We start from the raw sequence: 72,089 nt of genomic DNA, 5'->3' as shown, positions 1-72,089 counted from the left end.
AAAAACAAGTTTGCAAACTGATGTGATTTACCTTAATGCGAGATGCCCGAATTCCTGTCTGGCTCGTGTAATTTCTTCAGCTTCATGAAAATCCGCATGCGGCGTCCGGAAAAAAATAGAACGCTTGCGGAAACCTTCCGCATCGCCGTATCCGTTCCGTACCGCAATGCAGCTGGTGTGAACTGACACGCAGACTTGAATGCGTTCTATTCTTGCTGCTTCCGTACGACCGCCGTATGGAAAAAACACCGCGTCCGTTCAGCAGTTAGTGTGAATTTGGCATTATGTTGGGGCATAAGGAGGGCGCTGCTCATATAGTTACATAAAATGGTGCTTTTTAGTTCACATTATTGTATCTGTATCATGTATTGTATATCTACAAAATACCCAGTTTTTGTGTTGCTTGTATCATTCATAAGCATTACCAAAGTGACATCACCATATTACAGGTACATAAAATACATAGTGGATTTGCGTTTGTTGTTGTTGAAGCCTTTTATCAATCAGCCGCTGAACAGCAGCAACTGGGTTGCCGGTCCGCGAAAGTCTTTGGCTTTTGGCGCACCATGAGACGTGTTCTTGGTGTTTTGTGGTGTGTATGAGTTTGATGTTTAGTCTACTTATTTATGTATTTATTTATTCACTACTTCTTATTAATTTACTGATGTAAAATGTATTTACTTGCAAAAAAAACAAAAAACAAACCTGTATTCGCACTTCTAAATGTTTGTTTTGTTCTTGTTTACCGCAAAACTGATGTTTTTTTATGTACAGCACTTTGTATACAGCAATGCCTGATCTTAAAGCGCTTTATAAATAAAGTTGAGTTGAGTTGAGTTGAGTTGTATGAACCGGCCGTGGTGGAAAAAAGGTTGGGGAGCATCTGTTAAGATGGGGCAAATAAGTCATGGAATGTTTCCACTGTGCTCATGGAGAACTAGTCATTGCTGCTTGGTACACTGAACGAGGTTTTCTATGGAAGTTTGAGATGTCCTACTGTGTGGGTGGTCATTGAACGCACCTTTCTTTAGCGCAAACACCTCTTGGGGCAAGATCTTATAAGATTAGGCGCACCTGTTCTTTTTTAACATGTAATCCATTCTCCTTGAATTTAGTATACACCCATCTGTATCAACAGAGCTGCCCAGATGTTTGTAAAAGTTCATGAAGGAAGTTAACAATGCAATGGTACATTGTTGTGCCGTATTGCAGACTGCAAGACTTCAAAATTCGTTTTAACTCATTAGGACCTAAAGTACCTGGCAAAACATGCATCTAAAGCTATGGGTGACCTTAGAGTCACCTCCCAAAACCTGAATTTTTCCTGGAAATTCAACAATATTAAAAACAATAATTGCTAACTCAGTTCCTGAAGCAGATAGAAACATAATTCACAAAACATTTCAGAGCTTAAACCTGTGGCGTTCACACAAACCTAAGTTTATTATTGTCAGGTTTACCTGTTTGACATCTATTAAAAACGACACAAAAAGGAGAGAAGAAGAAGTTCAGGGATCGCAAGGAGAGAGGAGAGGAACTGACTGATACAATTCTCTTTTGCACTCTCTGAAGATTCCTCTCCTCACCCTCTCTTTTTATTTGGTTTTCCACGCCCTTTCCACGCCCCTAGTTACATGGGCGTTCCAACCATAAAAATGTAAATGCAAGGCATAGTGTACTTGTTTGTCTATGTGTTGTGCATGTGAGTGGAAGATTGGTTAGTACATGAGTGGTCAAGTTTGCGACCTCAGAAGACTGGCTCGAACCATTCTGCTGCGTTAGATGTTGTGGTTCTTCAGCTTTTTGAGTCATCTTCAAATAGCCAGGTTATGTGAATTTACGTGGGAAAAGAGCAAAGCATTCTTCTTTGCAAGCAAATACAGGACTTTCTCAGAAAATTAGAATATTGTGATAAAGTCCATTATTTTCTGGAACGCAATTAAATAAGCAAAAATGCCATATTTTCTGCATTCGTTACAAATCAACTGAAATATTGCAAGCCTTTTATTATTTTAATATTGCTGATTATGGCTAACAGCTTAAGAAAACTCAAATATGCTATATCTCAAAATATTCAATATTTCCGCAGACCAAGTAAAAAAAAATGCCATAATCAGCAATATTAAAACAATAAAAGGCTTGCAATATTTCAGTTGATTTGTAATGAATCCAGGATGTATGGCATTTTTGCTTATTTAATTGCATTACAGAAAATAATGGACTTTATCACAATATTCAAATTTTCTGAGACAGTCCTGTATATAATAAGATAACATATATGGCTAGGCTATGTGAATGTGAGTGCAAAGCAAAGCATTGCACGCAGAAGCAGTTCTTCATTGCAGAAAATGTATGATAACTTACACTGTATCAATTTATTGTATTCTATATGTATTTATTAAGTATTATAAGTAATTACAAAATATTATCATATATATTAAATATAATAGTGTTTAAAAATGTGTGTCTGAATAGATCACTCTAGGCGTGACCAGCTCCGTGGCCTCGTGGTAGAGTGTCCTAAGACTGGGAGGTTGTGTCTTCAATCCTTACCCAGGTCATCCCAAAGACTATAAAAATGGGACCCATTTGCATCCCTGCTTGACACTCAGCATTTAACCCTAAAGCCTAATTTATGCCTCCACGTTTGCTCTCGCGTTGATCTACGGCGTTCATGAATTTTAAGTGCTGCGTCGCTCGTGGCCGGCTGCAGTGCACACGTCGCCAATCCTTGAATGCCGTAGATGGCGGGGCGTAGCTCGCTTCTGATTGGTCCGTTCGATGGCGTTTTTTCTTTTTTTTTTCCTCTCTCCCAGATAGTTTCCGTGAATACTGGCGGCGCAAATCGACTTTCTGCTCGGAGACCACTGCTGTGCATGTGAATATGTGCCTGGGACGAGAGGCGGAAAACAACAATAACTTAAAAAAAACAAAAAACAAAACTGTGTTCGCTAAGCGCATGGCTTTTGTGTTTTGGCGAGTTTACGGCCGACACCGGTGCAAATTGGCAATAATTAATTGCCACAGTGATGAACTTACTCTCCCCACGGCTTTGTTTCGTGTTTCTGAATTAAATTGAACTTCCTGAATCCGTCATAAAATGCAGAGGAATCGCCAATCTGTGGCGTCCCAGCCATAGCGACAGCGGGACTTGGTGTGAAACTCCAGCAGACACAGATGTGTATTGCGCACAAGTCAGAAGGCAAACGCACGAGCGGAAAGCCTCCGCGCGAGCCTCTCGTAGAAGCATACTGAGGCCTTAACCCTAACCCCCGAAACCTACAAAAGCGCCACACCAAACCCTTTGCCCAACCCTTGGATTTGGGGGATTAGATCAACAAATGATTCCCAAATGCATCTTCCTACTGCTGCTCACTACTCCCTCAGTGGATGTGTCAAATGTGGAGAACGAATTTCTGCCCATTTAGGTGGGTGTGGCAATCAGTGGTTCTTATTTTCAGCCTCTAACACAGATTAACCTATCTCTTGGTCAGAATAACCAATTTGTATCGGTTAGCCTAGTGACCAATATATATTGGTTGAAAACACCTACCAATTCTAGAATGGTTGTTTTAACTAAAGTATCTGTCGGACACAGAACTACCAGCTAGATTGGTAAAACTGAACCATTTTTTTGGTACATTTGACCAATCTGTTTTTAGAGTACAGGAGCGCTCCCGACTTTAACCGTAATGCGTCCGCGTGCTCCCCGCCTTAATGGGTTAAATATCTCTCAGACACAACATAAACATTGCTGTTTAATTTGCAATGTCCTTATAATAAAGTCCCAGGTGAAAATATAACCTGACCAATGTTCCCTCTAATTTTCCGTGTGACTGTGTATTCACGCAAACTTCTTGAGCATTCCATGGATTACGGTGAGCGACATTCACGGATTTATATACATACTCACAATGCCACTTATTCACCAAATCGAGAAGTGAAGCCAATAGCCATCTTCCGTTGCCACCCACTAAGCCGACCAAATTGGAAAATATTTGTTTTCCTGCAGCGTTTTCATGTTAATTTACTGTCTCCACAGTGAAATGCTGCCGTGCGTGGCGTATGGTTGTACCAATAAGACTGCAAGAAGCGCTACATGCACATTTCATTGTTATGAAATTAATGCATATATAAAGTTTCTCTTATAAGCTATATCTGTGAGGGATATTCAAAGACTTGTCCGCATCATGTTGTGAGAACCACGAACAATAAAATGAACACAAAGGTCATCAGGACAAAATTGGCTGTGAAATGTAAACCCAACTGAGTCCATTTACATACAGTAAGCTCTTGACAACATCAGACATGCACATGACAGCCAAACCAGTATTACACCTGGCCAAAACCTCCATCCATCCATCCATTTTCTTGACCGCTTATTCCTCACAAGGGTCGCGGGGGCTGCTGGCGCCTATCTCAGCTGGCTCTGGGCAGTAGGCGGGGGACACCCTGGACTGGTTGCCAACCAATCGCAGGGCACACAGAGACGAACTGGCCAAAACCTGAGATCATAAATTACATGACGTATGTATGTTACAAAAAAATTCAAACCACTTGTACATCATGTGTCAGAAGATTGGATTCAGCCCTAGTTTGTTACTTACTTGTTACTTTTAATTACAGGTTGTTTTAAGCATAATTAAGTCTCAAAACATTTTTTAGAAATATGGGCCCACATCGGCCACTCAACATGGTCGACTCAATGTCAGCCACCTCCCCCGGGACAAGGGAGAAGTTCTACCGGAGGTGGGCGTAGAAACTCTTTCTGACAGGGGATTCTGCCAGACGTTCCCAGCAAACCCTCACAATACGCTTGGGTTTACCAAGTCTGACTGGCATCTTCCCCCGCCATCGGAACCAACACACCACCAGGTGGTGATCAGTTGACAGCTCCGCCCCTCTCTTCACCCGAGTGTCCAAAATATGCAGCCGCAAGTCCGATGATCATCGAACTGCGGCCTAGGGTGTCCTGGTGCCAAGTGCACATATGGACACCCTATGTTTGAACATGGTGTTCGTTATGGACAATCCGTGACGAGCACAGAAGTCCAATAACAGAACACCGCTCGGCTTCCGATCGGGGGGGCCGTTCCTCCCAATCGCCCTTCCAGGTCACACTGTCATTGCTCACGTGAGCGTTGAATTCCCCCAGCAGAAGGAGGTAGTCCACAGGGGAAGTGTTATCCAGCACACCCTCCAAGGACTCCTAAAAGTACTCTGAACTGCTGTTTGGTGCATATGCACAAACAACAGTCAGGACCCGTCCCCCCACCCGAAGGCGGAGGGAGGCTACCCTCTTGTCTACCGAGGTGAATCCCAACGTACAGAAGCCGAGCCGGGGGGCAATAAGTATGCCCACACCTGCTCTGCGCCTCACACCGTGGGCAACTCCAGAGTGGAAGAGAGTCCAACCCCTCTCGAGAGGATTGGTACCAGAGCCCAAGCCGTGTGTGGAGGAGAGTCCGACTATATCTCGTCGGAATTTCTCTACCTCACACACCAGCTCGGGCTCCTTTCCCGCCAGAGAGGTGACATTCCATGTCCTAAGAGCTAGCTTCTGTAGCCAGAGATTGGACCGCCTTTGGCTGCCGCCCAATCTACTATGGGCCCTCCCACCGGTGGTGAGCCCATGTGAAGGGGGACCCGCGTTGCCTCTTCGGGCTGTGCCCCGCCGGGCCCCATGGGTGTAGGCCTGGCCACCAGGCGCTCGCCAATAAGTAAAGTGCGCATTAAGTTTACTCATGCGCGAGGGAAAAAACGAGGCTACCAACTATCCTATCAATTTGAATGGCGGAGATTAGAGTGGTGACAATCTTTGGGAAACTGTACACTTTAAAGCTTGCAAGTCAACTTCCCCGATGTCAGTAAGCCACATGTTAATAAAAACAGCAAGTTTCCAGCGGTTGAAACATTTCTTTCAGAGCTGATTCAATTGGATCCAATTCATTTTCAATGACCGTTTGGTAGTTTTGCCTACCCACAATGCACCACGCCGCTACCCATAATGCACCTTGAATTCGAGATGCGCACTTCGCTTATGAGCACCACCTACGTGCAAGCGTAATACAATGAACACAAAATGGCTCTTTTTATTTATCTTGAACAGTGCTTTGTACATTTTTACATACAAATACCTCATTACCTCTTATTACTTATAAAAAAAATTATATTTCATCTAGTAAAAGAAATATCAATCTTGCACTTTTCCTTCTCAGTTTTTTTTTTTTTTTAAGTCATAATAGGAAGAAGTCTTTATGGCAATTCCAACAGCATTTTATTCATTTGTAGTAATTATAGAAGGGGAGGTAAAAAAAAAAAAAAAGGCTTTCTACCCATTATTTTCTTTCCTCCCTCCTACCTAGCTTTTTCTCCCTTCTGTGCATTTAGAGGAGCTTTCACCGCTTCATTCTTATTAGAGATACATGTCTGAAAGGCTTCCACAGCATGTGGTGTCCTCTGACCGTCTGATATATGGGTGCTTTTTGTTGGCATGAACAACTAAGTAACTGAAGATAGCTTTTCAACAGGTACAAACTTTTCCTTTTGGATAATTAAATGCATTCAGACAGTCAGTGCAGTGATGGCTATGTGGGCACAGACGCCTAGAAAGGATCATATTTTGCAGGAGAAAGGGAGAGGTGTGTGCGTGTGTGTGTATGTGTGTGTGGTGGGGGGGTGATGCGTGGGCGTGCGTGTGTGGTTGTGTGTGTGTGGGGGGGGGGGGGGGGGTGCGTGGTGGTGGTGTGGAGGTGATTCAAAAGGCAAGATGTTCTCTTTGGTGTTGCTTACTGCAAGTGGGTTCTATACTAAAATCCTATTCAAATGCTACTTCCCTCATCATCCTCATCTCTGGCCTGCCTCTTCATCTTTTCATGAGGATGGATAGACCATAAAATGTGTGTGTGTGTGTGTGTGTGTGGGGGGGGGGGGGGGCATGTCATTGTCGTATGGTCAAAGGTTTGCTGGCTTAATGAGTAGGAGAAACAGAAGAAGAGCGGAGCGCTGCGCTTCCTCACTGCATGCCTTGTGAAGAAGCCCTTCTCTACTAATGCTGCCTCATCTTGCTGAAGGGGACACACAGCAAAGGCAGAGGGGAAAAGTAATTTTCTTCCCCGTCTATCAATTCTTTTGGTGGTCTGCCTCCACTTTTTCTGCTACACTTTTATAAAGCTTATAATTACCTGGGCGAGAGCCCTTAAGTGAGAACGAATGGGGTCTTCGTACCCTTCTACTGTGTAGCAGTTAGTATTTGCTCTTTTACAGATGCAATGAGAGCCTGCCATGCCTTCCATCATAAGACCATTGGTAAGTTTTTGAATTGTACTGCATGTTCTCTATGACCAAAAAGATGCACTGTATAATGAAATCAGGAATATTGGTAATTAATCTGTAAAGAAGTATAAGTTATATTTTTATCTAAATTAAATTTAAAAAAAAAACCTCAATCATAAGTAAATTAAATAACTAAAAGTAAATAAAGTAATAATAATAATAATAATAATAAAAATAATCATCATCATCATCATCATCATGATCATATACAATACATTTTATTTATAATGCCCTTTAAATGGCAAGATCTCAAAGGGCTACAAGTAAAAGAAAATGACAACACTACATTTGGGGGCAGTGGAGCTCTCATTATTGGCACTGTGCGCAGGGAGCATTCGCTCGGTGGTGTAGGGGTTTTGTTTGCACTGAGCATGCGCGCTTTGCACACAGAAAAAGAAAAAAAAATCAGCACAAATTATTTTTATATATTTTTGTTTTGCAGGTTAAAGGTTTTTTGTTTTTTTGTTTTTTAATATTGTGCACCTGAGTTAATGTTGGTGATCAGTTTGAATGCATTATTATTTATTGATTTTATGTAATTTTATTTTTCTGTATCATATGGTTTGACATGGTCAGTCAAAAAATGTGTAGTTTAATTAAGGATTTAATTTTATTTTTGAATTTCAGATGCACTTTAAATTTTTTCTGTTACATTTAATAAAGCTATTCTTTGTTGTAAGTTGGTCCATATTTCTTTATTTTATTTTATTTTTAATTCTCTTCTACATTAATACGGATACGGTGTTGTGCAGAGGTGTGCTTATAACAATTTTATAGACAAATAATACTATTTATAGTCGCAAGGGGAGGGGGGCGCGAGATGTTTTCTTCTTACTGGGGGGGGGGGGGGGGGCATGACAGAAAATAATTGAAAAGCACTGCTATAGGGGAACATAGGTTCTTCTAAAAAGAAATGTCTCGAGTTCTTTGAAAATAGTCAATGGATTGTGGTGCCCTCAGTGTGTTAGGGAGGGTGTTCCACAGACATGGGGCAGCAGCATGGAAGGCCCTATCTCAGATGGTCCTCAATTTGGTCCTGTTGTGTGGAGGAAGTTTAAGTGGCTAGCTAGAGCGGTGGGAACATGTACTAGTGTTTTGTGGACTTTTTATTTTGTGTAAAATCTGTATCATCGGCGCACCACCTCAGTATCTTCAAAGTGTCTCCTTTAATCTTCACGTTTTCCCCACTTCTTGCCAGATTTTCAAAAGAAAGGTTGTCAATGAGGCATCAATTACAAATTCCCTCAGTAGAGTGTTGTCAGCCATAAGTGCAGCTATTGGGGTCCTCCCCACCACTGTACCTTCTATTGTTTTCCACCCTGCATTGTAATTTGGCAAACACAAGCAAATTAAAAGTTTAAGCTGAGCTGCATAGTACAGTAGTAATACTGTATACATGGAAGTGTTATCCCACTCTTTTATTTACTCACTTGCAATGTCTTATATTTAATCCATCCCCTGCCTTGAAATTAATCTGTCTCGTCCCACTCGTTGAATTGCTTTGGTGGTATTTTAACTGGAAGACATTGAATAAAATAAAGCAAATGGGGGGAGCTCATTCATTCTTATTGATTCGATCCGTGAGCTGAAACTCAGGAAAGGAATAACATTCTAACTTTGTAAATCTGACTTTAGCTTCAAATTTAACTGTTCAAAGTTGAGATCAAATAATTTGACAAAGTATTTTGGTAATTGAGTCCGCCTCCCAATTCCAGTCATACCACCTCGTAATTTCTGGTGGTGGGTCAGAATTGAATGTGAGCACCTGAGTCTTGCGAATGTTAATTTTGTATTCTGCCAGAACCAGTGTTCTTTTTTTGTTTTGTTTTTTTTTTTCTTCTTTTTTTTTTTTTTCTTTTTTTTTTTAGAACCAGTGTTCTTTTAAAGGCGCAGTCTGCCGGATTCACTGAGGAAAATGCACTTTTTAAATATAGGATGTACACACTTTAACTTTCTCTCAGTCTACACATCTGTGTTTATGTTAATCTTTGGTAGTGATTTCGTCCTAAACCCCCACCCCCCCCAGCCTGTATTTTGCCATTTTGTGTTTCTTTTGGAAACAGTGGGACGTTTCTGTGGAAAGACAGTGTTTACACCCCTCCAGCCAGTCGCAGAACAGGGGGGTGCGTGTCGCAAATGGGAAAAAAATAATAATAATCCATGCGGCCCTCCGTGAGCCGGCACCTTACCATGGTGGAGGGGTTTGCGTGTCCCAATGATACGAGGAGCTATGTTGTCTGGGCTTTATGCCCCTGGCAGGGTCACCCATGGCAAACAGGTCCTAGGTGAGGGGCCAGACTAAGCACGGCTCAGAAGACGCCTTATGAAGTACACAAACTTTGGAGACACGTTTCCCTCGCCCGGACGTGGGTCACCGGGCCCCCCCTCTGGAGCCAGGCCTGGAGGCGGGGCTTGCTGGCACGCGCCTGGTGGCCGGGCCTGCACCCATGGGGCCCGGCCAGGCACAGCCCGAAGAGGCAACGTGGGTCCCCCTTCCTATGGGCTCACCACCGGTGGGAGGGGCCAAAGGGGTCGGGTGCAGTGCAGGCTGGGTGGCAGCCAAGGGAGGAGACCTTGGCGGACCGACCCCCGGCTACAGAAGCTGGCTCTTGGGACATGGAAAGTCACCTCTCTGGCAGGGAAGGAGCCCGAGCTGGTGTGTGAGGCAGAGAAGTTCCGACTAGATATAGTCGGACTCTCCTCCACACACGGCTTGGGCTCTGGTACCAGTCCTCTCGAAAGGGGTTGGACTCTCTTCCACTCTGGAGTTGCACACGGTGAGAGGCGCAGAGCAGGTGTGGGCATACTTATTGCCCCCCGGCTCGGCGCCTGTACGTTGGGGTTTACCCCAGTGGACGAGATGGTAGCCTCCCTCCGCCTTCGGGTGGGGGGACGGGTCCTGACTGTTGTTTGTGCATATGCACCAAACAGCAGTTCAGAGTTCCCACCCTTTTTGGAGTCCTTGGAGGGTGTGCTGGACAGCGCTCCCCCTGGGGACTCCCTCGTCTTGCTGGGGGACTTCAACGCTCACGTGGGCAATGACAGTGAGACCTGGAGGGGCGTGATTGGGAGGAACGGCCCCCCCGATCGGAAGCCGAGCGGTGTTCTGTTATTGGACTTCTGTGCTCGTCACGGATTGTCCATAACGAACACCATGTTCAAACATAGGGTGTCCATATGTGCACTTGGCACCAGGACACCAAAGGCCGCAGTTCGATGATCGACTTTGTAGTCGTGTCATCGGATTTGCGGCCGCATGTTTTGGACACTCGGGTGAAGAGAGGAGCGGAGCTGTCAACTGATCACCACCTGGTGGTGTGTTGGCTCCGATGGTGGGGGAAGATGCCGGTCCGACCTGGCAGACCCAAACGTATTGTGAGGGTTTGCTGGGAACGTCTGGCGGAATCCCCTGTCAGAAAGAGCTTCAATGCCCACCTCCGGCAGAGCTTCTCGCTCGTTCCGGGGGAGGCAGGGGACATTGAGTCCGAATGGGCCATGTTCCGCGCCTCCAATGTTGAGGCGGCCGATCGGAGCTGTGGCCGTAAGGTGCCTGTCGCGGCGACAATCCTCGAACCCGCTGGTGGACACCAGCGGTAAGGGATGCCGTCAAGCTGAAGAAGGAGTCCTATTGGGCCTTTTTGGCCTGTGGGACTCCGGAGGCAGCTGACAGGTACCGGGTGGCCAAGCGGAACGCGGCTTCGGCGGTTGCTGAGGCAAAAACTCGGACATGGGAGGAGTTCGGTGAGGCCATGGAAAACGACTTCTGGACGGCCTCGAGGAAATTCTGGTCCACCATCCGGCGTCTTGTTTATTTATTTATTCTTTTTTATTTTGGCCACCACCTTTTCATAATTTTTATGGACAGAATTTCTAGGCGCAGCCGAGGCGTTGAGGGTTCCGGTTTGGTGGCCTCAGCATTGCATCTCTGCTTTTTGCCGGTGATGTGGTGCTGTTGGCTTCATCAAGCCATGATCTCCAACTCTCACTGGAGCGGTTCTCAGCCGAGTGTGAAGCGGTTAGGATGAAGATCAGCACCTCCAAATCCGAGACCATGGTCCTCAGTCGGAAAAGGGTGGCGTGTCCTCTCTGGGTCGGGGATGAGATCCTGCCCCAAGTGGAGCGAGAGATCGACAGGCGGATCGGTGCAGCGTCTGCAGTGATGCAGACTCTTAATCGGTCCGTCGTGGTGAAGAAAGAGCTGAGCCAAAAGGCAAAGCTCTCGATTTACCGGTCATCTACGTCCCAACCCTCACCTATGGTCACGAGCTGTGGGTCGTGACCGAAAGAACGAGATCCCGATACAAGCGGCCGAAATGAGTTTCCTCCGCAGGGTGTACGGGCTCTCCCTTAGAGATAGGGTGAGAAGCTCGCTCATCCGGGAGGGACTCAGAGTCGAGCCGCTGCTCCTCCACATTGAGAGGAGCCAGTTGAGGTGGCTCGGGCATCTGATTCGGATGCCTCCTGGACGCCTCCCTCAGGAGGTGTTCCGGGCATGTCCCACCGGCGGGAGGCCCCGGTGACGACCCAGGACACGCTGGAGAGACTATGTCTCTCGGCTGGCCTGGGAACGCCTTGGGATCCCACCGGAGGAGCTGGTTGAAGTGGCTGGGGAGAGGGAAGTCTGGGTTTCCCTCCTAAAGCTGCTGCCCCCGCGACCCGACCTCGGATAAGCGGAAGAAGATGGATGGATGGATGGATGGATGGATGGATAATCCATCTGTACTTTCAAATTGCCGCGAGAGTGTTGTCACGCAGCCGACACGTTCGCCCGGCCCCGTTTGCGACACGCCACCCCCCGCTCTGCGATTGGCTGGAGGGGTGTAAACACTGTCTTTCCACAGAAACGTCCCGCTGTTTACAAAACAAACACAAAATGGCAAAATGGGGGGTGGGGGCTTAGGACGAAATCAACACCAAAGATTAATATAAACACAGATGTGTAGACTGAGAGAAAGTTAAAGTGTGTAAATCCTGTATTTAAAAAGTGCATTTTCCTGAGTGAATCCGACAGACAGCCCCTTTAAGATGTCCATCAATTTTGGTTGCAATAAGTTATCTGCAAATAAAGACAGTTTTTGCTCCCCTGAAGCCATTTTATCCCTTTCATGTCTTGTCTCTGTCTTATCCATTGACTCATTGGCTCATTGGCTCAATAAACAGTGCAAAAAGCAGTGATGAGGCACAACATCCCTGTCCCATTCCCCTTGCTAGGATAAAGGGGTAGGTCAGATCCCCATTGATCTTGATTCTGCCGGAGGGAGAGTCGTACAGTACAGCGAAAACATCATTCAGGCTTGATTGGAAGCCAAGTTTTGCAAGTACTTTATATAAATATTTCACCGAGTCAAATGCCTTCTCTGCATCTAAACCTAATACCAGCGTCTCCAATTTGTGTTCAGTAATTTGGTTCATTATGTGTAACATTTTCCTAATGTTATCTTGAGTTTGTCTAAGGCCGGCTGGCAACCAGTTGTACCCCGGTGTACCCCGCCTACTGCCTGGGATAGACTCCAGCACCCCTGCGTCCCTTGTGAGGAAAAGCGGTTAAGGAAATGGATGGATGGATGGATGGATGGATGGATGGATGGATGGATGGATGAATGGATATTTTGAAATATACCGTCTACCTTGAATGCTGACGCCTGACTTCCTGTGTGGCTGGTGTAATTTCTTTCGGCTTCATGAAAAGCCGCACACGAAACCGGGAAAAATAGAAAACTTGCGGAAACCTTCCGCAGTTCTGGATCCGGATACGCACTGCACCACAGCTGGTGTGAATTGACATGCAGATTCTGCTTTCTTTTCCTTGCGGTTCCGTATCCGGTTCACAATCAGTGTGAACTGGACATATATAACCCAGATGTTCCTATCTTTCTCACAATTTTACACATTTGATGACAGTACAAGACTAAAAACTTGTTTTTCACCGTCGTAGTTGCGCTGTGAAATTCTGTTGCCGTGGAAATGTGGTGTTTGCCATCCATCCATCTATCCATCCATTTACTACCGCTTATCCAAGGTCGGGTCGCGGGGGCAGCAGCTTTAGGAGGGAAACCCAGACTTCCCTCTCCCCAGCCACTTCAACCAGCCCCGCCGGCGGGATCCCAAGGCGTTCCCTGGCCAGCCGAGAGACAGTCTCTCCAGTGTGTCCTGGGTCGTCCCCGGGGCCTCCCGCCGGTGGGACATGCCCGGAACACCTCCCCAAGGAGGCGTCCAGGAGGCATCCGAACCAGGTGCCCGAGCCACCTCAGCTGGCTCCTCTCAATGCGGAGGAGCAGCGGCTCTACTCTGAGTCCTCTCCCGGATGACCGAGCTTCTCACCCTATCTCTAAGTGAGAGCCCGGACACCATGCGGAGGAAACTCATTTCGGCCGCTTGTATCCGGGATCTTGTTCTTTCGGTCACGACCCACAGCTCGTGACCATAGGTAAGGGTTGGAACGTAGATCGACCGGTAAATCGAGAGCTTTGCCTTTTGGCTCAGCTCCTTCTTCACCACGACGGACCGATACAGAGTCTGCATTACTGCAGGCGCTGCAGCGATCCGCCTGTCGATCTCTCGCTCCATCCTACCCTCACGCGTGAACAAGACCCCAAGATACTTGAACTCCTCCACTTGGGGGAGGACCTCATCCCCCGACAGTGGACACGCCACCCTTTTCCGACTTTTCTTCATCCCAACCGCTTCGCACTCGGCTGCAAACCGCTCCAGTGAGAGTTGGAGATCCCGGCCTGATGGAGCCAACAGCACCACATCATCTGCAAAAAGCAGAGATGCAATGCTGAGGTCACCAAACCGGAAGCCCTCAACGCCTCGGCTGCGCCTAGAAATTCTGTCCATAATTATGATATTGCTTGTATGCAGAAATTAGTTCTGGTCTCCTGGAATGTGTGTGGCGCTCGCTCCCAGGCAAAAAGAATAAAAATTTTAGACCATCTCTCAAAATTTAAGGCAGATATTTGTCTCCTACAAGAAACCCACTTACAAAAATCAGAAGAAAAACTATTTATAGATAAAAATTTTAGTCAAGTTTACTCTGCCTCCTATAATAGTAGTCAAAGAGGTGTCTCTATACTTATACATAAGAATTTATTCTTTACTCTAAATAATATAGTAACAGATTTAGAGGGCCGATATATTATTATCCAGGTAACTATATTTAATAAAGTATATACAATTGGTAATTTATATGCCCCAAATAATGATGACCCGGATTTTTTCCATGAATTTTTCTCTCGGTTACTCGATTTAGCAACAAATTCTACTATTATTATTGGAGGTGATTTTAACACGGTCTTAAACCCGTTAATAGATCGTTCTAATAATATGATATATACAAGGCGATTACGATCCGCTAAAGTAATAGATGAATATATGGAGGATTTTGGCCTCAGCGATGGCTGGAGACTTCAAAACCCAACTAAGAAGGAATTTACTTTCTTCTCTGCGGTGCACCGATCATTCTCAAGAATTGATTTTTTCCTTACAAATAATTCTATTGTTGATAAAACTGCTATAAAAATACATTCTATAATTCTAAGTGATCATGCACCAGTCTCTCTCACTCTACAAATTGACTCTACCTTTAAACTTCCCCCGATATGGCGTTTTAACATCTCATTACTGAAAGACGTAGAGTTTGCTAAAATTATTAGAAGGGAGTGGGCAGATTTTTTGGAAATAAATGACTCTCCAAATATATCTCCATCTCTTCTCTGGGAAGCAGGGAAAGCGGTAATTAGAGGGAAAATTATATCATATTCAACTTATAAAAAGAAACAGGATCAAAAATTAGAAAAATACCTGGAAGATAAAATTAAACAACTAACGGATGAATATGCATTAAACCCAAATAATCAAATATGGATAGAACTACAGAATATAAAAATACAGTTAGATAACATTTTATCTAAAAAGACAGAGTTTATAATACAACAGTTGAGATATAATAATTTTGAACATAATAATAAATCAGGTAAATTCCTGGCAAATCAACTTCAACGGAATCGGGAAAAATCTCTTATAACGGCTATTAAAGATATAAATGGTGAATGCACACAATCACCAAAAGAAATTAACCATATTTTTTATAACTATTATCGAAATCTATACTCAGAAATTAATAGACCTAACCCTGAACATATTGAGGTATTCCTAAATAGCTTAAATATACCTCAGTTATCTATTGAACATAAAGATATTCTAGATGCCCCGCTTACTATAGATGAGTTGTATCGTGCTTTAGACAGTATGCCTAATGGCAGAGCACCTGGTCCAGACGGCTATCCGGCTATATTTTTTAAACATTTCTGGTTAATGTTTGCTCCATTATTTCTAAGAGTAGTAACTGAAATTAAAAGTAAGGGTGATATACGTCAAGATATGAATATAGCAGCAATTAAACTTTTATTAAAGCCAGAAAAAGACCCCACCCTCCCGTCAAGTTACCGACCGATATCACTAATTAATACCGATATTAAAATTATCGCTAAGGCCTTGGCATCTCGACTAGAGACAGTAATCTCGACAATTATTCATAGCGATCAAACAGGTTTTATTAAAGGTCGTCATTCTACTAATAATATTAGGAGGCTCTTTAACTTGATTAGTGTGTCACAGCGGTATGATAAAAAGGCAGTTGTTATTTCGCTGGATGCAGAAAAAGCCTTCGATAAAGTTACTGGTCCTTCCTCTTTGCTGTCTTAAATAAATTCGGCTTCGGGGAGTCATTCATTCAATGGGTCTCAATATTATATGATTCTCCTAAAGCTACAGTTACTACTAATGCGATTACATCACAGAGTTTTACTCTATAAAGGGGAACAAGACAAGGGTGCCCAATGTCTCCTTTATTATTTGCTATATTTATTGAGCCGCTTGCATTAGCTATACGTCAGGATAGACGGATCCAAGGAATCCACTCCGGGACAATAGAACATAAAATTAATCTATATGCCGATGATATACTACTCTATTTAGAAGAACCTGCTATCTCGCTAGGGGAAGCATTTAACTTAATAACTAAATTCTCTCACTTATCAGATTACTCTATTAACTGGACAAAATCAACATTATTACCTATCACAGAAAATTCATGGAATCCTACAAGTCAGGATCCACACTACTCCTTTCCTACAGGTAATTTAAAATACTTAGGTGTTAAAATTTCACCAAAGTTAACTGAATTAACTTCTTTAAATTTTTTACCATTATTGGATAGTATCCGTAGTGATCTGGAGCGCTGGAATAATCTTCCGATCTCTTTAATAGGACGGATAGCTACTATAAAAATGAAAGTTTTACCAAAGATTAATTATTTATTTTCAATGATTCCATTTAAACCTACGTCTAACTGGTTCCAATCGCTGGACTCTGCTATCATAAAATTCTATTGGAATAAAAAAAAAGCTAAAATTAGTCTATCTACTCTTCAGGAAAGTAAATCTAAAGGAGGTTTAGAGGCACCAAACTTTATGTACTATTATATAGCTAATCAACTACAATATCTTGTGCTATGGACACAACCCAACAGAGATACTAACTGTTGGTTGGAATTGGAGCAGAGGATTGTAATAATCTTAGACTGTTAGATTTACTCTTTATTACAAAATCAATAAAACGACATAATTGTTTTAAAAACCCAATGATAGCCGCCACCCTGACTGCCTGGTGGAAGGCATTAGAAATGACAAACTCCCAATTGGCGCCCTGTGGGCTCTCTCCCATTTGGCATAACCCCGACTTTCAACTTAATAATCAGTCGTTCCATTTAAGCTTATGGGAGCAGAAAGGAATTACACACCTTCATCATCTATTCTCAGATAATAAGTTTATATCGTATACAAACTTGGTCCAGAAATATGAAATAAAAAATGGAAATTTCTTACATTATCTGCAAGTTAAAAATATGGTTAAGAAACAAATCCCAACACTTCAGGATACGCTCCAACTGCCTGTCTTAGCTAAAGATATTATAAAGCTTTCTCCAACAACAATAAAGAAAATATCAAAAATATATAAGTTATTTTTATACACAAATAAAACGTATTTACCGACTTTAAAATGGGAAAAAGACTTGTCTATAGTTCCGGAACCAGACTTTTGGACCCAAATCTGTGAAAATGTATTTAAAATGACCAAACAGACAAATTTGCAACTTATCCAATATAAGATACTTCATAGAACATATATTACACAATATATGATGAAAAAAATGGGACTCTCTGACTCCGACATTTGTCTCCAGTGCTCACAAAACACTGCCGATACTTATCTTCATGCTTTATGGTCATGTACTCCAGTGCTGCATTTCTGGACTAAAATCTTGGAAAAGCTCGCTGATATATTAAACTGTAGGCTTCCTTTATCTCCAAGATTGTGTTTACTAGGTGACTTAACAATAACTGAGCTACCATGTAAACAATCCCAATCTATATTTATAGCCCTTACTATTGCTAAAAAAATAATCCTTGTCAATTGGAAAAATAAACAATCTCTAAATATCGACCACTGGTTAAACTTACTAATAAATTATATCTCAATGGAAAAAATCTCTGCCTTAAATAAAAATCAAGTATCAAGATTTAAACAAATATGGTCTATGTACATAGAATATTTTAATCTTAATTTGGCAACTTAATCCTGCCAAGATTCTGCCTGTTAACGAGAGCCACCACATCGTTACAACTTCTGTTTTCGCTGCTTCTGTATTTGGTATTTTGTATCTGATTGTTTTTATTTTTTATATAGTCAGGAACCTAGTTGCTGCTAGTGGGCTCGAGCATACCACACTATACGACACTATACTCACTAACTCCTTAAGAGTTATTTCTAGTGGGCACTAAGCATCAACACTTGGTGTTACTGCATGCTAATTAGTCAATTTTCTTGACGCCGTCCCCCGTGGTCGGGCGGGGGTGGTTCTGCCCCCCCCCATTGTCTGCTCGGTAGCGGTTGCGTCTTGGCCGCTCCCTGGGCCCCCTGTGGGGTGCGGTGTTGGGGTGCTTTCCCTGGTGCCCGGGGCGGCGCCGTCCTGGCGCGGTCCGCTGCTCCGTGCCCGGCGGCGCGGTTCGGGGCGGGTGGGCCTCTGGTGTGCCCCGTGGCTCCCTCTCCCCTCCCCCTTCCTCCCCCACGTCGCCTCTCCCTCCTCGCCTCCTCCCGCCCATCCTCCTCTGCCTCCCGGTCCCTTTTCCCTTGTCGCCCTCCCTCCCCCCCCCCCCCCCCCCCCCCTCCTGCCCTGCAGCCGCCCTTTCGCCTTCTTGTCGTCTTCCCCCCGCTTCCCCCTCCCCCCTTCCCTGTCTGCCCCCCCGCCCCCTCCCCCTCCCTCTCCCTGGGCCTGGGGCTCCCTCCCCGGCCCGGGCGTCGGGCTCCGGGGGCCGGGCGGGGGTTTGAGGCCTGCCCCACTCCGGTAGAACTCCTGGCGCCCCGGGCGGGCTCCGGTGGCCGGTGGGCTGTCCAGTAGCCCTGCTGCGCTGGCGGTCCGCCTATTGTGGTGCCAGATGGGTGGGGTGGAGGGCGGGTGGGGGTGGGGGATGCTGGGGGACGGGCGTGCCACCTACACCCGCCGGGTTGGGTGAGGCCCCGCTGGTCTCTCCTCTTACTCACTTCACTAGTTTTGCACTATACACTTTGTAAATATACACATAGGGCACACAACACATTTCTTGGTGGGGTGGGGAAGGGTGGAAACACCGTCTTCACCCTTCAACTCCCCTCCAATTTTAATGCACTTCATGTCCAAGGGGAGGGGTGAGTTGGGGCGGGGAGGGATGGACTGCAGTGCCTGGCAGCGCTGTGGTCCCCCCCATCTGTGTCCCTGCCCCACCACTTTGTCCCTCCTTTTTTGGGGGGGGGGATGCGGGTGTGTCGGAGTAGGGGAAATTTTTTCCCTCTGCTCCGACTCACCTGCTCCCAATTTTAATGCACCACACGCACACACTTGTATATACACTGGGTGGGGCCACATTCACGGTGTAAGGGTAGAGCTCGCCAGTCGGCGAGCTGGCGGACTCAGTAACAGGGTTAGGTGTCACTAGTACGCTGGCGTGACGACCGGGGCCTCTCCCCACCGGGCTCGGTGTTCTGGTGTTCCGCCTTTTCCCCTGGTGCTTCCTCCTCTGCTTCCCCCCTCCCGCCGCTGTGCTACTCTCGCACGGCTGGAGGTGGGGTGGGCACGTTTTCCCTCTCTGCGCTGTTGCCCGGTGCCGGCTTCCGGGGGTGGGGGTGGGGGCTCGCGGGGGGCCGGGTTCGCGGGGGATTGGCGGTCGTCGGGGGGGTGGGGGGGCGGCTTGTTTGGGGGGGTGGAGGTATGGGTGGGTGGGGGGTTGGGTGTTGGGGGTCGGGGTGTGTTCGGGGGTTTGGGGGCCGGGGGTGGTGGGGCCTGGGTCGTGGTGGGTGGCGGGTTTGGGTGGGGTGCGGGGGGGGTCGTGGGGGGATGGGGGCTGGGGACCGGTGGGGCGCTGTGGGGGCCCGCTGGGCCTCGTTCTGCGGCCTTGGGCTCGGGGGTGTGGGCCGGGACTGGGGCGGGGGTGTTCCGGGCGTCTGGGTCGGCTCGCCGACCGGTGTCCGCTCGGGTGGCTTGGGGGTGGCCTTGGTGCTGCCGCGGCCTGGGGATTTCGGGGTGGGGGGGCGGTGCTCGCTTTGCTGGACCGCGGTTGACGGCTTCTTTCTTTGGTGGTGGTCCTTATGCATGCCAGGTCCGTCGCACCAGCATCTACTGAAACTCAACAGAAGTAGCCTCTCCCTCCCACAGCTCCTTGAATCAGTGGGTGCTGGTGTCTGTGGATCTCACTTTGCTTTATCTATCCTTCCCTCCTTCCTCTCTTTAGTTTTTCCTCTGGTCACTTGAGATCTCAATTTATTGGAAGTTTGAGGTTTCTGGGGTTGGCATAAGACTCTGGTTTTGTAACCACGCAGGAGGGGTTTTGTTGGTGCTGGATTTCACTTTGATGGATTGGATGTACTGGCTTCTATGGATCTCACTCTGCCTTATCGATCCTTCCCTCCTTCCTCTCTTTAGTTTTTCCTCTGGTCTCTTGAGATCTCGCTAAATTTGCTGGAATTTAGAGGCTTCCGGGGTTGGCGTAAGACTTTGATTTTGTAATCATGGGGAAGGCAGGAAGTGTTTGGTCGGTGCTGGATTTCACTTTGATTTATCTTTCTTTTCTCTTTATTTTTTTCTGACCTTTTCTCTGGTCTCCTGACCATTTAAACCTCACGACTCTGGCAAGATTCTGAAGTACCTGGTTAAGGCGAAGGGTAATGGGATATTTATAAGGCTTTAGGTGAATTAATGAGTATAAATGTATACGTATTTGCACGCACACGCACGCACGCGCACGCACGCACGCACGCAAACGCACGCACGCAAACGCACACACGCAAACGCACGCACACAAAAAAAAAAAAAAAAGAGCAATGATGATAAGACGTTGAATCGGTAAGACTACCGAATGAACAATTCTGAGCTCTTAAAAAAAAAAAATTAAAAAAAAAAAAAACAAAAAAAAAAAAAAAAAAAAGACATTATGTCCATAAAAATTACGAAAAGGTGGTGGCCAAAATAATAAATAATAAATAAATAAACAAGAACGCTGATTTTTCTTTTTCTTCGAGTGTTGGAAAGCACAACAAAAGAAGAATTGCAACATCAATAAAGTATACGACTCTACTCATTTACTGGTAATTTTTTTTTCGACCAAGTGGTTGTCAAAAAATAGTATGTAATATAGTACAGATGAAAACACACACACGCACACAAGCCTGGTAGAATCACCTCGGTGATGCACGTCCTGCACTCGCTTCCTGTTCCGGCGGTGCATGTCCTGCAGCTACCTCCCGAGCCTGTTCCGGCAGCACACATCCTGTGGCTGCCTCCCGAGCCTGTCCGGCGCCACACGTCCTACGGCTGCCTCCCGAGTCTGTTCTGGCGGCGCACGAGTTGTGGCCGTCTCCCGATCCTGTTCCGGCTGCGCACAAGTTGCGGCTGCCACGTGAGCCTGTTCAGGCAGCGCGCAAGTTGCGAGCCTGTTCCAGTGCACATCATGCGCCCTTATTCTGGTCCTGTTCCGACTGGCACGAGTTGGGGTTGCCTCCCGAGCCTGTTCCTGTGGCACATAAGTTGCGGCCATCTTCTGGTCCTCTTCTGGCGGCACTGCTGCGGCCGCCCTCACCACTTGATGCATCCGGTATTTCCGCCAGACTGGGGCGGACAAGCACCTCATCTGGTGTCTGGGAAGGCCTTTGGACTAGCCCTGATGGGCTGTTTTTGCTTTGAGGCCGTCTGGTATCCGGCCCTTGAGGGGGAGATACTGTTATGTTCTGTCTTAGTTATGAATGTTTCTATTTTCTGCAAGCTTTCCATATGATCTGTTAGTGGCCCATAGGTGGGGCAGCTGAGCACGGAGGTGCACACCTATGGGAAATTGGTGATTACTTCCTTGTTTTACGGCTCCCCCCAGTATACCAGCAGGTTGCTGGATCGTTCCTCTATTTGCCATGTACATTCTGTCTTTTTGGGTTACAGTCCGTACCTCTTGTTTGTGGCAGTAAGTTTGTTTTGTCAAGCATTATTCATGATTTGTTTGTACTTTGTAATTTATGCTCCTGCCCAATTGGTAGCACCTTTTTGTTCCACAGTTTAGTTCTTTTGTACTTGACAGTTTTGTTTGACTCTTTGAGTTTTTTTTTTTCTAATACAGACTGTTTGAGTTTTCTGAAGTCTTGTTGCTGCTTTGGGGTCCAACTAATCGCAAACAATAACAGGGTGTAATTGTTATTAATTACTGACGGATCTAAAGTGTTGAAAATGGCTTGCTCGCTGTATGATGTTTAAACAAACATGCCGTTTTTGCGTCTCCTGAAAAGTGAAGATTTGGGATGTTAAAGGCACGGTTTTGCTCCCAAGCTAGTAATATTTATGTAAGAATTTTTTCCTTGTAAATGTGTGTTACAATCAGCTGCATTGTACAGAGAAGGTTAACAAGGCAATTTTCATTTCCAAAAGTAATTTATGCAAATCCTCATATTTTCAAGTCATCATATTTTCAAGTCATTTAGTCACTTAGATGCACATAGAAAAAAATGGATATGGTCACCAAGTCTCAGTAACATCAACACAACTTCAAAACTAACTGTTACCTAAATATTGTTCATATTGCGTTGGTATTTTTGAATTTAAATATTTAAGAATACCAAAGAAACTAAATGAAAATGCCATCTGACTATTTGGTAAAATGAAAAGAAAAGACAAATGTTCCTAATTCATAAACATTAGACATAGGTGTCTGTGGATCTCATCCTACTTCATCTATACGTCCTTCCTCTCTTTAGTTTTTCCTCTGGTTTCTTGAGAGCTCCCTAATCTGTTGGAATTTACAGGTTTCTGGTGTTGGTGAGTCTGGTCTTCTGACCTTGTGAACTTCACAACTCTGGTGAGACTCTGAAATATCCTGTTAAGGTGAAGTGTATGAGATTTTTATTAGGTTTCAGGTTAATTAATGAGCATAAATTCACACACACACACACACACACACCCCCCACACACACACACACACACAAATGCGCACATTAAAAAAAAGAAAGAGAGAGAGAGCAATGATATGTTTGTAACAACTATGGCCTATGGCCCAGTCCACCCTCTAATTTTTTTTTTGGCTTGCTTCTTCTAAAGCAAACTCTCTGCAGTTGCATAAACATTCCACAGCTCAGACAGGATCTAAGCTTGGTTAGCTCTGCAGGTGGTCACACAACCACCAACAAAGCTCTTTTGAAGCCGCTGACCAGGTGACAAAGGGATTTATGCATCTGCCGAAGGAGGTGATTTAAGCCCGACTTCCCGGAGCTCGAGAAAACGCCTTCAATGAATTAGAATATACAAACGACTGATCAAAGGAATGTTTATTACCTTTCTTATCAACCAGGGGGCACTCCTGGAACGTCTAGATGGAGTGACAGTTTACAAGTAACCGCATTTTCCACATTTATACCATGATAATTCTTGACAGACAACTGAACTATGAATGATTCATGTTATGTCTTTGTGTGTATGAACGTCCTATTTCATTTGTACTCCATAAGGAATGAAAGGTAATCAATATCTTTCAGTTCAGTCAGATTAGGCTCAGGAACGACCTCACAAATTAGTTTACGATGCATTAATTACGATGTGTGCTAAACGGGTTGTGTGGGAAAACTGATTTGCTAGACTGACCAAATTTAATGCCAAATTATTAATCCCTTTAATAATTTGCTTTTTAAAGTCTGCGTGAGCGAGTAGAAGGGTTTGCCACCACCTACTGAAAAAGCCCATAGACTTTAAAAAGACGAGGGGACCCCCTCTCGCTCTTCTTCTCCCGATGCCTCTTCCCGATCTCTCTCTCTCTCGCTTCTTCTACTGGCCATCCTAAGGCCTGTTGCCGGCAAGTGGCCCAGCTTGCCCACTGACTCTTTGTCCCAAGAAACTTGTCCAGCACGTGGCCCCCTTTTTTTTGTTCCTGGCAGCAACCATTGCCACGAGAGCAGACACTCGCTCCACGCCACGCCAAAGCAGGTGCAAACTGCAACGCTGACCCCAAAGAGACTCTTTTACCCCCCTTTTTCTTTTTTTTTCTTTTTCTTCACCATCGGTGACTGCCCGCCAGCAATGAACTCCGCGGCCCCGGGGTACACTTGCAACGTACCGCCGGATTCAAGGTTGTGCACCTAAGCCGCACCGCATCTCACCTGATATTCGGTGGCGCCCCGCCGCTGTGCAAGCGCACCTCCAACTGCGGGCCTTCCCCGTACGCAGGCACGCCGCGAACCGAGCTCCAACACCTGGAGTCGAACAGCTGTCCGGCAGAGCTAACCTCGCCGGAGAAACATCTCGCCGACCAATCAAGGGATGAGCCGCGCAACTACGTCAGCCCCCGAGCGGCTCCCTGGCTCACCTGTGGAATAGCCCCTTTTTGAGATTTTTCTTGCCTTTTTGAACGGACATTGACTATTTTTCCCCCTTTTCCAAAGACCTCCCGTTTCTGCTCGTTCTACGCAGTATCCAACTCGTAAGTGCACATTTGATTTTCCCCAATTCGGCATACCGCTGTGTTCAACTTACATTTGAAGCATATCACAGACCTGGCAAGTTAAATTTCTCTTTTTCCTGTTTCCTTGTTCGTTCGCATTCTTTCCCTATTTTGATTAGCTTTATTTGATTTCTTTTCTTCTGATGGTAGGATAGTGAGATAGGCAGCGTTTTGATTCTGTAGTGTAGCAATCGTGAAGAAATGCATGTTTTATTAACTCAAGTCATCTGTGTTTCCGAGTGGATTATTATCCTTTTGTTAGTACAACGAACCACTGAATATCGAGTGTGGCAACTTTAGATTATAAATGACTGATGAAGAAAGGATTTTGGTCGTTGTTTGCTCCTGTTAACCCTAAGCAAAGCCAACGTGGTGCCCCTACAGGTTATCGAGGTAAATACAATTTACCTCTGTCACGTCCAGATTATTAATTCATCTAAAAGACGACCCAATTATCGCTACATGTTAAATCGGTAAGACTGCCGAATGAACAATACTGAGTGCTCAGAAAAAGAAAAAAAGACAGGTGTATGGCTATATCGTCTAATAAACAACAATAATGCATGCATACATACCTGGATACTCTAAGTCTTATTGTAAATACCTGTGACAGAATTAGTACATTGTGAAACAGTTTTCACGGGAGAGTAATATTTTATGCTGCTTCACTCTGTCTCTCATGCAGTGGGAAGAAGTGGAAAAACTCCTTAGAACCAAAGACTAATAATATTCAATAATTAAGTTTAAAAAAAAAAGTTGGTTATGGTTACTGCGTTATATAAGACAGTCTTATATGTATGACAGTTGTTGAAGAGTCATTGATGTCATGTTTATACTTTTGAATTAAACATGTTCCTTATTGTGTTTGTGCAACAGCTTTATGCATTGCAAAGTATAATTCTCATAGATGTACATTCTATAATCAGTGACGTGCGGTCAGGGCAGGCATGGTAGGCAGTGCCTGACCAAGGCTGAAATGAAATGAAAATGAATTAGCTTCTTCTATTAATTTAAATTATTTTTGCATTTCACATAGCCTACGCTACCTCTATAGATTTGAAAGTGACAACATCTGGCGATTTTCATAGCTCAGTTAAAAAGGACTCACGATTTCTTCTGGCCTGCAGGCAAAAATGCTGCAAAATTCTCCTGCTGAAGGCACACGCCTCCGATGCCTCCAGCAACCCTTTCTGAGTAGCGATGTGTGTTCACGCATGCGTAGTCAGTTTCCCAGTAGAAAAGTCCTTTACGCAAATAGGAAACTGCTACCCAGCCTTTTTACGTAGCTGTATTATTCCTATGCGAACATACGTTCGTACGTTGCATTCGTGAATTCAAAACACACTTAGTGCACAGTACGCCGGTAAGATGACGCCACTCTGGAAAATATAAAGCTATTTTCACGCCTTTCTTTTGAGGAAAAAACTTATCTTTTGAAGGATGGGAGACCAACGCCTTAGCTTAGATCTTCAGCAAAGTAAGGGAAAGAGAATTATTCGTACTTTTCACAAAGAATGCTACAAAAGGAAATACTGGCTTTGTGGATGGTTTCACTTTACATGATGTTTGACATTGCTATTGCTAGCTTGATTTTTCAAGAATTAGACTGTTTTACTGGAGATGTCCACTTTATTACATCTTTTCCGTGCGTCCGGACGGGTTTTTATTAATGAATGAAATTGTCCGGTTTTGGTTGTGCGGCAAATGGGAGGCGGAGTGAACTGCACCGTGTTTATTGTGACGGGCAGACCCACATTTGCGTACATCAGTTAGCGTTCAAATATTGTCCTCTGCTGTAACGGTGGCTCAGAGTTTTAGCTGAGTGGAGAAGTGATGAGCTGCCTCACGGGAGGCGAAGGGCACGAAGCTTGCGCATCCCAATTTGTTCGCGGAGCAAAAAATGCGCTTAAAACATTGTGTCATAATTGTGGTCAAGTATTTTTTGTTTCTAACAATACAGAGGAGTCATGCATTAAAATAGTTTGAATGTATAGCATCTTGGAGTAAACAGTATCATTTTTAAGTATATTAGTTAGGCCTAAGTGTCCAGACCCCCCTCCCCCCCACCCCGGATTATAATAGGGTCACCCTAGGATATGTTGTACACTCGCCTGCCGACACACACATTTGTAATTGGTGTGTATGTTTCAATTTACGACTGCCTGCCTAGAGCCTCGAGCTCACTGCACGTCACTGTCTATATTCCTGTCAGTGGTTATTTTTTGAGTGAATGTTACTTGGAATTTGAACTTGTATGTTGAGGTATTCTGCGATTGGCTAGCAACCAGTTCAGGGCATACCCCACCTACTGCCCAACACCAGCTGAGATAGGCTCCAGCACCCCGCGACCCTTGTGAGGAGCAAGCGGTTAACAAAATGGATGGATGGATGTTGAGGTAGTACTTACATCAGTCCAGTTTATGTAAAAAAGATAAGAAACATTTTACATGGCATTTATATATTTCAAATGCGTCAACAACTTTATTCTTAGTTTACAATTCCTGTGGCAGGTTGAAAGGCATCCAGTTGTACAGATGCTGGAAGTTTAGCGGCTGTGGGTAATGGGTACCCAGTCTGCATGAAGTTTGTCAACTGCTCATCAAGTTGAGAAAAAGTGGTAGTGTTAATGACAAACTAGACTAACGTACAGTGTTGCCACAGTTACCTTGAAAAAGTAACTTAGTTACTTTACTGATTACTTGGTTTGAAAAGTAACTAAATTGCGCTACTGATTACTTGATTTTAAAAGTAATTAAAATTTACTTTTTTAGTTACTTTCAGCAGCTGCCGATAACACCATCTCAACATAAAAATAATGCGGTAGAAACGGAGTTCCAAATACTTTATTGAAAGTGCATTTTTAACATGAAAATAAAGTTGTTGTTTTTTTATGAAAAACAAAATAGGCAGTCTCTCTTGACTTCTTGTAACGTAAATACTTTTTATAAAACAAAAAATAAAATCTATCCAGGTTGAAAATGAAAATCCCCTTAATTCCTCTATTGTTTGTTTGTTCCGCTATTCCAGTGTGTACACTTGAGTCGACTCGTGCATGCTGAAAACGTGACTTGTCTGACGTCACTCCCCTGGCGAGAGGGCGGAGACAACCTCATCCCATAATGATTCACGGACCAGTTGAGGATGGAAAGAAATTATTTTTTTTACCACTTTTATGGTCCATAATGTACACTTTTTTTGTTGCGTTGTGTGCCTGTTGGTTAATAAACTAGTAGTAAAAGTATCATCACTTTTGTTTTGAATGTGCAAACCATTCACGACCAGACCATGGCTGAATTCAGTGTGGTGATCAATGACTTCTGCCTCATCTTCGTAGTTAGCGGCAGTTGTTTGTGACTGTTACAACAGTGAGATATTTTGCCTTCTTCATGAAAATGTGGAGTAACGCATTGAATTTCTGGACAGTAACTTTAATCAGACTACTTTGTAGAATAAAGTAACGCTTTAGACTACTAGTTACTTTGGAAAGCAATTTTTTTTTTAGTAACGCGTTACGTAACGCGTTACCGGCAACACTGCTAACGTAAGAGCAATATTTTAACACCTCTCTTGTTTTTTTTTTGTCAGAAATATTTCATCTGAAGAGTGGCATCATGGGCGACTGGTCTTTAGATAAGGACTGCAAATCAGGACGTTTCCGAGCCAATGCACCAAATGATGTTACTTCACTGGAGGACGTGCCTGATAAGATATGGCAGTGGCAGCTTTCCCAAATGTTGCCTTCTGCTCTGGAACTGAGATTATTTTAGTGTAGCATTATCAGATTATTTTATATAAAAAAAAATGTGCAAAACCAAAATCTCCAAACTTTCCTGATGTGTTGACCTTTTACATGAGCTTAGTGTGCTGTTGATGTACACCAATGGTGTCCGAACTACGGCCCGGGGGGCACCATTTGTGGCCCACCGTCCATTTTTCAGTGGCCCGCGACATATGCTAAAAATGGCATTTGACTCAGTTCAAATAAAATAAAACAAAAATGTTTGGACATGGTCAAAGTAAGAAGGGAGGGTATCGAAAAATAGGTACCATTAAAGATTATTTTAGTTAACTAAAACTAATGAAAAAACGAAAACGAAAATTCAAAAAACAATACTGTTATATTGTTACCGAAATAAAATAAAAACAAAAATGCTTTTTAAACTAACTGAAACTACATTTTATGTTATAAAAACTAACTATAACTAGAGCTGCGAGCAGCTATAAAGGGCCCTCGCAGCCCGGGCCACGTTGGGGTACTTGCACGTTGGGGGACTGGCACATTGGAAGCAGAATTTCTTTGAAAATGGCATGATAAACCATTATGTGGATTTTTTTATTTTTTATTTTTTGCCAGGTGTGATGAGTGTGTCAAGCTCAATGGTTTTTGGTGATTGTTAAGATCTGCAAAAATCAGCGTCTTTTTTTTTATTTTTAGGCAATGAGTTGCCCTGATTGGTATTTTTTGCAAAAGTACATATACACATCATCGCTCGTACTCATTGCACAATGTTGCTTTTATTGTCCATAGAGGCGATAAAAAAAAATGAAACTAAATAAAAAAAGTACATATGCTTGAATCGGTCTGATGCCAGTGAACATATTGAGTGGTGGAAAGTAAAAGAATATTCCTAAATGACTTAGTTATCACACTTACAATGAGTTTACAATTTTTGTAAAAATACCGTAAGTGAGGCTTATTTTTTTTGCCTCAAGGACTAGGTGGCGCTGTATTTATAACTGAAGTTTGTCATAGAGATACCTTCAGGCCTTGACTATAATAGGCCGTCAGGTCACACACGTTTTCGTTCAGTTTCGCTCCACTACCAGGGGCACTAAATAATCTTTACTTCATAAAATAGATTTATCAGTAGTAAGTAAGAATCCGTGGAGTTCACCCTGTGAAAACCCGCCAATTTTGTGTTTTCGGTGGTGAAACCCCGGCACTATTTTGCGATGAGGCGCAGTGATCTCTGGTGTGGGCGTAGTGCCATTAGGTCGGTAGTGGTGTGATTTAGGTCACATGAGCCAATCAGGTAGCTGCTGCTTTCTCCTCACCATAGCAACCGCATAACAAAAATGGCGACCACAACGTCGGAGAGCGAAAGGAGAAAAAAAGTTAGAAAGAAAGTAGTGAAAAAACTTCGTTCCCGTTCAGGTTTGCCCATCGCTTCAGCTGGCCCCGTTCTTCCAGCCATCTGCATCATTTGTAAAAATAAACTTCAAAGTATACTCGTCTGGGATTGGAAGGCACACGGAAGAGGGATCATCTCGCCAAAGCAGAAACATTGTCAGCAGGTATGTGTTACACACACGCGTGCCCATTTCTGTTATTAATGTGACCGATATTTAGTATAGGGCTGAAAATAATTTTTTGCTAGGTTAAGTTTTAAGGCTATTAGGCCGTCAGGTCACACACATTTTCGTTCAGTTTCGCTCCACTACCAGGGGCACTAAATAATCTTTACTTCATAAAATAGATTTATCAGTAGTAAGTAAGAATCCGTGGAGTTCACCCTGTGAAAACCCGCCAATTTTGTGTTTTCGGTGGTGAAACCCCGGCACTATTTTGCGATGAGGCGCAGTGATCTCTGGTGTGGGCGTAGTGCCATTAGGTCGGTAGTGGTGTGATTTAGGTCACATGAGCCAATCAGGTAGCTGCTGCTTTCTCCTCACCATAGCAACCGCATAACAAAAATGGCGACCACAACGTCGGAGAGCGAAAGGAGAAAAAAAGTTAGAAAGAAAGTAGTGAAAAAACTTCGTTCCCGTTCAGGTTTGCCCATCGCTTCAGCTGGCCCCGTTCTTCCAGCCATCTGCATCATTTGTAAAAATAAACTTCAAAGTATACTCGTCTGGGATTGGAAGGCACACGGAAGAGGGATCATCTCGCCAAAGCAGAAACATTGTCAGCAGGTATGTGCTACACACACGCGTGCCCATTTCTGTTATTAATGTGACCGATATTTAGTATAGGGGTGAAAATAATTTTTTGCTAGGTTAAGTTTTAAGGCTATAGTTTATTAAAAAGGCGAGCTGCTGAATGATTTATCGAGTGAATCCAACAGTTGTTACCAAACTCGAGTTACCTGTGCCCATCAGAGTCATAATATAGTCACAGCTACACACTCCCTTTTCCCCAAACTCTCTCTCATCAACCTCAACAAACACTTTACTTTACTTAAATCTGTGATGTGCATATACTGTAAAGAGGTGATGTGACAATAACACTTATAATGTAATTCTTTTTTGTCTAAAGGCGGGTTGGTTGCTGCAGGCCGCTGAGATGAAGAAAGACTGTTTCATTCTTCTGCATATTCAAGACAAAAGACTGTGTCACAATGGAGGTGCAGTTTTGTTTCAGAGATTACACAAGGTTCTTAAAGTCAACAGCAACAGAAACAGCAACCAGGGACGAACAAATGTGAGTTGTTACATTGCACTATTTCATTGTCACTTTGCTAAAATTACACATTTCAAAAGTAAAGCATTGGTCAGCAATATGTCACTTGTATTCTGTTTACATTTCGAGGCAGCATTAATTAGAAAGCATGACTCTGCACATATTAAGTGAGTGTGTGTGTGTTTTAGACAACCCAATGCTGAGAGCTACAAATTCTTTTTATGAACAAGTAATCCGTCAAAAGATTATAGTTGACAAAGATGTGATGAGAATGGACAAGCTAAGGGGTTTGTGAACAGTGTTAATAAACACGGGGATCTTGATGCTTCAGACTACAGGTAACATATAAATCATTGAAACACATTTATGAAATCTATGGGGAGAGATTTGTCTAAAATCTCACTGTTTCAGAGAAAAATAGTTTGTGACAAGCTCAATTTAAGTTAAAAATAAATAAATAAATAACATTGATTCACTAAAAATGAAAACCAGTTGGTTGTTAATTATTACATGCAAATGTGTTTTTTTGTCTTCTGTATTTATAATTGTTCTTTGACCAAGAAAGTATATAGGCCTATAGGTATATTTGTATTTCTATCCAAATATACGATTATTCACTAGAATTTTCAGTAGGATATCCAAATACCAAAATATTCGATAGCTGCAGCACTAATAATACTAATTTTGAGTTGTGGCACGCCCACACGAGTTATTTTACCACACACCCATGTCAAAACTAGCTTACTGCACACACACTGCACCCCAACTTCAAATTTTTGCTAACGTCATAATAATAATAATAATAATAATATATTATAAATTTTGTTGGATCCAAAAACAACTTACATAATTATAGTTTCATATGATTGTAATTGTCTTATTTTCAAATGTTTAAATATTTTCTTGATTTGAACAAAATATAATTGTTTAGAATAATCTTGATTTCAATTATTACCAAAATAATTGTGATGATTATTTTTTTCCATAATAGAGCAGCCCTAGTCTGATGTGAATATGTGTATCTTGTGCTCATCTTTCCCTTCAATTTTCTATTTCAGGCAGGATATACTGAAACGAAGATTGAGGTGTGATTTCCCCCAGCTGGTTTTTCACACCCCTTTCCAGCAACAACTCTGAAATGGTTTTTGTAGAGACATTATCAACAACTGACAAACTTTTAGACAGGGTACCTCCCTCATCAGATACATCAACTACTGAGTCTACTGATGTAAGCCAAGAAAGTGACACTAACACATAGCTGGTACAACATCAGGTTGGAAAATCACAGGGCATACGAGGACACTTTAAAATGCAGGGCTGTAAAATCTATGTAAAATCTGCCATTTTGTTTGTTTCATTATCAAGATGTTAACTCTCCATTTTAACACTTTTCAAGCAAAAATAAAAATGTCTGTATTCCATTTTTCCACAACACAGACCTTTGTTAAATTGGTCTGCCAAAAAAAAAGAGAGCTGTTCCAATGAAGTTCCAAAGGTTTTATTGTAAATGCACATTTGATTTTTATTTTATTATTATTATTTTTTTATTAATATTTTTTGGGTAGGGGGTGGGGGGTATAAATGACATGCTGTGATGACACAATCTGATACTTTAATAAATATTCTATATGTTATAATAATCTGGGCTCTGAATGCATCTATTTCCATCTAGTCCATTTTGCCTTGTTCCAGGTTTGTGGTGCATGGTAGTATTTTTGGCCGATGTATGCTGCTTCTTGTGTACCTTTCATTACGTAATAGGTTGTGAATTGTTTTCATATATGAAACATAAACATAGCTAAATGTAACATCCGTGTGCTGGTTTCACTTCTAGTTGAAGCGTTTTTTTGGCACAAATTTAATATATTTAATTATCTAAATTCACATGATTGCACCAAACCACCAATACTTGTTTCTGATGTTAGGTACATGTATTTATAACATCTGGGAATGATTTTCTGTTGCCAAATTTAATGTAAGACGTTTTACAACCAAAAACTGCAGCACAAGATTTTCGTTTTTTGTTATTTACCTATATATGCATTTCTGGCTTGTGACAAAATTGGGGCAGGAAAACATTGGGTGAACTTTTAACCCAAAGTTCAGAAGGGTATTATCTATCAAAAAATGCATTGAACAAGTAGTGCCCAGACAGTGGAGCGAAACTCATTTTCTAGGCACTTTTTTGGGGTTCACCCCACGGCCTATAAATATACATTTCAAGTTTAGGATTTTTTGGAGCATGTACCGGGGAGTTATTAAGCATATCCTTTTTCATTGCGAAACACAAAATTTGATGCTCCGCCCTCATCATATAGTTTTCCGAAAAGTCAAGATTTTTCCCACTGTCGTTAGCTCAGGTCTTGACATGGTCCAGGTCAAGTCTGAAGTCAGTCGGATGAAACGTGTAGGAGAAGTGGAAAAAAGTATGCTCCCTGTAAATGGTTTTAATTTTTCTACGCTAGGGGGCGCTATCGAGTCGCGTTGTTATGACGATAAAAAAGTATGCTCCCTGTAAATGGTTTTTATTTTTCTACGCTAGGGGGCGCTATCGAGTCGCGTTGTTATGACGACTTCATAGTATCAAATTTTTCGCCGGGCCCGAAGAGTGTGCAAAGTTCGGTGAGTTTTCGTGAATGTTTAGGTCCCCAAAATCGCGATCGAATAATAATAATAATAATAATAATAATATTTTTTACAAAAACAATAGGGACCTCGTAGCGGTCGCTGCTTGGGCCCTAATAATAATAATTCTTACAAAAACAAGAGGGACCTCGCAGCGGTTAATTATAGCAAACATGTCCTTCGTTTTAGTCTTTGGCAATTAATTTAATGCATGAGCCTTTGGGGATGATTTTAAATATGATTTTTAGTAGATTTATTTTTATTTAAACCAGAATAATGACATTTGAAAGTATGTCACACAGAAGTGACGTCATCTAGCAGCAGCCAATAGAAAAGCAGCTTCAGATGTTTTTTTGTAAATATTGCGCACAAGTAATACACACTTTTTTTTTTAACTAATACTAAGACTGAAACTAACAAACTAAACCAAAACTAAGCATTTTTTTAAAGAACTAAACTAATAAAAACTAACAGAACCACCCTGAAAACTAAAAAAAAAAAAAACTAACTAAATTCCCAAACTATAATAACCCTACTGCCATATTACAAATAAATTGGTTTATATACTGTAGCATTTTTCTAAATATGCAAAAGCACAAATAAATTATTTGTACAATTTTTAGGACTAAACACAATTTCTCTTCATAACATTATGTGGCCCTTGCGTCCTTCTGATTTTCTGTATGTGGTCATCAAATGAAAAAGTTTGGACACCCCTGATGTACTGTCATGATTGGGTTCTGTGCATGGCAGGTCTTTGTTTGTTTTTTTCTCTTGGCAGGTCAGACAGGCGGGTGTGGCTGGCATGAATGGAAACACCTTGGCTCAATTACTTCATCAACCATCCTCAATAAGAAGCTTGCTCTGCACCCAGGCTGGTGCCAGAGAATTCCATCCCATGTGTTAGTAACACGCAGTAGTTCTCTTCGTGTTTTTTTGTAATTTGCCTTATGTGACCACGAAGCCTTTTTTGACCTGTTTTTCCCCTGGACCTTTGTTAGTGATGTGCTTCTCGGGTCGAATCCCTGAAGCGTGTGCCGAGTAATGTAGATGAGTGGTTCATGAACGGCGAGTCAATGCGTGTGTTGATGACGTACGTGGTGACGTTTAAAGCCCCACGAAGCAGGTGTACCACGTGACTGATTCAGGAAATGATTCGCTAGGTTTGAGGGTAGTTCGAAATAAAAGCGGCAAAGAAACGCTATGGATTCTCCTTCACTTTTTATGTTTTCGGGTCCCTTATTGCGCTACTTTTTTTTTGCTTTTGGAATTCGATTTGACGAGCTTCTTTTTGCGATGGAACCAGCAAGAAAGAGGAGATTTTCCCTTGTTTGGGAGCACTTTGAGCAGATCTCACCTCAGAAGGTAATGCACTGCAATTACGGTACGATTCCAGTAATAAAATAAAGTAAAATGTGGCAACACATAAAATTCACATTTTTCTGTTGAAAGTGGAAAGTCCCCTTCAGTACTGGGAATCACAGAAATATACGTGTCCAATTCTATACAAACTTGCTATCTCATATCGATGCACCCCTGCTTCATCAGTACCATGTGAAAGAGTTTTTTTTTTTCCAAAGCAGGTGAAATTCTCTGAAAAAAAAAAACCCGCCTGAGTCCAAAAACTTTGGAAAAAATGTTTTTAAATAAAAATGAATAAGCTCTTTATTTTACCTCGTTTCACATTTTCACTTGTTGCATAAGCACAATCATAGACAAAGTAACACAGAACAATTCATGTTAAAACACTCTTCAAATATATATTCTTTTGTATTTAGAGCATGATTTACACCTCACCATTTTATTGCATGCACCAAGCATGTTATACATTTTTCTGTCCACATGATGGCGTAGTCGAGGAAATGAATCATCTTGGAGCCCCTACGTCTGTGTGAAGCATTTCACTGCAGGACTTCACTGCTTTATGGGGCTTCATTTTGCCATCACTCTTTGTGTTTTTGTTATAGCTCTTCTTCATCAAGATTCTGCGGCCAGCCCACCCTCTCCCTGCCTGCCTCCAGGCTCCGGCTGCTCCCGTTCCGGTTCCTCCAGCAACCTAGCCCACCCATTCCCGGGAACCTTTCATACCAACCCCTGACAGGTACCCAGGTATTTCAGGGTCATGCAGCGAGTTTATTCACCAGTGTTCACTTGTGTTTAATCAGCAGCCCTCTACTTACGCCACTGATGGTTCCAAAATATCGTTTATTATGAGTTTGTTGTCCGAGAAAGCATCAGCTTGGGCTGTAGCCTTGGCCAAATCAAATTCGTCAGTTTGTAGTGATTACAAATTGTTTACTGCCGAAATGCTCAAGGTCTTTTGACCATCCGCTTAAAGGAAAGGAGGCCAGCAATAGGCTCCTTTGTCTACGTCAGGGTTCGAACCCTGTCTCCACGTACTCTTTTGATTTCCGCATTCTTGCAGCAGAGAGCGGTTGGAACGAGTCTGCATTACAAGGAGTTTTTCTACGGGGTTTAAGTGAGGAGTTGAAGGATGAGTTGGCTGCTTGTGATGAGACGTCATCCTTAGAAGAATTAATCTCCTTGGCTACTCGCTTAGACAACCGCCTCCGTGAGGGACGCAGGGAAAGAGCAGCTAGGCAGAGTGTCCCTGTTAATCCTTTTCGGCCCAGGTCTCTACGGCAGCAGCTTCCGTCCCTTCTGCAACCTCCTTCTGGAACTCCTCCACCACTGACACCTTCCAGCCCCAGCACTGAGGAACCCATGCAGCTTGGGAGGATTAAGCGAACACCTGAAGAGCGTCAACACCATTTCCAACAAGGGCTCTGTTTCTACTGTGGCCAGGCTGGCTGTAGAAAAGGCTACAATGTAATCTATTCCTTGGGTCTGATATGTTCAATGTTGTTAACCTCGTAATGGACACTAATACTAATTTGCATAATTAGGCGTCTCTATTCATTGGAGGGTAAGTTCACGTGACATAGCTTGTCCTCGCGCTCGTGCGTGTGGCCGTTTACCGCAGTCAGTCTTCGCCAGCAGCGATAGCAGGAAGTCTGGCGCTCGCGTGTGTGCCGTGTCGTGAGTTGGTCCAGTGGTGTGCGTCGATGACTGGTGGGTCTTGTTCTTGTTTCTTGTCCGTGAACTTCTTGCTAGAATTAACCATAGCTTGTTTTTCTAAGATGTTTGTTACGAGTGTTCGGGCGGCGTTTCCTCATCCGCGCGTTGCCACGTGGCGTTCGTGAGTTGATGTTACGCTGCTAAGCCCGAGGCCGGAAGTGTTATACCATTTGTTTCACAATAAGAGCGCGTACCGGAAGTCATGTTCTAAATGTCGCTAGCTTAACTGCACTAATTTAATTTGCTTTGTTTAGTGTGAATGCTTTAACCAACGTTTTATACATTTACTTATTGGCTTATTTTCTGTCTTTCTTTTTATTTTTTTATTTAACCTTTATTTAACCAGGATAGTCCCGTTGAGATTAAGAACCTCTTTTTCAAGGGAGTCCTGGCCAAGAGGCAGCAAAACAGTTTTCATTACAGTTACAAATAAAAGTTTCACTTGCAATCACATAAAAATTATATAAAACAGTTACAAATCAATGAGGCCGTCTCAAGTGCTCTTAATCTGGATCTAAAATCGTTCAATGAAACAAGTTCCGTTAGTTTCCAGTCCTTTTGCAACATGTTCCATGCAGAAGGGGCAGAGAAAACAAAAGCCTTTTTCCCCAGCTCAGTGCGGGCAAATGGAACAGAGAGCAACAAAAGATCATTGGAACGCAAAGCATAAGAATCAACACTTTTCAATGTGATTAAATTACAAATATAAGAGGGCAGCAGTCCAAGCATAGCCTTGTAAATAAAAATGTACCAGTGAGTCAACCTCCTGGTGGACAAAGGAGGCCATCCCACTCGAGAGTACAGTTCACAGTGATGGGTCAAGGCTCTACAATTTGTAACAAACCTCAAAGCAGCATGATATACAGAGTCAATCTTACTCAAACACTGAGCTGAAGCATTCATATACAACACATCCCCATAATCTAAAACAGATAAAAAAGTTGCAGTGACAAGACGCTTTTTGACCTCAAAAGAAAAACAACATTTATTCCGAAATAAGAAACCCAGTTTTAGTTTTAGTTTCTTCACGAGGTTCTCAACATGGGGTTTAAAAGTCAAAGTGTCGTCAAGCAAAATACCAAGATACTTATATGTATGAACCACCTCTATTTCATTTCCCTCCAGAGTGGACACTTTGGGGGGAAATTGTGGGCTTTTCCTGGAATTTGAAAACAACATCAGTTTAGTTTTGTCCGCATTAAGGACTAGTTTTAGTTGCAGAAGTGTGTGCTGCACAACATTAAAAGCTTTCTGCAACGAAGCAACAGCAGCAGCTGAGCATGAGCCAAAGGAGTAAATTATTGTGTCATCAGCATAAAAATGCATATTGGCGTCCAACACGCTTTGTCCCAGATCATTAATGTACATAATGAACAGGAGGGGTCCGAGCACAGAGCCCTGCCCTGCCCTTTGTGAACACTCAAGAATTCAGAACATAAACCATCATGTTTAATACATTGGGTCCTGTCACTCAAATAATTTGTGAACCACGAGACTACATCATCTGACAGACCAAGACTGATGAGCCTTTGCTTTAAAACTGTGTGGTCCACAGTGTCAAATGCCTTGACAGATCAATAAAAAGTGCAGCACAGTATTGCTTTTTATCAAGAGCAACAAGTATATCATTAACCACTTTGTAGCAGCAGTCATTGTGCTGTGCTTTTTCCTAAAGCCTGATTGCAAATTTGAGAGCAGTTCATTTGATAGAGAAACTCTTTAAGTTGATCACACACAAGAGATTCAAAAATTTTAGATAAGACACACAAGTTTGATATTGGTCTGTAGTTTGTTAAAACAGCTGGGTCACCTCCTTTTAAGAGAGGAACCACAAAAGCTGACTTCCATACTGCAGGGATTACTTTGTTTTCAATTGATCGATTAAAAAGTACTGTAAGAGGCATTGCAATAAAATCAGCAGCCATTTTCAAAAAGTTTAGGAAACCACACACACACACACACACATACTCTCTCTTACACTGCACACATACACCCATAGAGACAGAAAACGAAGAATATATATGTGAAGATGGAAGAAATATTGTACCCATTGAACTGAATCGAATCATTTAATTGGGAGTAAATCAAAGAAAGTCAACCCTTGTGTGGAGTATTATTCGGAACCTTGCTCTGAGTCGGCCTCAAGTGGTGTTTGGCCAACACACCGGTGTGAAGACAGCTCGCTCACCTGAACCAGTAAACTATTAGCATTCCTCCCCTACACTGGCCACCTCAGAATGCAATGTCCCCAAAAGATGCACCCCTGTGCTTTCTTCTTGCGCCGGCTATCCCCAGCAGAAAGGAACTACGATGTGGGGAACAGAGAGCTACTAGCGGTGGTTCTGGCGCTTGAATAATGGAGGCACTGGTTGGAGGGGGATTCTCACCAATTTGTGGTATGGACTGACCATAAAAGAGCGGCCTCATCAGTTAAAGGAAGGGGCACTGGTGAGCCATACTTCTATGGAGTCACCCTCCCTGAATCGCATGCATCTTAAAGGTAATGTGTCCTGGCAGAAAGTGTCAATTCTCTGCAAGTACTAGTGGACAGCGGTGCAGATGACAATTTCATTGACTATTCTTTTGTTGTCAGCTCCAACTTGCCCTCGGAACCCCTCAGTGAACCCAAGGATGTGTTCGCCCTAGATGGACGGCTTCTCTATAATATCACTCATCATACTGCCCCCTTGTCTCTATTGCTCTCTGGTAACCATCATGAGGTAATCTCACTGTACATCTCATCACCTGCCTCTGCAGTAGTACTAGGACTCCCATGGTTAAAGCTCCACAATCCACACATTAACTGGTCCATCTCAACTATAGTTAACTGGAGCCTGTTTTGTCACTCTCACTGCTTGCACTCAGCCGTCCCTACTTCTGTCACTCCTGCATCAATTACACCCCTGCCGGTTGACCTAAGCTTGGTTCCTACAGAGTATCATGACCTCAAGGAGGTCTTTAACAAGGATCGTGCTTCATCTCTCCCACCTCACAGAACGTACGACTGTGCTATTGACTTGCTCCCTGGCGCTCCCTATCCTTCCAGCAAGATGTTTACCCTTTCCAGGCCTGAAAGGGAGACCATGGAAGTTTATATTGCTGACTCCCTTGCTGCTGGACTCATCCGTCCTTCGCCGTCCTCCATGGGGGTAGGATTGTTTTGTTGTTGATAAAAAGTATAAGACTCTTCACCCCTATATTGATTACAGGGGTGTGAATAACATAACTCTGAGGAACGAATATCCCCTTCCACTCATTGACTCAGCCTTTGGCCCCCTCCACCAAGCAACCATCTTTACGAAGCTGGACCTCTGCAACGCCTACAACGGTTAGAATAAAGGAGGGGGATGAGTGGAAAACTGCTTTCAACACTCCTCTTGGACACTTCGAGTACCTGGTCATGCTTTTTGGGCTCACAAATGCACCTGCTGTTTTTCAGGCTCTCATCAATGATGTCCTACGAGACATGCTTGACCGGTTCGTGTTTATCTTGATGACATTCTCATTTTTCCCCGCACTCGAACAGCATATCCGGCATGTTAGACTTGTGTTACAGCGACTGTTAGAAAACAGACTGTACGTCAAAGGCGAAAAGTGTGAATTTCATGTCTCATCCATTAGCTTCCTAGGTGTCATAGTAGAGAGGGGGCAAATCAGATCCGACCCTGCCAAGGTTCAGGCAGTGGCTGAATGGCCCACTCCTACAAACCGAAAAGAACTGCAGAGATTTCTAGGGTTTGCTAACTTCTATTGCAGATTCATTCGCAACTATAGCAAAGTAGCCACGCCAATGACTAAGCTTACATCCACCAAAGTTCCCTTTGCATGGTCTCCTGAAGCTGAGGCAGCATTTGTGAAGTTGAAGTGCTTGTTTTCCTCTGCTCTGGTCCTGTCTCATCCTGATCCTGCAGTGCAATTTGTGGTGGAAGTGGACGCCTCGGACACCGGGGTGGGGGCATTGCTCTCAACGCTCCAGTTCGGACCAAAAGATGCACCCCTGTGCTTTCTTCTTGCGCCGGCTATCCCCAGCAGAAAGGAACTACGATGTGGGGAACAGAGAGCTACTAGCGGTGGTTCTGGCGCTTGAATAATGGAGGCACTGGTTGGAGGGGGATTCTCACCAATTTGTGGTATGGACTGACCATAAGAACTTGTCTTACCTCCGTTCTGCCCGCAGACTCAACTCACGCCAGGCTCTGTGAGCTCTGTTCCTTGGCCGATTTAACTTCTTGCTAACCTACCGGCCTGGTTCAAGGAATGTCAAGCCTGATGCACTTTCACGTCAGTTCGCACCTCCAGCCAAGGAGCCCGCAGAGGAGACTATCCTGCCTTCCTCCTGTGTGGTAGGAGCAGCCCAGTGGGAAGTCGAAAGGGTGGTCACGGAGGCCCTTGAAAACCATCCAGCTCCTGAGGTCTGTCCAACAGATCGCTTGTTCGTGCTACCACCGGCCCGGTCCTCTGTGCTTCAGTGGGGACATGGTTCCAGAGTGTCTTGCCATCCAGGTGTTCACCGTACCCTGGCTCTCCTTGAGCAGCGCTTCTGGTGGCCATCCATGCACGCAGACACCAAGGAATATGTGTCCGCCTGCTCAGTCTGCGCCCGCAGTAAAGCATCTCAACCTGCCCCAGCTGGCCTTCTTCACCCCCTCCCCATTCCTCATGGGCCTTGGTCGTACATTGCTGTGGATTTTGTCACGGGTTTGCCTCCGTCTGAAGGTAACACAATATTGACAATGGTTGACGCTTTTCTAAGGCTGTGCACTTCGTTCCTTTACCAAAATTACTTTCAGCTCTTAAGACTGCCAATCTTCTCGTTCACCATGTTTTTTAGACTCCATGGTATTCCTCAGGACATTGTTTCAGACAGGGGTCCGCAGTTCTCCTCCCGTGTTTGGAGGGATTTCTGTCAGGCGTTGGGTGCATCGGCCAGCCTATCAGGTACCACCCCCAAACAAACGGCCAGACCGAGTGGGCGAATCAAGACCTGGAGGCGGCTCTGCGTTGTGACCTCTCGTAACCCAGTTTCCTGGTCAACTCACCTTCCCTGGATTGAGTATTCCCACAACTCTCTGGTTTGCTCTGCCACTGGTATGTCTCCATTCATGGCCTCTAAATGGCTTCCACCCCCCACTTTTCCCAGCCCAGGAGACCGACGTGGCAGTTCCCTCTGTGCGGGATAATCTCCGGCATGCCCACAGTGTCTGGCGTGAGGTTCATGCAGCTCTCGCCTGCACAGCGGCTCGGAACCAGAGACTGGCGGATCGCCGGCGTACCCCAGCCCCTGCTAACCAGCCTGGCCAGGAGGTGTAGTTGTCCTCCCATGACCTCCCACTCCAGGTGGACTCGCGGAAACTTGCACGCAGATACGTTGGCCCTTATGTCATTGAGCGCATCATTAACCCAAGTGTGGTCAGGCTCAGGCTACCTCCCTCCTTGAATGTCCATCCCGTTTTCCATGTGTCACTCCTCAAGCCTGTGCCCTCCGGCCGAGCTCCCCCCCTCCGGGTGATCGACGGCCACCCTGCCTTCACTGTTCGGCGTCTGCTGGATGTGCGGCGAAGGGGCAGGGGCTTCCAGTTCTTGGTGGATTGGGAGGGGTATGGGCTGGAGGAGCGTTCGTGGGTTTCCCTTATTTTGGATCCTGCTCTCCTGAGGGACTTTTATGCTCGTCACCTGGACAAGCCTGGTGGACGCCAGTGGGCGTCCCTTGGGGGGGAGGTACTATGATTGGGTTCTGTGCATGGCAGGTCTTTGTTTTTTTTCTCTTGGCAGGTCAGGCAGGCGCGTGTGGCTGGCATGAATGGATACACCTGGGCTCAATTACTTCATCAACAGTCCTCAATAAGAAGCTTGGTCTGCACCCAGACTGGTGCCAGAGAATTCCATCCCACGTGTTAGTAACACGCAGTAGTTCTCTTAGCATTGTTTTTTGTTTTTTTTTTGCAATTTGCCTTATGTGACCACGAAGCCTTTTTTTACCTGTTTTTGCCCTGGATCTTTGTGTTTTTGTTATAGCTCTTCTTCATCAAGATTCTGCAGCCAGCCCACCCTCTCCCTGCCTGCCTCCTGAGTTTTTTGTTTTGGGATTTTGCCTAACTCAGCGAAATAAACTGTTACTGGTTTTCTACTTCTTGTTGCCTCTGCGTTCCGGGGTCCAACCTCAGACAATCCGTAACCCCGGGTTTACACCGGTTGCGTGTGCGGTGCGGCCGCGGTGCGGTGCGTCTTGACTGCGTGCTCCGGACGCGTCAATTTTTTGGCCAATCCACACAGCCAATCTCCGCACAGCTGCGGTCCGGCAGCTCCGTCGCCGACCACTTACCGCCGTGTCTCGCGTGACCGCGCGCGATCATGTGCCATTCAAAACAACGACAAACACACGGAAAGTCTGTGCTCAACAGAGAAGCAGAAAGACAGGTGGACTTTTATTTTGTGGCTTTCTACCTCCAATATAAACCTCTCCTCGTCCATGTTCGCTGGTGTCTAAACCGTGAATGAGCACCTCGCACGTTAACTCCAGGCCCGTCTACGCCCACATCACGTTTTGCTAGCATGCTTGCGAAATAGGAGCTGGCGAGTGTTTTATCTTGAAAGGTAACCGGAAATTTATTTTGAAACTGCGTCGGTCTTCCTGTCCCGCTCGATGTGTTTTGTGCTAGCTTGCCATTTGCCGGAGGCCTGCCACTGCGGCGTCCGGCAAAAATAGAAAATGGGTCTATCCTTGCGGAAGGGCTGAGGCACGCCGCAGCTGAGACGCAGTCGACACACAACGCACACGCAAGCGGTGTAAACTGCACCATTCGAATAAATGTAATCTAATTGCTTGCGTCGCCGGAACGCACCGCAACCGCATCCGGTGTAAACCCGGGGTAACATGTACACTGTCATTCACAGTGAGTAAAGACTTATGGGTATGTTAGTTCATGAAATAATTAGTCAAGTACTGACAGTAGTTATTATTTTCCTTTCAAAATATGTATGAATGTTGCTGTGCGTGCAAATAAAATCCGTGTTATAATAAAAAGACAAACATTTCCACAGCATGATGTATTCTTTTATTTCATACGATACATGACTGATCACAGTTCATTTTAGTTAATTAAAAAACACAGCATCAGTTGCACACTCCCCCAAAAACTACACTTTTCATGGCTTGTCCTATCGCATTGTATTGTGACGCTATTGTAATGCCGATGTCAGACTACATGAAAACAGCCCGATTTTAGCCCGACCGACGTGTCGCGGACAAACGGGGCATGTCGTAAACGATTTTGGGTTGTCTTGACGTAGCGTCGCCCGTGTAGTGTGGCACGTTCAACGACTGGTCACCTGTTGTCCGGGACGGTTCATGACGAAAGTCTAGCATGTTAGAATTTTTGCTTGTCTTGACGCATAATGTGACATACCTACGTCGTCGTCCGTTTGGTTCCACAGCATTGACCAACAGTGTTGCCGGTAACTTGCCGGCGACTTTTTTGAGTAACGCGTTACTAAGTAACGCGTTACTCAAAAAAGTCGCTTTCTAAAGTAACTAATAGTCTAACACGTTACTTTATTCTACAAAGTAGTCTGATTAAAGTTACTGTCCAGAGAATCAATGCGTTACTCCACATTTTCATGAAGAAGGCAAACTATCTCACTGTTGTAACAGTCACAAACAACTACTGCTAACTACGAAGATGAGGCAGAAGTCATTGATCACCACACTGAATTCAGCCATGGTCTGGTCGTGAATGGTTTGCACATTCAAAACAAAAGTGATGATACTTTTACTACTAGTTTATTAACCAACAGGCACACAACGCAACAAAAAAAGTGTACATTATGGACCATAAAAGTGGTAAAAAAAATAATTTATTTCCATCCTCAACTGGTCCGTGAATCATTATGGGATGAGGTTGTCTCCGCCCTCTCGCCAGGGGAGTGACGTCAGACAAGTCACGTTTTCAGCATGCACGAGTCGACTCAAGTGTACACACTGGAATAGCGGAACAAACAAACAATAGAGGAATTAAGGGGATTTTCATTTTCAACCTGGATAGATTTTATTTTTTGTTTTATAAAAAGTATTTACGTTACAAGAAGTCAAGAGAGACTGCCTATTTTGTTTTTCATAAAAAAACAACAACTTTATTTTCATGTTAAAAATGCACTTTCAATAAAGTATTTGGAACTCCGTTTCTACCGCATTATTTTTATGTTGAGATGGTGTTATCGGCAGCTGCTGAAAGTAACTAAAAAAGTAAATTTTAATTACTTTTAAAATCAAGTAATCAGTAGCGCAATTTAGTTACTTTTCAAACCAAGTAATCAGTAAAGTAACTAAGTTACTTTTTCAAGGTAACTGTGGCAACACTGTACGTTAGTCTAGTTTGTCATTAACACTACCACTTTTTCTCAACTTGATGAGCAGTTGACAAACTTCATGCAGACTGGGTACCCATTACCCACAGCCGCTAAACTTCCAGCATCTGTACAACTGGATGCCTTTCAACCTGCCACAGGAATTGTAAACTAAGAATAAAGTTGTTGACGCATTTGAAATATATAAATGCCATGTAAAATGTTTCTTATCTTTTTTACATAAACTGGACTGATGTAAGTACTACCTCAACATCCATCCATCCATTTTGTTAACCGCTTGCTAGTAGTCTAAAGCGTTACTTTATTCTACAAAGTAGTCTGATTAAAGTTACTGTCCAGAAATTCAATGCGTTACTCCACATTTTCATGAAGAAGGCAAAATATCTCACTGTTGTAACAGTCACAAACAACTGCCGCTAACTACGAAGATGAGGCAGAAGTCATTGATCACCACACTGAATTCAGCCATGGTCTGGTCATGAATGGTTTGCACATTCAAAACAAAAGTGATGATACTTTTACTACTAGTTTTATTAACCAACAGGCACACAACACAACAAAAAAAGTGTGCATTATGGACCATAAAAGTGGTAAAAAAAAATTTTTTTATTTCCATCCTCAACTGGTCCGTGAAGCATTATGGGATGAGGTCGTCTCCGCCCTCTCGCCAGGGCGAGTGACATCAGACAAGTTACGTTTTCAGTAGGGGTGGAACAAAAAAACGATTCGACCGAACCATCGTTCGTCAAGGGGAGCTAAACGACCGTATCGGTTGCGAGTGAGGCTTTATGGTTTTCATAACAATAGCAAGAGTTCTGCGCCGTGCTCTACTTGTTTTGTTTACATTTCAGTAGCATCACCATTCAAGCTACTTCCGTGTTTCCGTGCGCGCGCGCGCAACGAGTGACAACATACAAATGGAGACAGTTAGCAGAAGCCGGTGCCGTACATCTCGGTATTTCCCATGGCTATCGAGTCCTCTCGGTGCACTTGTATGTCCCGGGCCGGCGTTGGTACTGCGCGCGAGCCAAAAAGAACAACTCCCGTGACGATCCATTGCATGGATTCAAACGACACAGGTATGTCCCACAGCCAACACACCAGCTAAGCTAAAAGCACACTGCAAGTATCTCATTTCTCAGTTTGTGGCTCCCTGTCAATGTCTACAACTAGCATGAGCAGCAGATAGGAGCTGAGACGTGACCGCGATTACGACAGCCCAAAAAACAAAATATAAACAGTAGTGATTCTGTGGTCATCATCGTGTCTCAGATTAAAAAAACAAAAAAAGATGTCATACATTAACCAAAAATGAAAGTGATGACAAAAGAAAAAAAAAATGTTAAATACAAAAATTGTTGATTAAAAAGGGAAATGAACTTTTGGAAATATTTTTGCATATATTAAGTGGTTAAAATGTGTTTGATAGATTTATTGTTCCATAAGGTGGCTTCATATTTATTTTGGCTGGACGGTAGATTTATTTCATGTCTTAAATTTATGTTTCTGAAATACTTCACAATGTGCAAATATTCTGTTTAATTGTGTTGGTGTCTGTCTAAAAGTTAAATATTTATATTTAACATTAAATTATCAACCTTTTGTTTTCCTGATCCTTATTTTGAAGAGAAAAAACAAAGAAACCAAAAAACCATTATAACTGTCAATAACTACTAATAAATATTTAAACTGATACATGTGTACACACTGGAATAGCGGAACATACAAACAATAGAGGAATTTAGGGGATTTTCATTTTCAACCTGGATAGATTTTTATTTTTTGTTTTATAAAAAGTATTTACGTTACAAGAAGTCAAGAGAGACTGCCTATTTTGTTTTTCATTAAAAAAAAAACCTTTATTTTCATGTTAAAAATGCACTTTCAATAAAGTATTTGGAACTCCGTTTCTACTGCATTATTTTTATGTTGAGATGGTGTTATCGGCAGCTGCTGAAAGTAACTAAAAAAGTAACGTTTAATCTAACTTAGTTACTTTTAAAATCAAGTAATCAGTAACGCAATTTAGTTACTTTTAAAACCAAGTAATCAGTAAAGTAACTAAGTTACTTTTTCAAGGTAACTGTGGCAACACTGTTGACCAATAGCGAGAGGGAGCGAAACGTCAATCACAGACTGAACAGCACTTTATAGCTCTTTTTATTTATGTATACATATGTTTATTTATTCGTTTATGTATTTATTTATCCCCTGGATATTTCATGGGATGGGGCCAGACAGGTGCATCTGCTAAGTGCAAGCAATAAGTGAGCTAGACAATAAAATAATCCTTTTGGTCACTTGTGCCATAAAACTTATACTCTCCCAAACTACTTCCAGAAACTTGTCTGTCTACAAGTCCTTCAAGTATTCTCATGTTTTGATAGATTCACCTGTAAATGATGGAATTACCATCATCAATATTATTATAATTGTTAAGTTATTACATTAATTTGGTAGTTTTAATTGTACATACTGTAAAAAAAAAAAAAAAAAAAAAAAAGGAACTAAATAACATTTACAAGATTAAAAAGCCCGCGACCCTTGTGAGGAATAAGCGGTCAAGAAAATGGATGGATGGATGGATGGATGGAAGGAAGGAAGGAAGGAAGGAAGGAAGGAAGGAAGGAAGGAAGGAAGGTTCAAAAGAAAATGTCCCAGAAAGGTTAGAGGTCACAAACCTCCCCTTAAAAATAAATAAATAAATAAATAAATGAAATGTCACACTAAAAATAGAAGTTGAAATTGGAGAAGACGGAAATGGGTCTTTGGTGTGCAGCAGCAGAGGAGAAAGAGAGTAAAGCCAGTCGTGCGCCTGGTGGAAAGAAGAACCCGACATGACCTGGTTCCACTGATTGCACATGATGTCAGGATAGGATCAAACATCATTAGTGATGAATGCCGCGCTTACCGTTCCCTCTCTGCACTTGGATACAATCATATGACTGTAAATCATTCCAGGTGGTATGGAGATCCCCAAACAGGTGCCCACACACAGAAAGAGCCTGGTGTAGCATTAAGGAGCAAGTTTGGAGACAGAGAGGTAATCAAACTGAATCCTTGCTGTCTGACCATCTCTGTCTTATTGACTGGACAGAATGGCCAGGTAGGAAACACAAAGATGGTCTTCTTGGTAGGCTATTACTTGACATAGCTAACAGGTACAGGGTAAAATGAAGGCTAGAGATTAGGCAGGGAGTTTTTTGGTCTGAATAATGAAGCCAGTAAAGAAATGCCTTAAATCTGCCACTCAAATTTCCTACATATTCATAGTGATGTTATGGTTTAAAGTACTAGCACATGATCTTTATTACAATAGCTCACCATTTCTTTATGTATGTAAATTTAGATCTGTTCATCATCATTGCATTGATATTGACAAAACACTCTGTTTTGATGTGTTACTGTTGCAGTTGTACTATTTTTGTCCGTAGTGATGTTTTCAATCACATTTTCAGAATGTGTTTAATCATACTAATACATTGTAGGTCTATTTACTGCATATCTGACTTTCAAGTACAGTCTTCCCTCGCTATAACGCGGTTCACTTTTCGCTGTATCGCGGATTTTTTTTTAAGTGCAATTTTGCATATTTTTTTACAGTAATATACGCATTTTATAAAATTTATGAAGGTTTGAACATTGTCAATGTTTGAACAAGAGAGAAATGGGAGAACATGTAAATGCCTCAATGAGAAAAGTGTATAAATTGTGCGGTCGGGGATTTTTGAGCCTTAAAACATTTATAAGAGTTGTAAAACATAAAGCTAACTACTTCGCGGATTTCATTTATTGCGGGTATTTTTTGGAACCTAACCCCAGCGGAAAACGAGGGAACACTGTACATTAAAAAAAAAGATGTTTTGAAGCAAATGACCAAGTCATCTTTATTTATATAGCGCTTTCAAACAGCCTTACCCCGGGTTTTCACTGGATGCGGTTGCGGTGCGGTTGCAGTGCGGTCCGGCGACGCAAGCAATTAGATTCCATTCATTCGAATGGTGCAGTCTACACCGCTTGCGGGTGCGTTGCGTGTCGACTGCGGAAGGCCTGCGGCGTGCCGCAAGCCTTCCGCAAGGATAGCCTATTTTCTATTTTTGCCGGACGCCGCAGCGGTAGGCCTCCGGCAAATGGCAAGCTAGCACAAAACACATCGAGCGCGACAGGAAGACCGAGGCAGTTTCAAAATAAATTTCCGTTTACCTTTCAGAATAAAATACTCGCCAGCTCCTATTTCGCAAGTTTTTCAGCAAAACGTGACGTGGGCGTCGCCGGGCCATGTGCTCATTCACGGTTTAGACACCAGCGAACATGGACGAGGAGAGGTTTATATTGGAGGTGGAAAACCACAAAATAATATATGACACGGCACATCCTTTTTATAAGGACTGTAATGTATTGTGAGTTTGATGTTCGCGATTGCTTGTTGTGCCCGTCTCGCTTGCCGTACTGAGCGGCAGCCGGACGGGGAAGACAGAAATAAAGAGTGGACCCGCACTGACCCGACTCTCGTTATTAATATACTTTACAAGGACAACCAAAAAAAGGATGCTGCATGGAATCTCATATCTTTCTGCTTCTCTGTTGAGCAGACTTTCTGTATGTTTGTCGTTGTGAAATGCCACATGATCGCGCGCGCGCGGTCCCGCGAGACACGTTGGGAAGTGGGCGGCGACGGAGCTGCCGGACCGCAGCTGTGCGGAGCCGGTGTGGATTGACAAAAAAATTGACCCGTCCGGAGCACGCAGTCAAGACGCACCGCACCGCAACCGCACCGCAACCGCATCCAGTGAAAACCCGGGGTTAGGTGACTATTTGAAGACAAAAAGAGTGGTAACGTTGTAAAATGTTAAATTTTTCATCAAATTATTTGAAAAACAAAACTGTTTCAATTCAGTGTTGATTGATGTTTTTTATATACCTCAATATTAACAGGTGCTAAAGATTAACTGTATTTTTTTGCTTTTTGTTTTCAAAATGCCTTTTAAAGTTCACTTTAATACATGTTGTGAAAAAGGTCATCAACTTGACAGTAACAGCAATAAATGACAGTTCTGGGTTCACTGTTGAAAGAACTGTGTCACACCGCCACCGGCGTGACGGCCCATGCTTTTATTTTTCATAGTCATGTTCCCTGTTTTATTTTGATATTTTGATTCCCTTCTCACCCCAGGTCACTTGCCCTTCCTGCCGCTCCCTAATTACTGGTTCCCTCCCATGATTATCACCACCTGTCACCAATCAACCCAGACAATAAAAGCCACCTGCATTCTCCCCTCAGTGCCGAAGTGTCACACATCTCAGTGCATGGAAGCGTCCCACAGTCCTCGAGTCCTCGAGTCCTCGAGTCCTCGAGTCCTCGAGTCCTCGAGTCCTTGTTCCCGTTGCCTTGTTGTTTTGCCTTGTTTTTGTGCCTTTTCCTCCCCAGCGGAGCGCCCTTAGTTACCCCTTGTGCCTTGAACCTTTTTTCCTCCCTAGCGGAGTGCTTTTTGTTGTCCCCTGTACCTTTTGGCTGTTTTTTCCTCCCCAGTGGAGCGTTTTTAGTTCTCCACTTTTTGATTCCCCTTTCTCCTCTCAGGTTGAGAGGAGACAGCTGTTGGCCGGAAATAAACCTGTTGCCTTTGTGGCCTACCTTTATCCTGCGTCTGAGTCCTACCTTTCCTCGTCGTGTCAAACTGTATTATTTTGTATTTTTTTTCTTCAGTATTGTATCAACCATAATCAAATTTTGTGTTTATTCCAGATGTGGAAGAGTTGAAACCATTGGTAACAATTATTAAATGTGTAATTAATAAACCTAAATAATTAATGTGCCTTAATAAAGCATTGTTCTCGCTTTAGATCCAGTAGCTGCAGAACACTAGTTAACTGTTTTTAAAGGCTTAATAATGCATTTATAAATATTTATAAGCCTTAATAATTCATTGTTCTCGCTTTAGATCCAGTAGCTGCAGAAATCTCAAGTGTTTATTAAAAAATAATAATGCATCTATAAAGATTTATTAGTCTTCATAAGACACTATTCTTGCTTTAGATCCAGTAGCTGCAAGAAGCTCAGTTAAGTGTTTCGTATAACTGTTATAATCCCATTATTAACACTAATGTAGACTATTAAACAAATAATAGTTTTAATAAGCATCATATAAAGGACTTATTAACACCGATGAATTCTTACTAACTCTTATTAATACTTATTAATAGGACTTTAACCCCATTATTAACACTAATGTAGATTATTAAACACATAATAATTTTAATAAGCATTATATAAAGGACTTATTAACACTTATTAATTCTTACTAACTCTTATTAATGCTTATTAATAGGACCTTAATATAAAGCGTTACCAAGTATTCTACTAACAGTCAAGTTTTATTTCACAGGTTACAAGTGCTCAAGATGGCCTCCCCTTGCAGCACGAACAACATCAATACGAGAATTCTTCCCAAACACGAAGCACATCGGGATCAACTGAATGCTGAATGCTGTTGATATTCAATGTTTTAAGTTTTCCAGATCAGTTGGTAATGGCGGAACAAAGACTTTATCTTTTACAAACCCCTCGAGGAAAAAAAAATAAAAAATCACAAACTGTGAGGTCAGGAGTTCTTTTATTTTTTTATTTTTTTTTGCTGTCGCTCCCAGACACGAGTCTCAGTGTCACGTAACAATTATAGAAAAATAGGGAACCTTATCTTTCAAACACTCACTCCGTCATTCCTTTTGAATCACCCAGTATATCAAAGGGGGGGGGGTCCCAAAAACGTGGACAGCCAGTAAGGATTCACATATTTAATTACAAAAAGTCTAGTCATCTTTATTTACGATATATAGTGCTTTATACACAACAAAGTTCAACAGGAGTTTTCAACAGGCAAGAAATGAAAAAAAAAAAAAAAAGTGCATGCCTAAACTACTTAACAGAAAGAGCTTGCACCAAACAATCGGTAGCAGGTAACAAAGTACAAACAAGGAATTCAACAACTTACTATAAATGAGGCAGGCAAACAAGAACTTTAGGCTATGACAAAGAGCAAGTAAATAGACCATTAGACGGACAAGTGTGTCCCCGTGTCCCGCCCGAGCTGCTTCTTAAATGCAGCTGCTAGATGATTACAGTTGCATCTCAAATGTGCATGTCTCTCGTGCGCCACCCGCTGGTCAAACTGCTGCTGAAAAACAAAATCGCAGCCTGAGTGAGAGCAGAGCCTGCAGGCATGACATGCAACTTTCAGTGCATTCACAGGTTTCAAATTCAGGCCCTCGAGGGCCGGAGTCTTGCATATTTTAGAGGTTTCCCTTGTCCAACGCAGCTGATTCAAATGATCAGCTCATCAGCAAGCTTTGAAGTTACCCGATAATGATCCTGATCACTTAATCAGGTGTGTTGGAGTCAGGAAACCTCAAAAACATGTAGTACTCTGGCCATTGAGGACCGGATTTTGACAGCTGTGATTTAGGGGATCAAATTAATGAAAAACACATTTATTTGGACTGAAATTACACAAAGTAGATATGTAATGGAGTGATATATGCATTATTAAATTATGGCTGCAATTTGCCACATGCATAAGTGTCTAATCACAGACATACATAGGTGAAATTAATTCTGAGCATATTTCGTGATGCCCCACGCTGGTATAACGATTTTTTGTGTGTGTGTGTGTGTGTGTGTAAATCATTTTATTCAGAATTATTATGATTTGAAAAAACACAGTGATGCCATCAAAGTTCCAGATATACAGGGCCTTTTGATTTACAACAGGTAAAAACAAGTAGGTGAAAACATCAGATGATTATCCAGAATGACAATATCAATGAGTCGTATTAGAGATTCAAAACAAACTTAAGGAACCAATAAGCAACCCACTTATCTACTATTAGTGAAAATCGACAACCATCCATTCACTCTAACGCAAACATACAGACAGCAAACAAATTAACCAAAAAGGAAAAAAAAAAAAAAGAGAGAAAGATTTGTCCATGTTAGTTTAGGATACATGACGTAACCCGGACTGATCGGCAATGGCGGGGAGGCATTTTACAATCATTTTTACGTGCCAGATGCATATTGTACGCCCACGCCAACCTCTGAAAAGATATATTTTTTAAACGACCGCACCAATAATTTGTACTTTATGAATGAATGACATCGTTTTTGTCCTCTCTGCTCTGTACAGTTTAATGGCGCTATAAACGCTTACTCTCGGTCCAACCTGGCTTTCTGATAATGTCATCTTTCTCGCAACTGTTACTATAACAACCATGTTCTTGGCGCAAATCCATTGCCATGTGTGGTAAATCAGGTGCACATTTGCTCCAAGCTGCCAGTTTTGTGGGCGTGTTTGCGCCGGTATATGATTAGAGCAATATCCTTAGTGAATAGGTGGGTAACTGGGCGCAGACTGCGGGTGCAGTTGTGGTGCAATATTTCACGCGATTACCGGACGCAGCGCATTCTTAGTGAATATACTGCTGAGTTTTGGGTATATTTTTTTATGTTTTGTGCTTTTAAATCTTCATTAAGCATCTGTTAAGCATTAGTTTATAAAGCATGTTTCTGAAATTAATAATCATTAATATGTAGTTAATAAACACAGTCATAAATGTTTTACCCATCGTTAATAAGTGCATCTATAATATGTTTAATGACTGCATTTTCATACTTTATAAATGATGGATTCAGCATTTCTAGATAATGTATTGCATCATTTACTAAGCAGCTATTTAGGAATCATCAATATTGTTTTAAGATCATTTAGAAAGTGTATGTATACTGATTACCAAACTATTTGGATATACATGTGTGGCAGAATAGAAATACGCTCCCTACTACAAGGGGGCAGAGTGCCTCTAATTAGGCAGGTGCCTATAAATGGGTCAGCGCAGCGCCACTCCGCCTCTCTTCCACTTCCGTTTCCTCCTTTACGGAGCTGACGGACGTGACACGTGCGCTGACGTGGTCTGTGTGCGAGTGGTGTCAAACTCAAGTGAAGGTATGCATGCTTTTATCGACTTGGCCCATTCATGATTTTAGAAGCTTACTCTAATACTCTAGTACTTCTTGGTAGGGATGGAAAAACCGAGGCTTTTCGAAGCAATGAACCACTGTCGAGACAATTGCCCTAAAATGAAGCACTGCTTCGAGGCATTTGACACTGCAAGAGCTCCCTCTGCTGGTCAAACTTGCACAGGACCGATGACAAAGCTTCATTCCTTGCGGCCATGTAATTATCCTCACCTGGCCTCTGGGTGGAGGAGTGGAATCGTTACTTACCATCGGTGCCATTTGGTGTGAGTTCGCTTCCCCAACCTGGGGGGCCATGTTGGTTCGTTTGTGTGAGAGTGTCACAACTCCAATAAAGTTACATTCTATGTCTCTTTTTCAACTGTGGAAATTGTCATCCTATTAAAGTGTGATTTATACAATTAAATGTGACCTTTCAAATCTGTGTCATTATGTTTTTGTCCCCAAACAGGTGCCCACACACAGAAAGAGCCTGGTGTAGCATTAAGGAGCAAGTTTGGAGACAGAGAGGTAATCAAACTGAATCCTTGCTGTCTGACCATCTCTGTCTTATTGACTGGACAGAATGGCCAGGTAGGAAACACAAAGATGGTCTTCTTGGTAGGCTATTACTTGACATAGCTAACAGGTACAGGGTAAAATGAAGGCTAGAGATTAGGCAGGGAGTTTTTTGGTCTGAATAATGAAGCCAGTAAAGAAATGCCTTAAATCTGCCACTCAAATTTCCTACATATTCATAGTGATGTTATGGTTTAAAGTACTAGCACATGATCTTTATTACAATAGCTCACCATTTCTTTATGTATGTAAATTTAGATCTGTTCATCATCATTGCATTGATATTGACAAAACACTCTGTTTTGATGTGTTACTGTTGCAGTTGTACTATTTTTGTCCGTAGTGATGTTTTCAATCACATTTTCAGAATGTGTTTAATCATACTAATACATTGTAGGTCTATTTACTGCATATCTGACTTTCAAGTACAGTCTTCCCTCGCTATAACGCGGTTCACTTTTCGCGGTCTCGCTGTATCGCGGATTTTTTTTTAAGTGCAATTTTGCATATTTTTTTACAGTAATATACCCATTTTATAAAATTTATGAAGGTTTGAACATTGTCAATGTTTGAACAAGAGAGAAATGGGAGAACATGTAAATGCCTCAATGAGAAAAGTGTATAAATTGTGCGGTCGGGGATTTTTGAGCCTTAAAACATTTATAAGAGTTGTAAAACATAAAGCTAACTACTTCGCGGATTTCATTTATTGCGGGTATTTTTTGGAACCTAACCCCAGCGGAAAACGAGGGAACACTGTACATTAAAAAAAAAGATGTTTTGAAGCAAATGACCAAGTCATCTTTATTTATATAGCGCTTTCAAACAGCCTTAGGTGACTATTTGAAGACAAAAAGAGTGGTAACGTTGTAAAATGTTAAATTTTTCATCAAATTATTTGAAAAACAAAACTGTTTCAATTCAGTGTTGATTGATGTTTTTTATATTCCTCAATATTAACAGGTGCTAAAGATTAACTGTATTTTTTTGCTTTTTGTTTTCAAAATGCCTTTTAAAGTTCACTTTAATACATGTTGTGAAAAAGGTCATCAACTTGACAGTAACAGCAATAAATGACAGTTCTGGGTTCACTGTTGAAAGAACTGTGTCACGCCGCCACCGGCGTGACGGCTCATGCTTTTATTTTTCATAGTCATGTTTCCTGTTTTATTTTGATATTTTGATTCCCTTCTCACCCCAGGTCACTTGCCCTTCCTGCCGCTCCCTAATTACCGGTTCCCTCCCATGATTATCACCACCTGTCACCAATCAACCCAGACAATAAAAGCCACCTGCATTCTCCCCTCAGTGCCGAAGTGTCACACATCTCAGTGCATGGAAGCGTCCCACAGTCCTCGAGTCCTTGTTCCCGTTGTTTTGCCTTGTTTTTGTGCCTTTTCCTCCCCAGCGGAGCGCCCTTAGTTACCCCTTGTGCCTTGAACCTTTTTTCCTCCCTAGCGGAGTGCTTTTTGTTGTCCCCTGTACCTTTTGCCTGTTTTTTCCTCCCCAGTGGAGCGTTTTTAGTTCTCCACTTTTTGATTCCCCTTTCTCCTCTCAGGTTGAGAGGAGACAGCTGTTGGCCGGAAATAAACCTGTTGCCTTTGTGGCCTACCTTTTATCCTGCGTCTGAGTCCTACCTTTCCTCGTCGTGTTAAACTGTATTATTTTGTATTTTTTTTCTTCAGTATTGTATCAACCATAATCAAATTTTGTGTTTATTCCAGATGTGGAAGTGTTGAAACCATTGGTAACAATTATTAAATGTGTAATTAATAAACCTAAATAATTAATGTGCCTTAATAAAGCATTGTTCTCGCTTTAGATCCAGTAGCTGCAGAACACTAGTTAACTGTTTTTAAAGGCTTAATAATGCATTTATAAATATTTATAAGCCTTAATAATTCATTGTTCTCGCTTTAGATCCAGTAGCTGCAGAAATCTCAAGTGTTTATTAAAAAATAATAATGCATCTATAAAGATTTATTAGTCTTCATAAGACACTATTCTTGCTTTAGATCCAGTAGCTGCAAGAAGCTCAGTTAAGTGTTTCGTATAACTGTTATAATCCCATTATTAACACTAATGTAGACTATTAAACAAATAATAGTTTTAATAAGCATCATATAAAGGACTTATTAACACCGATGAATTCTTACTAACTCTTATTAATACTTATTAATAGGACTTTAACCCCATTATTAACACTAATGTAGATTATTAAACACAATTTTAATAAGCATCATATAAAGGACTTATTAACACTTATTAATTCTTACTAACTCTTATTAATGCTTATTAATAGGACCTTAATATAAAGCGTTACCAAGTATTCTACTAACAGTCAAGTTTTATTTCACAGGTTACAAGTGCTCAAGATGGCCTCCCCTTGCAGCACGAACAACATCAATACGAGATGAGAATTCTTCCCAAACACGAAGCACATCGGGATCAACTGAATGCTGAATGCTGTTGATATTCAATGTTTTAAGTTTTCCAGATCAGTTGGTAATGGCGGAACAAAGACTTTATCTTTTACAAACCCCTCGAGGAAAAAAAAATAAAAAATCACAAACTGTGAGGTCAGGAGTTCTTTTTTTTTTTTTTTTTTTTTGCTGTCGCTCCCAGACACGAGTCTCAGTGTCACGTAACAATTATAGAAAAATAGGGAACCTTATCTTTCAAACACTCACTCCGTCATTCCTTTTGAATCACCCAGTATATCAAAGGGGGGGGGGGGTCCCAAAAACGTGGACAGCCAGTAAGGATTCACATATTTAATTACAAAAAGTCTAGTCATCTTTATTTACGATATAAGTGCTTTATACACAACAAAGTTCAACAGGAGTTTTCAACAGGCAAGAAATGAAAAAAAAAAAAAAAAAGTGCACGCCTAAACTACTTAACAGAAAGAGCTTGCACCAAACAATCGGTAGCAGGTAACAAAGTACAAACAAGGAATTCAACAACTTACTATAAATGAGGCAGGCAAACAAGAACTTTAGGCTATGACAAAGAGCAAGTAAATAGACCATTAGACGGACAAGTGTGTCCCCGTGTCCCGCCCGAGCTGCTTCTTAAATGCAGCTGCTAGATGATTACAGTTGCATCTCAAATGTGCATGTCTCTCGTGCGCCACCCGCTGGTCAAACTGCTGCTGAAAAACAAAATCGCAGCCTGAGTGAGAGCAGAGCCTGCAGGCATGACATGCAACTTTCAGTGCATTCACAGGTTTCAAATTCAGGCCCTCGAGGGCCGGAGTCTTGCATATTTTAGAGGTTTCCCTTGTCCAACGCAGCTGATTCAAATGATCAGCTCATCAGCAAGCTTTGAAGTTACCCGATAATGATCCTGATCACTTAATCAGGTGTGTTGGAGTCAGGAAACCTCAAAAACATGTAGTACTCTGGCCATTGAGGACCGGATTTTGACAGCTGTGATTTAGGGGATCAAATTAATGAAAAACACATTTATTTGGACTGAAATTACACAAAGTAGATATGTAATGGAGTGATATATGCATTATTAAATTATGGCTGCAATTTGCCACATGCATAAGTGTCTAATCACAGACATACATAGGTGAAATTAATTCTGAGCATATTTCGTGATGCCCCACGCTGGTATAACGATTTTGTGTGTGTGTGTGTGTGTGTGTGTGTGTGTGTAAATCATTTTATTCAGAATTATTATGATTTGAAAAAACACAGTGATGCCATCAAAGTTCCAGATATACAGGGCCTTTTGATTTACAACAGGTAAAAACAAGTAGGTGAAAACATCAGATGATTATCCAGAATGACAATATCAATGAGTCGTATTAGAGATTCAAAACAAACTTAAGGAACCAATAAGCAACCCACTTATCTACTATTAGTGAAAATCGACAACCATCCATTCACTCTAACGCAAACATACAGACAGCAAACAAATTAACCAAAAAGGAAAAAAAAAAAAAAGAGAGAGAAAGATTTTTCCATGTTAGTTTAGGATACATGACGTAATCCGGACTGATCGGCAATGGCGGGGAGGCATTTTACAATCATTTTTACGTGCCAGATGCATATTGTACGCCCACGCCAACCTCTGAAAAGATATATTTTTTAAACGACCGCACCAATAATTTGTACTTTATGAATGAATGACATCGTTTTTGTCCTCTCTGCTCTGTACAGTTTAATGGCGCTATAAACGCTTACTCTCGGTCCAACCTGGCTTTCTGATAATGTCATCTTTCTCGCAACTGTTACTATAACAACCATGTTCTTGGCGCAAATCCATTGCCATGTGTGGTAAATCAGGTGCACATTTGCTCCAAGCTGCCAGTTTTGTGGGCGTGTTTGCGCCGGTATATGATTAGAGCAATATCCTTAGTGAATAGGTGGGTAACTGGGCGCAGACTGCGGGTGCAGTTGTGGTGCAATATTTCACGCGATTACCGGACGCAGCGCATTCTTAGTGAATATACTGCTGAGTTTTGGGTATATTTTTTTATGTTTTGTGCTTTTAAATCTTCATTAAGCAACTGTTAAGCATTAGTTTATAAAGCATGTTTCTGAAATTAATAATCATTAATATGTAGTTAATAAACACAGTCATAAATGTTTTACCCATCGTTAATAAGTGCATCTATAATATGTTTAATGACTGCATTTTCATACTTTATAAATGATGGATTCAGCATTTCTAGATAATGTATTGCATCATTTACTAAGCAGCTATTTAGGAATCATCAATATTGTTTTAAGATCATTTAGAAAGTGTATGTATACTGATTACCAAACTATTTGGATATACATGTGTGGCAGAATAGAAATACGCTCCCTACTACAAGGGGGCAGAGTGCCTCTAATTAGGCAGGTGCCTATAAATGGGTCAGCGCAGCGCCACTCCGCCTCTCTTCCACTTCCGTTTCCTCCTTTACGGAGCTGACGGACGTGACACGTGCGCTGACGTGGTCTGTGTGCGAGTGGTGTCAAACTCAAGTGAAGGTGTGCATGCTTTTATCGACTTGGCCCATTCATGATTTCAGAAGCTTACTCTAATACTCTAGTACTTATTGGTAGGGATGGAAAAACCGAGGCTTTTCAAAGCAATGAACCACTGTCGAGACAATTGCCCTAAAATGAAGCACTGCTTCGAGGCATTTGACACTGCAAGAGCTCCCTCTGCTGGTCAAACTTGCACAGGACCGATGACAAAGCTTCATTCCTTGCGGCCATGTAATTATCCTCACCTGGCCTCTGGGTGGAGGAGTGGAATCGTTACTTACCATCGGTGCCGTTTGGCGTGAGTTCGCTTCCCCAACCTGGGGGGCCATGTTGGTTTGTTTGTGTGAGAGTGTCACAACTCCAATAAAGTTACATTCTATGTCTCTTTTTCAACTGTGGAAATTGTCATCCTATTAAAGTGTGATTTATACAATTAAATGTGACCTTTCAAATCTGTGTCATTATGTTTTTGTCTGTGGATAAATGTCCAGAACAATATATTACATAACATAACAACGATACAGTATTGCAAGTGGTCAGTCCTATATATTGGTGAGTAAATCTATATTGGTATATATACATTTGTAAATGTAGTTGAAGTGCAGCATACTCATTTCATAAGTATGTATTGTTGATTGTATGGTATAGGGATTTCATTTATCATAAAACAAAAATAACATTTGATCTGAATGATAAGAATCGTTCCTATTTTGTATAAAATAATTGGGGGCTTCAATAGACTGCAGACAAGATTGTCAAAGATTTGTATTTAGAAAGAGTATCATTTCTACGGTGCTTGGTTTTAATCTGCTTCTTATTTGGTTTACTACCTCTCCAGCTTTGGAGAAGACCCGCTCACATGGCACTGATGTAGCAGGCATGTAAGTACCGTTTTATGAGTTGACATATATTGGGATATACAGTGGCACGTGTGGACCAGTAAATGAGCGGGTCTTCTCCTCTCGAGAGGTAGGGCTCAACTCAACTCAACTCAAGTTTATTTATATAGCGCTTTCAAACAGCCTGAACTGTCACAAAGCGCTTTACAGAAAGACAAAAAAACAAACAAACATAACATAAAAAATTAACACCAATACAGTACAATCACAACAAATCAACATTCTTCCATCCCTACATACGCTTTGATGTTTGAAGACAGGTAACGCTGCACTTCTACTGTGGCATCAGCTGTGGTACTGAAGATTTTTGTGTTGAACCTGGTATGGAAAAATGTGGGTTAGGCCCAATTTTCAAAATAATTGATGAACATGCAAATGCTGTACAAATACTAACCAACCCGTTCGTCCAAAAGATCCCACAGGCTGTCTTCTTTTGTAGCAGTTGCAGAGGCTTCAACCGCGACTGATTCCTAAAGTGATGTCGACCATAGTAGTTTGCTCTTCATTGTGAAGAAGAAAAACCAATAATAAAAAAATAGTGGTGTACCTGTGAGGTGGATGGCGTCGCTCGATCCAATTTCATGATCCCTGCACATTCTGCAGTTATTCTTGAAACGGCTTCTTGACGATGCGTTCAGTTCCCAAATGCTATTGTTTTAACTTGTGGATCCAGAACTGTTGCCATGGCCAATATTCTGATATTTTTAGCACTGCACCTAGTCCCTAATAGTTGCTGAATGTTCTGGAGTAATGAAATTGCAGTGTCATTTCTTAGACCCGAAGACTTAGTAGATAATTTATGTTGCACCATTCGTATTATTGGTTATTACTGTTCTCTCAGCTGATAATTCTGTGGAGGCCACACTGAATGGTCCAAGAAGCTCTAAACATTCACTTATTGTGTCAAATTCTGTACATGAAATGAGTGGGATGTCAGCCCTTAGGACAGCGAGAGCTGCGACGACTGGCTCACACTGTTCATACAGCCGCTGCAGCATGAAATATGTAGAGTTCCACCGTGTTTCAACTTCTTGGAGTAGTTTGTGGGGAGGCTGGTTGAAGTGCTGTTGTAGCTCAGTGAGCTTCTGTTTAGCATTCGTGCTTGTCTTAAAATAGGTTACTATTTTCCCTGCTTTGGTTCTTATTTCTGCCAGGCCTGGGGTTTGTTCAAGTGCCTTTTTTACAACTAAATTGAAGCTGTGAGCACATTCCTGATGTTCATTAATTTAGCACTTAAAGTCATATTTGCTTTATTATCGGTCACAAATTCACAATGCAGTGAACCTTTTGCCTCAAGCCCCATTGGTGCACTTTCATGTCCAGTGTGTCTCTTATACGTTCTGCCGTATGAGACAGCGGGAAGTGTTCAACACCCAGCAAGACACTTTCTAGGTCCATATTATCATTTATGAAGTGACAGGTGAGGCCACATATCAGAAGTCAGGCTTACTGACTCAGCCTTCTCCAATTTCTTCATGGCCTTCTCCTTGGCATCTTGATATTTTTGTTGAATGAGCACTTTCACCGCCTGTCGAGTGGGAAGGACATAGGTGGGGTTGAGCTTCTCCACAAATGGTCTAAAGCCTTTGTCCTCAACAATACTGAATGGCTGAGCATCTTCAACTATCATTTCAACCAGTGCGTCATCCAATTCAGCATGGCGACCTTAAAAGGTTCCACATAAAAAAAATTGAAAAATTGTGAATGAAGATCACATTTCAGTTAATAATTTTAAATATTCTATTACATGTTTGGATGTGTATTCAAACCAGGGACCTCATTTATAAAGCTTGTGTACGATCAAAGTGAGGCCAAAACTCTACGTACGAACATTTCTGCGCCAAAGTTGGTATTTATAGAAAACACACTGAACGTGAAACTTTACGCACCGCCACGTCAAGTCTGGACCTACCGTACGCAATCCGCATATTCTGGAGACATGGGAAAACAGCGACACAATCAGTTATGTGGTGCATTTCTATTCCTCAAACGCCATATATGCTGGATGTTGGGTCACATATATTGTTTGTTTTGCTCCAGAGTTGCTCGGATGTCACAAGCGCGCAGTGGAGCGGAAAGCTGCATGCAAATGAACATTTTAAACGCTCGTTTTCTCTCATTGATCACCTATCTTGAAAAAGCCTCATGCAACAAATCTATATTAATGACAACTATGTAGACACATACTGCACGCATTACATCATCGCGCCGCGCAACAATATGCCCCAATACACCCGCCTGCGCCGCGCAATTGCCATTAAAGGCTAAATAAAACGCACAAGACACAAGACAATAAGGTTGAAAAAATAGCTAGAAAAATAGTCTGGTGCAAGCATCTTTGCTATGGAGATATGGTTTTGTCAAGCAAATAAATAAATGTGCGCGTCAATAAAGTCTGCCATAAACGTTCACAATGCGATCCACGCAGCCGTGATTCTGGATGAAGATCCATAAGCAACACATTAGGAAATATTAACAACAATAATAGGGCGGCCTATTGATCGCCTAATTTAGAGACAATTTAGTAAGTCTGAGTGAAAACAATACAAGTGTAAGCGGTTAAGAAAATGGATGGATTGATTATCATTATTATTATTCCTTTCCTTATTTAAAAAATAAAATCTGTGTCTGTGCGCCATCTGGCGGTATTATCGTAATCCGAGTCCCGCTTGCTTATATTGGCCTTCCGTGATTCGACCTCTTCAATGAGGGTTTCAGTGTACATCTTGTTTTACAATCTTTTTTTTGTTTTTTTGTTTTTTATAGGACCTACTGTTCACACCAAAATTCTCGTACATCATGGTGACTTTAGCTTTCTCTCTTGCCTTTCATTGACCGTCCAAATTGTTTTGATTTGTCACGCCACCACCGGCGTGGCGGTTCAGGCTTTTATTTTGGTAGTCATGTTTCCTGTTTTGTTTTGAAATTCTGATTCCCCTCTCATCTCAGGTCACTTGCCCTTCCTGTCGCTCACTAATCACCGGTCACCGCCCATGATTATCGCCACCTGTCACCAATCAAGTCACGCAATAAAAGCCATCAGCATTCTCCCCTCCGTTGTCGAAGTGTCACGTCTGTGCATGGAAGTGTTCCACAGTCCTCGAGTCCTTGATCCTGTTGCCTTACTGTTTTGCCTTGTTTTTGTGCCTTTTCCTCCCCAGCGGAGCGTCCTTAGTTTCCCCTTGTGCCTTGAGCCTGTTTTCCTCCCTAGCGGAGCGCCTTTAGTTGTCCCCTGTACCTTGTGCCTGTTTTTTCCTCCCCAGTGGAGCGTTTTTAGTTCTCCACTTTTTGACTCCCCTCTCTCCTCTCTGTTTGAGAGGAGACAGCTGCTGACGACCAATAAATCTGTTGCCTTGGTGGCCTACCTTTATCCTGCGTCTGAGTCCTACCTCTCCTCGTCGTGTCAGTACACTTCGGCCAGCATGGACCCAGCAGGAAAGGTCGAGGCTACGCTACAGAGCCTGGAGGTCCAGCTTGCAAACCAGGAAAAGGTTCAGCAAGCCGTGGTTTCGCAGCTGGGGGAGCTGTCGAGCCAGGTCCATGAGCTGGTGGGCTACGTGCGGCGCCGGGCCCCATCCACCACCGGACAGCAACCTCAGCCCGAACTCTCCGTCCCGACCACGTCATTCACCGAGGTAGGATTGAGACTGGCCTCCCCAGAACGATACTCCGGTGAACCTGGACAATGTCAGACTTTCCTCACGGAGTGTGGCATTCATTTAGAACATTCACCACAGGCATTTTCCACAGCCCGGTCCCAGGTAGCCTTCATGGTGTCCCACCTGACTGGACGGGCCAAAGCCTGGGCAACTGCGGAATGGGCCAGGGGCTCCTCGGTCTGCCAGAATATCCAGGACTTTCAAGCAGCCTTGCGCCAAGTATTCGATCCTGACAGCAACGACCGAGAGAAGGCCCGAGCATTGAGCCGGCTCCAACAAGGAAAGGAATCTGTTAGTGACTATGCCATTCAGTTTCGCACCTTGGCAGCCAACTGTGGCTGGAACTCCACAGCGCTGCAGGATCACTTTCTGAAAGGACTCTCACCCGCCATACAAGAACTCCTGATTCCCGTGGAACTTCCAACTGACTTGGATTCTCTGATCTCCCTAGCGATCCGCGCTGATCATCGTCGACGAGAATTGACCAAGTCCAGCGGTCACCATAGAAGGGTGGAACCAACCCCCTTTTCACCTCCATTGGTGACGGAAATGCCACAGCACATCTTGCCACCCCGACCAGCGCCAAAGGAAGTGCGTAACGTCGAGGAAGAACCCATGCAGCTTGGTCGGGCCCAGTTAACCACCGAGGAGCGACAGCGTCGCCGCCAAGAAGCCCACTGCTACTACTGTAGTGAACTTGGTCATCTGGTGGGAACTTGCACCGCGAAGAGAGGCTCACCGGTGAGTTCCCCGTCACCCCGATCTGCCAAGGCCCAAAGAATCACGCAAGTCCAGATAAGCCACCATGCTATGACCATAGACCTGCCAGCCCTCATCGACTCCGGTTCCGACGAGAGCCTCATGGACTGGGGCCTCGTAAAACAGTTACGAGCCACCACCGAACCCCTTCCCCTAACCATCCAGGCCAGAGCGCTTAATGGCAAGAAACTCTTTTGCATCACCCACATCACCGAACCCCTGGAGGTTCAAATTGGACAACACATCGAGAATCTCCGTTTCCATGTAATCCAAGCTACGTCACCCACTTTGGTTCTGGGACACCCTTGGCTGCGTCTACACAACCCCAGAATCGACTGGAACTCCGGAAACGTACTAGAATGGGGAAAGGACTGTATGGATCACGTTTTGGAACAATCATCAACTAGTGCATCCTCAGCCGCAGTCAACCAGGTGACTCTTGAGCCTCTCGTTCCTGAACCTCGCCTGCTGCAGCCTCTCGCCCCTGGACCTCGCCTGCTGCAGCCTCATGCCCCTGAACCTCGCCTGCTGCAGCCTCTCGCCCCCGAGCCTCGCCGGGCGCAGCCTCTCGCCCCCGAGCCTCGCCTGCTGCAGCCTCAAGCCCCCGAGCCTCGTCGGGCGCAGCCTCAAGCCCCTGAGCCTCGTCGGGCGCAGCCTCAAGCCCCCGAGCCTCGCCGGGCGCCGCCTCTCGCCCCCGAGCCTCGCCGGGCGCCGCCTCTCGCCCCCGAGCCTCGCCGGGCGCCGCCTCTCGCCCCGAGCCTCGCCGGGCGCCGCCTCAAGCCCCCGAGCTTCGCCGGGCGCCGCCTCAAGCCCCCGAGCCTCGCTGGGCGCCGCCTCAAGCCCCCGAGCCTCGCCGGGCACAGCTCCAAGACCCTGAACCGCGCCGAGTCTGCCACGCCTCGCCAAGTCTGCCACGCCTCGCCAAGTCTGCCACGCCAAGTCTGTCACGCCAAGTCTGTCACGCCAAGTCTGTCACGCCAAGTCTGCCAAGTCTGTCACGCCAAGTCTGCCACGCCTCGCCAAGTCCGCCAAGTCAAACCGGTCCACGAGATCCCCTTGGTACCTTCCAAACCTGATCCCTCGTTAAATGAAGTCTTCTATCAGGAACATCCTGACCGGCCTGGGCCGTCAGGAGCCGGCCGTTGAGGGGGGGGTACTGTCATGCCGCCACCGGCGTGGCGGTTCAGGCTTTTATTTTGGTAGTCGTGTTTCCTGTTTTGTTTTGAAATTCTTTTTTTTTTTTTTTTTTTTTTTTTTTTTTTTTTTTTGAAGAGCTCAGAATTGTTCATTCGGTAGTCTTACCGATTCAACGTCTTGTCATCATTGCTCTTTTTTTTTTTTTTTTTTTTTTTTTTTTTTTTTTTTTTGTGTGTGTGTGTATGTGTGCGTGCGTTTGCGTGCGTTTGCGTGCGTGCGTGCGTTTGCGTGTGTGCGTTTGCGTGCGTTTGCGTGCGTGCGTGTGCGTGCGTGCAAATACGTATAAATTTATACTCATTCATTCACCTAAAACCTTATAAATATCCCATTACCCTTCGCCTTAACCAGGTACTTCAGAATCTTGCCAGAGTCGTGAGATTTAAATGGTCAGGAGACCAGAGAAAAGGTCAGAAAAAAAAAGAAATAAAGAGAAAAGAAAGGTAAATCAAAGTGACATCCAGCACCGACCAAACACTTCCTGCCTTCCCCATGATTACAAAATCAAAGTCTTACGCCAACCCCGGAAGCCTCTAAATTCCAGCAAATTTAGCGAGATCTCAAGAGCCCAGAGGAAAAACTAAAGAGAGGAAGGAGGGAAGGATCGATAAGGCAGAGTGAGATCAATAGAAGCCAGTACATCCAATCCATCAAAGTGAAGTCCAGCACCAACAAGACCCCTCCTGCGTGGTTACAAAACCGGAGTCTTGTGCCAACCCCAGAAACCTCATACTTCTAATAAATTAAGATCTCAAGTGACCAGAGGAAAAACTAAAGAGAGGAAGGAGGGAAGGATAGATAAAGCAAAGTGAGAACCACAGACACCAGCACCAACTGATTCAAGGGGCTGTGGGAGGGAGAGGGTACTTCTGTTGAGTTTCAGTAGATGCTGGTGCGACGGATCTGGCATGCATAAGGACCACCACCAAAGAAAGAAGCCGTCAACCGCGGTCCAGCAAAGCGAGCACCCCCCCCCCCCCCGGAATCCCCAGGCCGCGGCAGCACCAAGGCCACCCCCCAAGCCACCCGAGCGGACACCGGTCGGCGAGCCGACCCAGACACCCGGAACACCCCCGCCCCAGCCCCGGCCCACACCCCCGAGCCCAAGGCCGCAGAACGAGGCCCAGCGGGCCCCCACAGCGCCCCACCGGTCCCCAGCCCCCATCCCCCCACGACCCCCCCGCACCCCACCCAAACCCGCCATCCACCACGACCCAGGCCCCACCACCCCCGACCCCCAAACCCCCGAACACACCCCGACCCCCAGCACCCAACCCCCCACCCACCCATACCTCCACCCCCCCCCCAAACAAGCCGCCCCCCCCCGACGGCCGCCACCCCCCCCCGCGAACCCGGCCCCCCGCGAGAACCCCCCACCCCCCCCCGGAAACCGGCACCGGGCAGCAGCGCAGAGAGGGAAGATGTGCCCACCCCACCTCCAGCCGCGCGAGATTTGCACAGCGGCGGGAGGGGGGAAGCAGAGGAGGAAGCACCAGGGGAGAAGGCGGAACACCAGAACACCGAGCCCGGTGGGGAGAGGCCCCGGTCGTCACGCCAGAGTATTAGTGACACCTAACCCTGTTACTGAGTCCGCCAGCTCGCCGACTGGCGAGCTCTACCCTTACACCGTGAATGTGGCCCCACCCAGTGTATATACAAGTGTGTGCGTGTGGTGCATTAAAATTGGGAGCAGGTGAGTCGGAGCAGAGGGAAAAAATTTCCCCTACTCCGACACACCCGTATCCCCCCCAAAAAAATGAATATGTATATGTGTGGTGCATTATAAAAGGGAATGGAGGGACAAAGTGGTGGGGCAGGGACACAAATGGGGGGGACCACAGCGCTGCCAGGCACTGCAGTCCATCCCCTCTGATGGCTCCCCGCCCCAACTCACCCCTCCCCTTGGACGTGAGGTGCATTAAAATTGGAGGGGAGTTGAAGGGTGAAGACGGTGTTTCCACCCTTCCCCACCCCACCAAGAAATGTGTTGTGTGCCCTATGTGTATATTTACAAAGTGTATAGTGCAAGCTAGTGAAGTGAGTAAGAGGAGCGACCAGCGGGGCCTCACCCAACCCGGCGGGTGTAGGTGGCACGCCCGCCCCCCAGCACCCCCACCCCCCGCCGCCCCCCACCTCATCCACCCGGCACCACAATGGGCGGACAGCCAGCGCAGCAGGGCTACCGGACAGCCCACCGGCCACCGGAGCCCGCCCGGGGCGCCAGGAGTTATACCGGAGTGGGGCAGGCCCCAAACCCTCGCCCGGCCCCCGGAGCCCGACGCCCGGGCCGGGGAGGGAGCCCCAGGCCCAGGGAGAGGGAGGGGGAGGGGCCGCAGGGCAGACAGGGAAGGGGGGGGGGGCGGGGGAAGCGGGGAGAAGACGACAAGAAGGCGAAAGGGCGGCTGCAGGGCAGGAGGCGGGGGGGGAGAGGAGGAGGGAGGGTGACAAGGGAAAAGGGACCGAGAGGCAGAGGAGGATGGGCGGGAGGAGGCGAGGAGGGAGAGGCGACGGGGGGGAGGAAGGGGGAGGGGAGAGGGAACCACGGGGCACACCGGAGGCCCACCCACCCCGAACCGCGCCGCCGGGCACGGAGCAGCGGACCGCGCCGGGACGGCACCGCCCCGGGCACCAGGGGAAGCACCCCAACACCGCACCCCACAGGGGGCCCAGGGAGCGGCCAAGACGCAACCGCCACCGAGCAGACAACGGGGGGGGGGGCAGAACCACCCCCGCCCGACCACAGGGGACGGCGTCAAGAAAATTGACTAATTAGCATGCAGTAACACCAAGTGTTGATGCTTAGTGCCCACTAGAAATAGATCTTAAGGAGTTATTGAGTATAGTGTCGTATAGTGTGGTATGCTCGAGCCCACTAGCAGCAACTAGGTTCCTGACTATATAAAAATAAAAACAATCAGATACAAAATACCAAATACAGGAGCAGCGAAAACAGAAGTTGTAACGATGTGGTGGCTCTCGTTAACAGGCAGAATCTTGGCAGGATTAAGTTGCCAAATTGAGATTAAAATATTCTATGTACATAGACCATATTTGTTTAAATCTTGATACTTGATTTTTATTTAAGGCAGAGATTTTTTCCATTGAGATATAATTTATTAGTAAGTTTAACCAGTGGTCGATATTTAGAGATTGTTTATTTTTCCAATTGACAAGGATTATTTTTTTAGCAATAGTAAGGGCTATAAATATAGATTGAGATTGTTTACATGGTAGCTCAGTTATTGTTAAGTCACCTAGTAAACACAATCTTGGAGATAAAGGAAGCCTACAGTTTAATATATCAGCGAGCTTTTCCAAGATTTTAGTCCAGAAATGCAGCACTGGAGTACATGACCATAAAGCATGAAGATAAGTATCGGCAGTGTTTTGTGAGCACTGGAGACAAATGTCGGAGTCAGAGAGTCCCATTTTTTTCATCATATATTGTGTAATATATGTTCTATGAAGTATCTTATATTGGATAAGTTGCAAATTTGTCTGTTTGGTCATTTTAAATACATTTTCACAGATTTGGGTCCAAAAGTCTGGTTCCGGAACTATAGACAAGTCTTTTTCCCATTTTAAAGTCGGTAAATACGTTTTATTTGTGTATAAAAATAACTTATATATTTTTGATATTTTCTTTATTGTTGTTGGAGAAAGCTTTATAATATCTTTAGCTAAGACAGGCAGTTGGAGCGTATCCTGAAGTGTTGGGATTTGTTTCTTAACCATATTTTTAACTTGCAGATAATGTAAGAAATTTCCCTTTTTTATTTCATATTTCTGGACCAAGTTTGTATACGATATAAACTTATTATCTGAGAAAAGATGATGAAGGTGTGTAATTCCTTTCTGCTCCCATAGGCTTAAATGGAACGACTGATTATTAAGTTGAAAGTCGGGGTTATGCCAAATGGGAGAGAGCCCACAGGGCGCCAATTGGGAGTTTGTAATTTCTAATGCCTTCCACCAGGCAGTCAGGGTGGCGGCTATCATTGGGTTTTTAAAACAATTATGTCGTCTTATTGATTTTGTAATAAAGAGTAAATCTGACAGTCTAAGATTATTACAATCCTTCTGCTCCAATTCCAACCAACAGTTAGTATCTCTGTTGGGTTGTGTCCATAGCACAAGATATTGTAGTTGATTAGCTAAATAATAGTACATAAAGTTTGGTGCCTCTAAACCTCCTTTAGATTTACTTTCCTGAAGAGTAGATAGACTAATTTTGGCTTTTTTTTTATTCCAATAGAATTTTATGATAGCAGAGTCCAGCGATTGGAACCAGTTAGACGTAGGTTTAAATGGAATCATTGAAAATAAATAATTAATCTTTGGTAAAACTTTCATTTTTATAGTAGCTATCCGTCCTATTAAAGAGATCGGAAGATTATTCCAGCGCTCCAGGTCACTACGGATACTATCCAATAATGGTGAAAAATTTAAAGAAGTTAATTCAGTTAACTTAGGTGAAATTTTAACACCTAAGTATTTTAAATTACCTGTAGGAAAGGAGTAGTGTGGATCCTGACTTGTAGGATTCCATGAATTTTCTGTAATAGGTAATAATGTTGATTTTGTCCAGTTAATAGAGTAATCTGATAAGTGAGAGAATTTAGTTATTAATTTAAATGCTTCCCCTAGCGAGATAGCAGGTTCTTCTAAATAGAGTAATATATCATCGGCATATAGATTAATTTTATGTTCTATTGTCCCGGAGTGGATTCCTTGGATCCGTCTATCCTGACGTATAGCTAATGCAAGCGGCTCAATAAATATAGCAAATAATAAAGGAGAAATTGGGCACCCTTGTCTTGTTCCCCTTTGTAAAGTAAAACTCTGTGATGTAATCCCATTAGTAGTAACTGTAGCTTTAGGAGAATCATATAATATTGAGACCCATTGAATGAATGACTCCCCGAAGCCGAATTTATTTAAGACAGCAAAGAGGAAGGACCAGTTAACTTTATCGAATGCTTTTTCTGCATCCAGCGAAATAACAACTGCCTTTTTATCATACCGCTGTGACATACTAATCAAGTTAAAGAGTCTCCTAATATTATTAGTAGAATGACGACCTTTAATAAAACCTGTTTGATCACTATGAATAATTGTCGAGATTACCGTCTCTAATCGAGATGCCAAGGCCTTAGCGATAATTTTAATATCGGTATTAATTAGTGATATCGGTCGGTAACTTGACGGGAGGGTAGGGTCTTTTTCTGGCTTTAATAAAAGTTTAATTGCTGCTATATTCATATCTTGACGTATATCACCTTTACTTTTAATTTCAGTTACTACTCTTAGAAATAATGGAGCAAACATTAACCAGAAATGTTTAAAAAATATAGCCGGAAAGCCGTCTGGACCAGGTGCTCTGCCATTAGGCATACTGTCTAAAGCACGATACAACTCATCTATAGTAAGCGGGGTATCGAGAATATCTTTATGTTCAATAGATAACTGAGGTATATTTAAGCTGTTTAGGAATTCCTCAATATATTCAGGGTTAGGTCTATTAATTTCTGTGTATAGATTTCGATAATAATTATAAAAAATATGGTTAATTTCTTCTGGTGATTGTGTGCATTCACCATTTATATCTTTAATAGCCGTTATAAGAGATTTTTCCCGATTCCGTTGAAGTTGATTTTCCAGGAATTTACCTGATTTATTATTATGTTCAGGCTTTTATTTTGGTAGTCATGTTTCCTGTTTTGTTTTGAAATTCTGATTCCCCTCTCATCTCAGGTCACTTGCCCTTCCTGCCGCTCACTAATCACCGGTCACCGACTCACCGCACATGATTATCGCCACCTGTCACCAATCAAGTCACGCAATAAAAGCCATCAGCATTCTCCCCTCCGTTGCCGAAGTGTCACGTCTGTGCATGGAAGCGTTCCACAGTCCTTGATCCTGTTGCCTTACTGTTTTGCCTTGTTTTTGTGCCTTTTCCTCCCCAGCGGAGCGTCCTTAGTTTCCCCTTGTGCCTTGAGCCCGTTTTCCTCCCGAGCAGAGCGCCTTTAGTTGTCCCCTGTACCTTGTGCCTGTTTTTTCCTCCCCAGTGGAGCATTTTTAGTTCTCCACTTTTTGACTCCCCTCTCTCCTCTCTGTTTGAGAGGAGACAGCTGCTGAC

The 72,089-nt window shown here is 43.4% G+C and overlaps 3 long non-coding RNA genes across 8 annotated transcripts; all 3 read left to right on the top strand.

Moving 5' to 3' along the window:
• Positions 1-29,188: 29,188 nt before the first annotated feature.
• LOC144022366 (uncharacterized) lies at positions 29,189-43,541 on the top strand. Of its 6 annotated transcripts, none has more exons than XR_013284313.1 (5): positions 29,189-30,311; positions 34,205-34,788; positions 35,391-35,524; positions 36,057-42,394; positions 42,517-43,541. It is a non-coding gene; the product is annotated as an uncharacterized LOC144022366 (long non-coding RNA). The 6 variants fall into 6 exon arrangements; XR_013284312.1 differs by having other exon boundaries at positions 35,391-39,001; positions 39,095-42,394; XR_013284310.1 differs by having other exon boundaries at positions 35,391-39,221; positions 39,497-42,394.
• A 516-nt stretch (positions 43,542-44,057) lies between these two features.
• Positions 44,058-50,501, top strand: LOC144022505 (uncharacterized). Its single transcript, XR_013284346.1, has 3 exons — positions 44,058-45,944; positions 47,827-47,908; positions 50,039-50,501. It is a non-coding gene; the product is annotated as an uncharacterized LOC144022505 (long non-coding RNA).
• Positions 50,502-53,803: 3,302 nt separating this feature from the next.
• Positions 53,804-55,239, top strand: LOC144022885 (uncharacterized). The gene is made up of 3 exons (XR_013284429.1): positions 53,804-53,861; positions 53,937-54,159; positions 54,345-55,239. It is a non-coding gene; the product is annotated as an uncharacterized LOC144022885 (long non-coding RNA).
• The last annotated feature ends 16,850 nt before the right edge of the window (positions 55,240-72,089 follow it).

Source organism: Festucalex cinctus, chromosome 7 (assembly GCF_051991245.1).
Source record: "Festucalex cinctus isolate MCC-2025b chromosome 7, RoL_Fcin_1.0, whole genome shotgun sequence".
Lineage (NCBI taxonomy): Eukaryota > Metazoa > Chordata > Actinopteri > Syngnathiformes > Syngnathidae > Festucalex > Festucalex cinctus.
This window is presented reverse-complemented; position numbering and strand designations above follow the sequence as displayed.